This window comes from Lycium barbarum, chromosome 3, assembly GCF_019175385.1.
Source record: "Lycium barbarum isolate Lr01 chromosome 3, ASM1917538v2, whole genome shotgun sequence".
Taxonomy (NCBI): Eukaryota; Viridiplantae; Streptophyta; class Magnoliopsida; order Solanales; family Solanaceae; genus Lycium; species Lycium barbarum.
The window spans coordinates 106,230,462-106,302,550 of NC_083339.1; the positions used below are offsets into that span (position 1 = coordinate 106,230,462).

Sequence of the window (72,089 nt, forward strand, 5' to 3'; positions counted from 1 at the left end):
ACCATTCCCGAGGCCATCTGCTCACCAACCACATACACAGACCCACACAAAAATACACTATGAAAGCACTCGTGGCCTCGGAATTCCTAACGGAGGTCTCGTTGACCAAGTCAACCCCCGATACCTTAATTCCAATTTCCCAACCTAAGTCCCAAAATGCATCCGACTGCATTGGGAAACGGACCAAATACACGCACAAGTTCTAAATGACCATCTGGACCTTTCGGAATCGACGGATTTTCAAAAAAAAAGTCTGTTTACCCAAAAGTTAACTTCGGGTCAACTATTTTTCACTTTAAGCCTATATTTCACAAAAATTGCCCGAAAAGGCCATAACTACCAAACGGGTCGTTACATCAAATACCAATTGAACTATCACTCATCCTCGAGCGAAGAAAAGAAAAGAAGCGAAAATACCTGAATCAGTAAACAACTGGGGATATCGGCTACGCATGTCGGACTCGGTCTCCAAAGTAGCCTCCTCAACAGGACGGTGTTTCCATTGCACCTTCATAGAAGCAATCTATTTCGACCTTAATTTCCGAACCTCCCTATCCAAGATCGCGATAGGATCCTCCTCATAAGTCAATTTCTCATCAAGAAATATAGAATCCTGACGAACAATGTAAGTACCGTCGGCATGGTACTTCTTCAGCCATCGAAACATGAAAAAACAGATGAACTCCCGCTAAGCCTGGCGGCAATGCCAACTCATAAGCTACATCACCGATACGGTCAACAATCGCAAATGGGCCAATATACCTGGGGCTCAACTTTCCCCTCATAACACTCTTCATGGGTGAAACCTTCAATAGAACCTGGTCACTAATGGCAAACTTCAAATCTAGTACCTTCTGGTCCGCATCCATCTTTTGTCGACTCTAAGCTGCCAAAAGCTTGGCCTGAATAACCCACACTCTATCAAGGGACTCTCTCAACAAATCCGTACTCCAAGGCAGAGCCTCAAATCCATCAAACTAACCAACCGGAGATCTACATCTCTTACCATTTGCCAATACTCGAATGATAACTGTTATTGTACGCAAAATCTACCAATTGTAAGTGTTGATCCCAATGACCACTAAAATAAATAACACATGCTCTCAACATGTCCTCGAACACCTAAATAGTCCTCTCGGACTGGCCATTGGTCTAGGGATGAAAAGTTGTACTAAGATCCAATCAGGTACCCAACTCCTCATGAAACGCTCTCCAGAAACGAGAAGTGAAGATAGTGCCCCGATCAGATACAACAGAAATAGGAACCCCGTGCAACCTCACAATATCCCGAATGTACATGTTGGTTGACTTCTCCGCGATATAAAAACCCTGAATCGGAACAAAGTGAGCGGACTTAGTTAACCGATCAACTATCACCCAAATGGAGTCAAACTTGCCAAGGGTCTTCGGAAGACCCATGACAAAATCCATGGTAATACTCTCCCACTTCCATTCGGGAATGGGCATCCTCTGAATCACCCCACCAGGTCGCTGGTGCTTATATTTAACCTGCTGACAATTACCACACTTAGCCTTAAAATCAACTCTATCCCTCTTCATCTGATGCCACCTGTAGTGCTGTCTCAAGTCACGGTACATCTTAATCGTCCCCGGATGAATGGAATAGCGAGAGCTATAAGTCTCAGACAAGATCAACTGAATCAAATCACCAACACGAGAAAAGAACACGCGTTCTCTAATCCTCAAAATGCCCTCAGAATCAATCACGGCTTCCTTGGCCTCACCCCTCAAAAATCTATCTCGAATCTTGTTCAACTGAGCATCCGCAAACTGATGAGTCCTGATCCGATCCAATAAATACGACCTCACCTCTATACAAGCCAAAATCCTGCCCGGGGCTGAAATATAAAGGCGAATGAAACTGTTGGCTAGAATCTGAACCTCCATAACCAACGGACGCTCCGCAACAATCAATAGAGCTTAACTCCCCATACTCACTGCCTTGCGACTTAAGGCATCAGCGACCACATTGGCTTTCCCAGGATGATACAGAATAGAGATGTCATAGTCCTTTAGGAGCTCCATCCATCGGCGCTGCTTGGAATTAAGATCTCCCTGGGTAAACACATGCTAAAGACAACGGTAATCGATGAAAACCTCACAATATACACCGTACAAATAATGCCTCCAAATCTTCAAAGCGAAGACCACGGCCAACAACTCCAAATCATGGGTAGGGTAATTCTTCTCATGAACCTTCAACTGACGGGAAGCATAAGCTATCTCTCTACCCTCCTGCATCAACACAATGTCCCACTCAGGTATGGATATAAGACGTATGTATGTTTTGTGGTGCTCGGTAGGTTAGCTCCGGGTGCCTATCATGGCCCTCCGATTGGGTCGTGACACTTAAAACTGCATGAGCTAGCGCATTGACAATGGGATCAGATTTCTTGAGGTTGAGACTGGCGCTTTGTTGTCGGTTAGATGGCTAACTGAGCATGTCAATGTCCTATGGAAACTTAAAGATGGGTTGAAACAGAGCAACATCAAGGTGGACAGTTTTGAGGATATCAGAGTGAAGCATTGCTTCAGAGAAGGTAATAAACCTGCTGACCTCTTGTCCAATGTTAGTGTTCAATCTAGAAATGTTATATGGTACACTCAGAATTTCAACAGCTCCCTAGAGAAGTTAAGGGGAAATCAATATGGACAACCTTCAATTCCCCTCCTTCCGGATGGTGCACAACAAGAAGACTTTTGCTATTGATCAATAGTTGCTCAAAATTTATCAATTTGATGTTCCTTAATCTTTTGTATAGGGTGATCCATGTGTAGAATCTAACTTCCCTAGCCATTTTTTCTTTTGGGAGCTTAACTGATTACCTACATATATACTCGTAAAAGTTGAAGTAGGTACCAACATTTTTTGCTTGCAGTTTCCTCTTTGGAGTCTGTTACTTGTAACCTTCTGATTATGAAATAAAATAGCATCTAGTCTCAATGAGATGGATGTTTATAACCAACTTCAAAAATTAATGGGTTCAACGCCAGAGATATTAAAAATTTGAACTCATAAAACCTAAATCCTAAATCAGTCTCTATTTAAGGTGCACTCACCTGTGCATAATAAGAGATGGGAAATAACTTACTCACACATTTAATGCTTTTAATTAATCAATTAAAGACATAGTCAAGCCTAAAGACCTTTGGAGATATTAATATTCATAGAATTTGTAACGATTATATAGCTTGAAAATTTACCCAACATTTCATTAGTCTTAGCCTCTTAATACTACTCATCACATGTGCACTGAACATAATTGGAAGTCATGGTCAAGCTGAGATCTCAATAGTAATTCATCTATGAATCCACTTGCACATCTTCTGACTTTATATAATCATCAAACTTCTAGCTAGACTCAAGCGAGAAAAACTTTCACACGCATATTATCTGACTTAAAAATGCTAGACAATAATGATGTTGATATAATCTATTTTAATATGACTACTAAACTAATTACACTTCACATGACCAGCAGGAGTATTTACCTAAAATAGATTCGAGCAACAACCACATCCCGTGATTTTAGAGAAATTGATACCTACTTATTTAATTCCTAGCGGTTGCTATTCCATGCTAACAGAAAAGAATTTAGTGGAGACTACAATCCAATCGAACCTAATGTTGTTTTCTCCTTTTTCGTACTCGACTATTGAATGGACTTGTTATGAGAACAAGTGATATTTGATGACAATAGCTGACGCTTTATATTAATAAACTTAAGTTATATACACTGACAACGTAAAAATCATTATGAAGAAGTTTCAAGTAATTATTGATGTCCATGAGTATCCTTCTAAAAGAGATGAGCTTGTCTTTGTTCTATTTTACATGTCCTTCCATTTGAAATGCAGAGATGCACAACTCGAGGATAATAAAGTAGTACTTCAATTCAGATTAAGCAGTCATTACAATATGTAGAATAAGTTTTATCTTCACATACAGTTAGGATCAAGGGGTTCTTTTTTTTTCAGTCAAAAAAATCACCAATCTTTGTGGGTTAGGCTATAACACCTACCTGTATATTAGCAAATGAAGAAAATACCTGAAGGATGCGAATACGAACTCTCAGCTCATCAAATCCTAATATAGAAATTGATAGATCATCTCTTTACAATTTTTGGCCATGGCCCATGTATATAAGAGTAACAATTAGCTAGGAATTGATCGTTTTTCGGAAAACATTAAAACTTGTATTTTTAATTCAAAAAATTGGTGACCAATCAAATTTGGAGTTCTCACATGTATAAACGCGTGGGAAAATTATTTAACACCAGATACATAATACATATTTTTATAGTAGTACACTCATGTAGTGGGAATTGAGAATTATATATGTATTATACTTGCTGAAAGCGTGGGAACTTTCGAAAGAAAAAACATACATTATGTACCTTTGATCACGGGAATTTCTAATACTAGTGGAGGCTAATGACAATTCAATATTTAGCAACAGCCATATAGAGCAGGCAGAGCTGTAACTTGGTCCACTTTTCTTTTTTTAAAAGTTAAACTATATAAATTAACATTTTGAGATATATTTTCTGCCCATATTAATATGAAAAAACTTGTAACTTGTAGTGCTTTCTGTGAAGTTTTTGAATAGCTAAATTATAATTTCAAAATATTGAATTGGTCTAATCCAATTTAGCTCCTAAGATTATTCAACTTTAACTCTGGAAAAGCAAAACAGGACAATTAATCTGAGATAGAGGAAGTAGTATTAAGCTGATAGTTATACTAATTAGTACTAGTAATCATTCCTTAACATTTTGAACACCACACAATTCATGCATTACCAATTAATCAACAGCAGACAATAATTGAATTTAGTTATATGTGCTAATAATTAGTATTTAAACTTGTAGGAAATCAATCTGTGATCTGTATTGATGTATGAAAGACATTATATACAAAGTAGGTATCTAACTATCAGCATAATACTAGGATAAATTATAGGACCTAATTACTATACATAAGGAGGAGATCATGCCTAATATACATTTGCTAATTATGAAAAGATTATTCTAATATTTACGTAGACTATTTCATAGTCTATCACACCCCCGCAGTCGAAGCGGGAGGTTGTCGTACGCTTAGACTGTCCCTAAAATCATCAAAGAGCACGCGCGGAAGACCTTTAGTGAAAATGTCTGTGATCTGGTAACGGGACGGGACGTGAAGAACACAAACTTCTCCACGGGCAACTTTCTCACGTACGAAATGTATGTCCATCTCAATATGTTTAGTGCGTTGGTGCTGAACTGGGTTACCTGATAGGTATATGCCACTAACATTATCACAATAAACCAATGTAGTTGTCCGAATGGGACAACGGAGCTCCAAAAGAAGGTTGCGAAGCCAACAGGACTCAGAGACGACATTAGCGACGTCACGGTATTCGGCCTCGGCACTCGACTTAGACATAGTAGGTTGTCGTTTGGATGACCATGAGAGTAGATTATCGCCAAGGAAAACACAGTAACCGCATGTGGATAGGCGAGTGTCTGGACACCCACCGCAATCTGCATCTGTATAAGAAACCAGAGAGGCAATGGAGGATTTGTACAGATGGAGACCAAACTCAATAGTACCTTGAATGTATAGTACTATACGTTTAAGAGCATTCATATGTGCAACCTTTGGATCATGCATGTGAAGGCATACTTGTTGAACCACATAGGAGATGTCTGGTCTTGTGAACGTAAGGTACTGCAACGCGCCGGCCAACTTACGATATTGTGTGGGATCATCGCAAGAAGGCCCGGCCGTGGCACCAATTTTGGCTTTGGTGTCGACCGGTGTCTAACTCGGCTTACAGGCAATCATGCCCGCACGCTCTATAATATCTGCTGCATAATTTTTCTGGGAGAGAAACATGCCGTGTGAAGTCCGGGTAACAGCAATACCCAGAAAATAGCTTAAAGGGCCCAAATCCTTCATAGCAAATTCGGCACTAAGCAGAGACATGATGGATTTTCTGAGAGCATCTGAGGAAACTGTGAGAATAATATCATCAACATATAGCAGAATGTAAGCAATGTCAGAACCTGGAAAATAAATAAAGAGAGAGTGATCAGATCGGCTATGTGAGAAACCAATAGTGGAGACATAGTCTGCAAAGCGTTGGAACCATGCACGGGGAGCTTGCTTAAGCCCATATAACAATTTCTTCAAGAGACAGACATGATGGGGATGCTTTGGATCCTTAAACCCAATAGGCTGATGTATATAAACAGTCTCATTAAGATTACCGTGTAGAAAAGCATTCTTGACGTCCAACTGATGGATGGGCCAAGAGTGTGCAAATGCAATGGTCAAGACAGCGCGAATAGTAGCCGGTTTGACAACCGGAATGAAAGTCTCGTTGCAGTCAACTCCAACCTGTTGAGACCTGCCATCACAGACAAGACGAGTTTTGTGCCTCTCAAAAGAACCATCAGATTTCTTTTTATGACGAAAGATCCACATAGAACGAATAAGATTCACATCAATGGGACGTGGAACCAACTCCCACGTCTTATTTTTAATTAGAGCATTATATTCATCAACCATGGAAGCTTTCCAATTGTGGTCATTTAAAGCACTTATAGGATTTCGCGGGATAGGCGAGATGGAGGTAGTGGTGGAAGTGTTTAAGTTAAACGGTTGTTTGGGCTTATAAATCCCATGTTGGCTTCTAGTGATCATGCGGGTAGGCTGCTGAGCAGTGGTCACGGGTGGAGCAGTGGGGGGGAGGGGCTGCTGGGCAGTGACGGGCTGCTGGGCAGTGGTCACGGGCTGCTGGGCAGTAGGGAGAGGGGCTGCTGGGCAGTGGTCACGGGTGCCGCCATGGGGGGGAGGGGCTGCTGGGCAGTGCTCACGGGTGCAGCAGTGGGGGGATCGGGCTGGACCGAGGGAACGACGGGTGGAGTGGGCTGCGACAGAAAATGCAAGGTGTATGGAGAAATCCCATGGTCCAAAAAATCATAAGAAGTTGGGGTTAGTGAGTGCATTTTTTAGAAGGGAAATTGAGTTTCCTCAAAGATGACATGCCTTGATATAATGATTTTGTTGGTGGATAAATCATAACATTTATATCCTCTATGATTCAACGGATAGCCCAAAAATACACACGGGGTGGATCTTGCTTGCAACTTATTAATAGTTGTAGATGGGAAAAGTGGATAGCATAGGCACCCAAAAACCCGGAGATGAGAATAGGTGGGGGTTTGTTGGTAGAAAACTTGCGTTGGTGATTTATACCCAAGGACCTTGGTGGGAAGCACATTAAGGAGGTATGTGGCCATTTGAAGAGCGTGATGCTAAAAAGAGGGGGGCATAGAGGAGTAGACAAGAAGAGTGCGCACTATGTTATTAATGGATTTAATTTTTCTTTCCGCTTTGCCGATTTTAGGAGAGGTATGGGGGCAAGAAAATCTGAAATTTAAACCATTAGAGGCGCAAAAAGATTGAAAATGCCCATTGGCGAACTCCCGCCCATTATCACATTGAATGTTTTTTATGTCTCTTTCGAATTGGGTTCGTATTAATGCCTTAAAAGATTGAAAAGTAGAATAAACTTGGGACTTGTTAGAGATTGGAAAAGTCCAAATAAAATTACTATAATCATCAAGAAAGAAAACATAATAGCGGTGCCCATTAGAACTCAAAACAGGAGATGTCCATAAATCACTATGAATGATATCAAATGGCATAGTAGTAAATGACAATGAATCATAAAATGGAAATTTAACGTGTTTCCCCAAAGGACAAGAGGTACAAAAATAAGTTCGGGCCCTATTACATTTAATTAAGGCATTACTACGAAGAGAACTAAGGATAGCATTTCCCGGATGCCCGAGTCGGGAATGCCACAAGCTAGGTGATGCGGCAATGAAGGTGGATGGTAGAGTGGTCCGTTTTGTGGCAATGATAGGATACAATTCCCCGGTGCTCTCACATCTCATTAGGCGGCTCCCCGTCGGTAAATCCTTCACAGAAAACCCAAGAGGATCAAACTCGACAGAAACATTATTGTCCTTAGTGAATTTACGTACGGAAATAAGGTTTTTGATAAGTTTTGGAGCATGCAAGACATTTTGGAGACGTAATTGGGGATTAGGTGGGGGTAGGGATGTATGACCATAGCCTCGAATTGGAATAGTGCTACCATTACCAACAACGATTCCAGAATTATTGCTCAAATTAAAATAAGACGTAAGAGTACCTGTGTTGGCAGTCATGTGGGAAGTCGCTCCGGTGTCCATGTGCCAATTATCATCTGGTTGATGCATGGACAGAGTGTGCATGGCGGCCTCCACGTCTATTGGAGGGTACCCAGAGTAGGATGGACCATGCATGGAATAGGCCTGCTGAGGTGAACGTGGACCTGCACCGAGAACGCCACTGCCGGGCCTTGGCGTCGTGGGACGCTGCTGTCACGGCCTGGTTGGATACGGGCAGGGGGGCAATGCCCATTGCTGGGGCGGCCAGGCAGGCCAGTAGTAGCCCCCTGCTGGTGGCTGGGCCGTCAGCCACTGGCCGTGGCTGGTCTGTTCGCCGCCGCCGCGGCCGGATTTCCCGCGGTTGTTGTTGTTGTTATTCCCCTTTCCCTTGTTCCTGTTGGAATTCCTGCCACGATTATTATCACGACGGTTGGTTGAATTATTGGTGCCGCCAGGTGGCTGGGAGGGAGCATCATTATCAACGAGAAGAGCCGCGGGACTAGAATCGCGGGCACGTTTCGTGGCAGCGGCGTCTTCGAGCTTAAGTCTGGAGCACACTTCAGAGAAAGAGGGCAGCACATCCTTCTGCTGGATGGTAGTGACAAAGTGTGCATATGTCTCCGGTAAGCCCGCAAGGAGGCGTAAGACCATACGTTGGTCGGACACCGGCGACCCCACGTTGGCAAGCTGGTCCGCGAGTGACTTTAGCCTATTATAATAGGCCATAACCGAGCCAAAGTCGGCCATTTTTGTGGTGGTGAATTTAGTTTCAAGGTACGCTGCCCTTGAGTGCTAGTTATCTTGGAAACGTTGAGCAACTCGGTTCCAAGCCTTTTCCACAACATCATCCATCACGTGAATAGAGGTAAGAATATCATGGGATACGGTGGCGTCTATCCATTGGAGGACCACTGCATCGAGCCGTTTCCAGAGCGGAAGATTAGCCGCCTTCGTTACGTTGTAGGCGGTGAGTTCGGTGGTGTCAGTTGGTGGTATGATGTGCTCAAGTACGGAGTGGACTGTTATACCCCATTTTAACCGGGTTAAATTAGAAGTACAACATATTGGTGATTCCTATTTTTGTTTATGTTAAGGAGTCGCCACCTAATTATTTATGGTGAATTAGGACACCTAAAGTTAATTAAAGTTTTTTTTTTCTATAGTTAACTCCATTTTTAAAATCTGCGAAACTTGAGATTCTAGGTAAGGGTTCAATTAGTCTAATGCGAAGGTATTAGGCATCCTTTAAGACCCATTAACAATGGTTAACCGACCGGACTTGCAATTAATTAGGCTAAGTGTAAATATAGTATTATAGAAAAGAAAGTAGCTTTATGAATGTGGCTAAAGTTATAAATAGACCTGTAAGAATGCTATTTAAAATAGGACTTGTGTTAATTTAAGGGCTATATCAAAACGAGTTTGTTAATATCCAACTAGTTTAAAATAGCGATCAAACGCTGTTAAGAAATGGATAGAATGACACTCGACATTGGAACGTAAAAAATAGTGGGTCTGGCCAAATCCAATTTATATCAAAACTTAAAGAAAGACACGTTTTAGACAAAAGTATTAGAATGCATTTAGACTTGAGGGAAGTTTCATACTTTCAAGCTTACGGCCCTTTTTGTCGTACGAAAACAGTGTTCATTTGATAAACCTGGGCAAACAGAAGTGATGCTTTTAACATAGATCATTTTAGAATTAACCATTCCTATCCAAATTAGATATAGCTTTAAAAATCCCTTATCTGATATTGTGTTCCACGCGATAGAATAAGTAAATAACTTGTAGACTATGAGTGATGATCCTATGTGACAACAACTTAATTAATAACTAGATATTTTCTAGTTGTCCAGGTCAAAGATCTTAACTCCAAAAGGTTTCAAACTTCAAACCAGCGACAAAAAAAAAAAAAAAAATAACAACAAATCAGTATTCTATGTTAGCAACCGAAGGTTAGCAAGTGTAATGTTATGAATAGATAGCTAAAAGAAAAGCGCAGCCAAATATTTATCGTTCCCTGCTCAGATTGTCAGTCTCGTTCGAACGAGTTTCGAGGAAGAGCGAGACATATAAAGGAGGATGTGGATACGCATTTCAAGCCTCCGCGAGGTGACGTCGAGTCTTAAAGTAAGACTCTTCGACTCCGGTGTGTCATGCAAGAGAAATGAAAATAGGATTAGTACATTGAGGATTTATGAGACTTACGCTACAAACAAAAATAAGAAGGCAGCAGCCAAACTTAGATAAAAGAAACAAAAGGAAAAGGGAGACATCACGTAAATAATGGCCTTTTAGCAGGGAGCAAACTGGAATCCAAGCTACACAACACAGAAGGACAAGAAGTTCTAGCTAGAAAATAAGCTCGTACAATCTAAGCACGCCAAACAGTACACATCATTCAAATGTATAAACTTCTTATAAAACAGTACACATCTTTTATGCTTTCCCTTTTGATTACGATTCCTTGGAAATCTTTCAACTGCCTTTTATCTTAAATGCATTTATTTGAAACAGAGGTTAGGGGATCTATGAGAAACATTTTTATTAAAACAAACATACACATCAAGAAGGGGAAGTCAAGAAAGCTGATAAATGATGAAGTAAAGATCTGGAAACCTATGAGGGATAGATGAGAAAAGGAATATATTCTAAAATATCTCGACACTACCACGATCAGCCGGTTAATAGCACAGGCCGTACAGCTTAAACAGAGTTATTTAAATCCAGATTGGCCATTTTTAAGGTTTGAAATGACCAGAGCACGTCAGACCACAAACAAACAATTCGACCTTAAAGTATTTAACATTGACATACCCTAAGCTAATATCACAACAGAATTGTAAAGGGAACTACCATATTTGTCTTATTCCCATCTTAGTTGCGGCAGACCCCAATGACATACCCTCACTGATTCGAAAGATGCATCAAAACAGGACACACAACACATATGAGTGATGAAAGAGATCATACTATCATTAGACTCAATTGTCTAGACTTATGCAGAGTAATTCCAAATCAACAAAACTGGATTAACGCACGACAATCTTAATTGGACCAGTTAACTCAACATTGATTCACACAAACTGTGACATTTGACAGGGATATTCACATCTGCAAAGGCACATATTCAACAAAGATAGAGTTGGGACAGCAGATTCAAATACAGAGGGCTATCTCCTTGTATCATATTTCATGGTTCATACATATATTCCACATTCTCAAGTTAATGAACTTCAAGTCTAAACTTGAAAACCAGTTTATCATATTAACACATAATCGAACCTAGGCATCTTTTCCCAAACACTCACAATACACCCCCTAAAAGACATCAGACCCGATCTGGAGGATTCAGATAGGTTTGAACTAATATGCAGGATCATGTTTCAGCTTAGTATATCGCGTGACACTACCAGTTGACGTATCATCCGCGCATGAACACATAAACACTAATAGGCTAACATTGAGCCAATCCTGATTAAGACATAAATGTGTAGAACTGTTAACTACTAAACTGGGAACTAAACCAATATACGAATAAGCAAGTACCATTAACTATTAAACCGCAATTAACTAATCATAAACATACGCGAATAATAACAAGCAACAAACTAAGATTAGGCCAACTCACAGCAGAACGCACATAAAACAAACTAAGCTGACTGAAACGACAGACATGCGCGAATGCATAAACACTTGTTAAACTACCAAAAAACTGAAATTAAACCGATTAAAGAAGGATTGTTTACCTTCTTCGAGTGCAGCGAACTGGTTCTAGGGTCTCGGATCAACACTCGATCTTAAAGTAACAAGCCGAAAGAGTAAAACGACTTAATTTTCAAATGGGTGTTTCCAAGTATATTGATTGAAAAATGTAAAATAATCAGGAATGGTTAAAGTGGCTGCCAAAGAACTGAAACCGAATAGAATTCGAACAAATTCCAGACTTAGAGTAGTAAAAAGATAGGAAAAATGTTTAGAGTCGTCAAAAATTCCCCCTTTTAACTGAGTAATTCTTCTTTATTTATAGAGTGAAGAGAGAGAGGAGCGTCTGAGAGAGAGAGGAGCGGGAGACAGAGGAGACAGGGGCGTGGGGGACAAGGGGAAGTGGAGAGGAGCGTGAGGAGAGAGGAGAAGTGGAGAGGAGCGTGAGGAGAGAGGAGGAGGGAGAAGGGGCAGCGGATGAAAGAGAGAGGTGAGAGAGGCGGCTGAAGGAGAAAGAGGAAGGAAAGAGAAAGGATTAGGGTTTTTTTGTTTTGGCTGATGAAATGAAGTGGTTGGGCCGGGTAATTATTTGGTTGGGCTGGACCGGGTAGGGAATAATGTGGGATGATTATTTGGACTTCATACAGATTGGGCTCAGTCGTTTGGGCCATTTATTTGGCTAAAATTCCTCCTCTATATTAATTATCCTTGGGCTTCTAATTTAATAACTAGTACAACATATACTATGTAAAGACAATTAATAATTAATATGTAGAAAAATAAAGATTTTACAAAGTGTTGTCTTCTAATTAATTTAACGATTCCAAACCCGAAAATGAAACGATGACGAACATTTAAAATTTGTGATAAAGTAATGCTCGTAATGTTGAAAATAAAAGTAGCGAAAATAATAGTAGTGAAAATAAATTATTTAGCTCCTCAGTAAATTTAGACGCCCGAGTGAATAAAATTAAATAAAGGAGGGACAAAATTGGGTGTCAACATGGACGCGGGCTAGAACTTTGAAGAGGGTCGCCCATTCGTGATAATGGCCGGTTTCCATGTCAAGGGTGATTGGTATTAAAGATTTCACATTCGTGACAATTAAAGCAGAATGGAAATTTTTGTCAGCCATTGAAGAGAGAAGATGGAGGAGGAAGAGGACGGCTAGGGTTAGGAGGGAAGGTGACGGCTAGGTTTTTGGGAGTGAGGAAGGAAACCTAATCTGATACCATGTAGGAAATCAATTCGTGATCTGTATTGATGTATGAAACTCATTATATACAAAGTAGGTATCTAACTATCATCATAATATTAGGCTAAATTATAGGACCTAATTACTATACATATGGAGGAGATCATGCCTAATATACATTTGCTAATTATGAAAAGATTATACTAATATTTACGTAGACTCATAGTCTATCAAAACTAATATCGTAGGTTTATAATTGTTTAAGTGCAACAGTTCGCCTCGTTACAAGTATAAATACCCATCGTTACTACCACACTTCAACCATCATCTTGAGAATTAAACTCCTTTTCTCATTCCAACTCACTGCATTTCAACTTACTAGCTGTTATTGTTGACATGGCTTCCAAAAACCAAGCCTCAATTACCCTGTTCTTATCACTGAATCTCCTCTTCTTTGCACTTGTATCTAGTAACAACAACTGTGGCACTTGTGGAAATGGTGGCAGCTCTGGCAACGGCGGTGGCTCGGGCAACGGTGGTGGTGGTTCGGGCAATGGTGGTGGAGGACAAGGAAGGTGTCCAAGAGATGCTTTGAAACTTGGGGTATGTGCTAATTTACTTAATTTGGTGAATGTTGTGGTGGGTGTTAGGTGTGGAATTGGCCAAACAAGTCAATTCTTTTGTTCACATAGTCGTGATGTAAGCGCTTACCTCATAATAGTCGTGATGTAAGCGCTTACCTCATCATAGGAAATTCATTCCTATAAATAGGTAGCTTATGGTTCATTTGTAAGATATCATTAAGATCATTTGTTATACACATCCCAAGAGAGAAAAAATCTAAGAGAAATACTCTTAGTGAAAGGCCTAAGTAAGAGAAGGTCTTTGAGAGAATTTTCTGTGGTAAAATTCTTGAGTGTAATTGGGATTGGGGTTGTGAGGTTGAGTGTTGTAAACACTTGTAATATTTCTTCTTTAATAAGATCTGCAGCAGCAACGTGGACGTAGCTCTCACATTGAGGGTGAACCACTATAAATCTGTGTGTGCTACTTATTCTTCGCTTACATCACGGCGTAAGTACGTTCTGTCTAAGGAGGTTGGTATTTAAGTGGTCCAGCTGTGACCCTCCAATCTTTCCTGGGAACCTGCTTACAAAGGTCGGATTTGGGATTTAAATCCTAACAACTGGTATCAGAGCAACAGGTTGTGTTGTGATTTAGAAACGATGGGAGGCGAAGATGGTACGACGCACGGCATCGGTAAGTTCGATGGTACAGATTTTGCATTCTGGAGAATGCAAATTGAAGATTATTTATATGGCAGAAAGCTTCATGAACCTCTGAGTCCGAAACCAGAGGAGATGAAGCAAGCATATTGGAATCTCCTCGACAGACAAGTTCTGGGAGTCATTCGGCTGACGCTGTCGAAGAACGTTGCTCACAACGTGGCAAAGGAGAAGACCACCGCAGATATGATGAAGGTATTGTCTGACATGTATGAGAAACTTTCGGCAAATAATAAGGTATTTCTCATGAAGAAACTATTTCATCTAACGATGATGGAAAATGCTCATGTTGCTGCACACGTAAATGAATTCAATACCATTGTAAATCAATTGTCATCGGTAAAAATTGACTTCGATGATGAAGTGCAAGCTCTAATTTTGTTGGCATCCCTACCAAATAGCTGGGAGCCAATGAGAGCAGCGGTTAGTAATTCTGTCGGCAGTGACAAACTAAAGTTCAACGATGTTAGGGATCGTATCCTTGCTGAGGAGGTGCGCGGGACAGATTCTGGAGAGGCATCGACGAGTTCTGCTTTTAATGTTGAAAACAGAAGCAGAAATTATGACAGAAACTACAACCGAAATAGGGGCAGATCGAAGTCAAGGAATGGCAGGGGTCAATCCAGAACAGGACGAACATTTGATTGTTGGAACTGTGGAAAACCAGGTCACTTCAAGAAGAACTGCAGGGCGCCAAAGAAGGAGGACAACAAGGGGGCTGGAATTAACGCTGCTACGGAAGACATTGGCGATGCGTTGTTGCTAACGGTTGACAGCCCGATAGACTCTTGGGTGCTTGACTCAGGAGCGTCCTGTCATACCACCCCACATCATGATATAATGACAAACTATGTGGCTGGGAATCTCGGCAAAGTTTATTTAGCCGATGGAGAGCCGCTAGACGTTGTTGGCACGGGAGACATTAATTTGAAGATGTCAAATGGATCCTCGTGGAAGATTACAAAAGTTAGACATGTTCCAAAGCTAATGCGAAACCTGATCTCAGTAGGTCAGCTTGATGATGAGGGATATGATCTCAACTTTGGTAATGGGTCTTGGAAGGTGGCGAAAGGTGCTATGGTAGTTGGCCGAGGAAAGAAGATTGGCACTCTCTACATGACGGCTAGCTGTCGTGATACTGTTGTTGTGGTTGACAACACAAAGAAGACATATTTGTGGCATTGTCGGCTGGGGCAGATCAGCCAGAAGGGGATGAAGCTGTTGGTGACAAATGGTTTAATTCCGGAGCTGAAGACGGTGGACCTTCATACGTGTGAGAGCTGCATTCTCGGAAAACAAAAGCGAGTAAGCTTCTCAAATGCAGGCAGGGAGTTGAAGGTCGAGAAGCTGGAATTGGTGCACACAGACGTGTGGGGACCTACCACTGTCCCCTCTCTTGGAGGATCACACTACTATGTGACCTTCATTGATGATTCAACCAAGAAGGTATGGGTTTACTTTATGAAAAATAAATCCGATGTGTTTAGTGTATTCAAAAGATGGAAAGCCATGGTTGAGAATGAAACAAACCTCAAGTTGAAGTGTTTGAGGTCCGACAACGGTGGAGAATACACTGATGGTGATTTCAAACGGTACTGTGCCGATAATGGGATCAAGATGATGAAGACTATTCCTGGAACGCCGCAACAAAATGGAATAGCCGAAAGAATGAACCGAACGTTGAACGAGCGTGCTCGGAGTATGAGAATACACTCTGGACTGCCCAAGACATTCTGGGCAGATGCAGTCAATACCGCGGCCTTCTTAATTAACCGAGGACCGTCAGTTCCCTTGGATTTCAGAATTCCAGAAGAAGTCTGGAGTGGCAAGAAGGTAAATCTTTCATTTCTGAAAGTGTTCGGCTGCTTATCATATGTTCATAATGATGATACAGCTAGAAGCAAGCTTGATCCAAAATCAAAGAAGTGTTACTTTATTGGCTATGGTGACACCGAGCTTGGTTACCGATTTTGGGATGAACAAAATCGGAAGATCATCCGAAGCAGGAATGTTGTCTTCAACGAAGAGGTGTTGTACAAAGATAAGTTGCAAAAAAAATCAGAATGTCAGGACAAGGAATCGAAAATAGTCGATTTGAGGGACTTTCCGACACCTGAGCCGCAACCAGGTACAGCCGAGGCAGAGGAACAAACAATCCGAGAAGGTGCTGATGAAAGTGCTGATTCTGAAACAAATCAACAGACGCCAATCACAGAACTGCGTAGATCATCCAGAATCAGGAAGCCGATTCACAGGTACTCTCCATCCCTCAACTACATTCTACTCACTGATAGAGGGGAGCCGGAATGTTATGAAGAAGCAATGCAAGTCGATGAATCGACTAAGTGGGAGCTGGCAATGAAAGATGAGATGGATTCACTATCGGCAAATCATACATGGGAGTTAGCCGAGTTGCCAAAGGATAAGAAGGCATTGCAAAACAAATGGGTTTATCGGATAAAGGAAGAACCCAATGGAAGCAAGCGTTATAAAGCAAGGCTGGTTGCAAAGGGATTTCAACAGAAAGAAGGCATCGACTATACAGAGATCTTCTCTCCCGTAGTCAAGATGGTGACTATCAAAACTGTTCTTGGACTGGTAGCAAAGGAAAATCTACATCTGCAACAGATGGACGTGAAAACTGCATTTCTTCACGGTGATCTAGACGAGGAAATCTACATGCGACAGCCGGAGGGATTCAAAGTCAAAGGAAAGGAGAATCTGGTGTGCAAACTTCAAAAGAGTCTGTACGGACTAAAACAGGCTCCAAGACAGTGGTATTTAAAGTTTGACAGCTTTATGAAGAAAGCTGATTTTTCAAGGTGCGAGGCAGATCACTGTTGTTACTTCAATAAATTTGAAGACTCGTACATGATACTGCTACTCTATGTCGACGACATGCTAATCGTAGGAGCAAACCTACAGGAGATTGATCGGTTGAAAAAAGGGTTATCTGAAGAGTTTGCAATGAAGGATTTGGGAGCTGCAAAGCAAATCCTTGGGATGAGAATCAACCGAAGCAAGGAGGGCATCAAACTCTCACAAGAATAATATGTGAGGAAAGTTATCAAAAGGTTTAACATGCATGATGCCAAGCCAGTCATCACTCCCTTGGCTGGACACTTTCGGTTGTCAAATGATCAGTCGCCGACAACCGAGAATGAGAAGAAGCAGATGGACAAGATACCTTATGCATCTGCAATCGGTAGTCTTATGTATGCAATGATATGTACAAGGCCAGACATTGCACATGCAGTGAGAGTTGTCAGCCGATTTATGAGCAATCCGGGAAAGCAACACTGGGAGGCTGTGAAGTGGATATTCAGATATCTGAAAGGCAGCTCGAGTTCAGCTCTGTATTTTCGAAAATCAAAAACAGGATTGCAAGGGTATGTTGATGCTGACAACGGTGGTGATATTGATAGCAGAAAGAGCACATCCGGGTATGTTTACACCTTTGGAGGTACTGCAATCTCTTGGGTTTCCAAGTTGCAAAAGATAGTAGCTCTCTCTAGTTGTGAGGCTGAGTACGTTGCTGTGACGGAGGCCATAAAGGAAATGATGTGGCTACAATCTTTTCTGCGGGAATTGGATCAGGACCACGAGGGAAGTGTGCTATATTGTGATAGCCAAAGCGCCATTCATTTGGCAAAGAACCCGGTTTACCATGCTCGAACGAAGCACATACAACTCCGGTACCATTTCATTAGATCAGCTTTGGAAGATGGAGCGCTGGTGCTTGAGAAGATCGCAGGGAGTCAGAATCCAGCAGACATGCTGACAAAGGCAGTGACGATAGACAAACTGAAGCTATGCTCAACTTCAGTTGGCCTGCACGAAGTATGAAAGTAGGAAAGAGCTGCTGCATCGATCAAAGTGTGAAGACAAATTAAAATTAGTCTTCAAGTGGGAGATTTGTTAGGTGTGGAATTGGCCAAACAAGTCAATTCTTTTGTTCACATAGTCGTGATGTAAGCGCTTACCTCATAATAGTCGTGATGTAAGCGCTTACCTCATCATAGAAAATTCATTCCTATAAATAGGTAGCTTATGGTTCATTTGTAAGATATCATTAAGATCATTTGCTATACACATCCCAAGAGAGAAAAAATCTAAGAGAAATACTCTTAGTGAAAGGCCTAAGTAAGAGAATGTCTTTGAGAGAATTTTCTGTGGTAAAATTCTTGAGTGTAATTGGGATTGGGGTTGTGAGGTTGAGTGTTGTAAACACTTGTAATATTTCTTCTTTAATAAGATCTGCAGCAGCAACGTGGACGTAGCTCTCACATTGAGGGTGAACCACTATAAATCTGTGTGTGCTATTTATTCTTCGCTTACATCACGGCGTAAGTAGGTTCTGTCTAAGGAGGATGGTATTTAAGTGGTCCAGCTGTGACCCTCCAATCTTTCCTGGGAACCTGCTTACAAAGGTCAGATTTGGGATTTAAATCCTAACAGTGGGGTCCCCTCCAACTTTGCCATGCTGCAGCTTAATTGCAGGGCTAGCAGACTTAGAGGCTACAGTTTGCTTGTGCACTGCCATAAGAGCAAATGTGCTGGGAATAAATTTGAATGTGCCACTTTCTCTAATCCTCGTACTCAACAACTGTGGAAGGAACCCTCCTACTGGCTTTACTTGTTGAGCAGCAACTTCTTAATTTCCATCTAGTTTGTGTGATCAATGCTTGCCAATGGCTAGATCAGGCGTTAATTAATTTTTCGTCGTGCTTAATTTTGAAATTGTGCGCAACAATGTTTTTGTGTTTAAAATAAGTGAATTTGCATATATATGCTGGTTCATCAGTTAGTTTACGTGGTTTTGCTGTGTGGTCAAAGGACTAAGTCTTTCGTGTATGGACCTGTTTCTGAGCTTCTTATGTTACAGAATTATCAAATCAATGAATTAAATGTTTATGTCTTCTCTCTGTGGTGAGTCTGCGACTTTTGTTGGTTTAAAAAAAAAAAGTTGAACCAAAATAGTACAAAAAAGAAAATACATAACTAAGTTTCACACACGAAATTCGTGCGTGAAAGAGGCCAACAAAAGCTGCCCCTGCCTTTGTTCTTTGGCCCATTTTTTAAAAAATTAACGTTTTTTCCGTACTTTGATTGAAGATTAGTCATGTTTCAAAACATTGGAATATCAATATTTTATATAGAACTTAATATCTTTTTTTTGCGTGCAATAATGTCGGTTCATTACATCAAATACACCTAAACGTTTGGATCGTCCTTTTTGGGGGTTCTAAAGTGCCCCGAAGTAAGTTTTATTTGTTTGGAAACTTGTTATCTTTAGGTTTAAGTGTCATATTTTATAGGGTTTTGATTAATTTAGGACGTCGCACGAGTTATTATTAATCGACAATAAAGACTAAGATAACTAATTATCATTAAGAAAATAATAACCAAAAATATATATAATATTAACATAAAATGTACACTTTATTTACAAATACACAATCTCAGTTCCCACCACCCACACCGTCATCTCCATCCCTCTTCTTCCTCTTAATAATAGGATGCTCTATGTCATGATCATTCTTCCTTCCCTTCCTTGCGTCCTTGAGCATAACATGCTTCTTGTGGGGCCGATGTGGGATTTGTATGGTCGGAATCTCATCAGCATCAGGAGATGGGTCAATCTCAGCTGGAGACGGGTCCATAAGCGCAGAAGAATGAACCTGAAATAATATATAAACAATTTAGTTTAGATTTATTCTAAACTAAACCTGAAATAACATATAAAAAAATAATTAATAAATTATTGGCCAAACCCATCGACAAACACCTGTGGTCGTCCACTTCTTTCACTTGAGCACCTAAAGTGACCTTTGTTCCATTTAGACACTTCAGGTGGGCCATTCTTATTCCACTTAGACACTTTTTGCACCGTTATCGGAGCAAAACCAACACCAGTCGTTTCCTACATGGATTAAGTGGTCAATTAAATTGTGCCAGCTCATTTAAATTGTGTCAACTCAATTAAATTGTGCCAACTCATTTTAATTGTAAATTCACTAATTTGTAAATTCGTGGAGTTTTGACCATCAAAAATTGAGGCTTTTGGGCTGGTTGGATGTGCAATGAGGTGGCGCCCCCTTTGGTGTTGGTTTTGCTCCGATAACGGTGCAAAAAGGGTCTAAGTGGAATAGGAATGACCCACCTGAAGTGTTTAAACGGAACAAAGGTCACTTTAGGTGCTCAAGTGAAAGAAGTAAACGACCACAAGTGTCTGTCGATGGGTTTGGCCTAAATTATTTTATTCTAAAAATCAAACCTGTGTGTCGACGGCCTCTTGAGATGCCTGGTGAGAGGGCTCCTAAGCGGCCCCCGGAGCAGGAGATGCAGATGGTGCCGTATCAAACACGAAGTCCTCGAACATGGCATCGAAGTCTAGATGTAGGCCACCCTGTAGCTCACGAACCGGCCTCTCACCCTGTGGATCACGAACTAGTGGATGTGAAAATGAAGGCCAGGGCACATAATCTGAAAAAGGGTCCGGCGTATACAGAGGTGTCTGTGAAGTCGACGGCTGGGAAGAAAAAGTCGATGGGATATCTGTAGTCGACGGCCAGTAAGAACTCGGCGGGATCTCTGAAGCCGACGGAGCCTCATCACCTCTGCCAGCCCTACCACCTCTACGACGGCCACCAGCTCCTCAGTGACCACGTCCACCTACTGCCTGAGGTGGGGCACCTGGAACACGCTCACCGAGACGCTCAAAATCATGTGTCTGTCGCATACCAGTCTCGGCAAGCTCAATCATCTGTGTTGCATACTCCGCTGTCTCGGGGGCCTCCGTACGGGCAGTGCTCTTATAGCGCATCGTCTAAACGGTCCCTACCTGCATATGTTTGCAAATATTAACAATTGAATAAATTTGTAAAGTAGTACATAAGGCGATGGATTAAGTGTAAGACTAATAAAACTTACCAACACCTCATACGCTCCTGCAAGAGCTACATATCCTAGGCCATCTGGGCGGCGCCTAGTGGGGTTGCCAATAATGATGCGAGTGATCCGCATGTACCACTGCATGTACACATGGATCGGAGTGTCATGTCCGACCACCGGTGGGCTCGTCATCGTCGCATCCCAACTCTGGACCTGCTGCTGCATATGGAGCCGCTATGCATCATCGACGCCTGCACGCTCGTCCCTCATATAGTGGTAGTGCTCCCAATCCGTAGTCGCGGGTATATTCTGCACATACCCAAACTGCTGTAACACGCGGTCAGGCGCGTGATACTCAACGATATCTATATGTATCAATGGACACCGCAACATCCACATGTGCTGACCAGCCCTACAAAATGCCGGCAGCTCATCCAAAATATGATCATACGACGTCCATATAAAATCCTGTAAAAAGAATTGAACTAATTAACAATAAAAGACTAAAATAGTAGCTACGTGGTCTAGCGTGTGGATACAAAATATGAACATACCATCTGCGCTGTCATGCGGTCTAGCTGATCCTTAAACGGGAAAAGGCTGTGGTGCGTCTCCGCACGTCGGCGTACGCCTCGCGACCATCTCCGCGCGTATGTCATCGGCACAACAAGATAGTCAGCGGGAGGGTGAGAAGGTGTGGGCTGAAAAGGTCTCAACCTAGTCCACACCCATATCTAATATAGTCATTAAAAAAATGTTTTATCAGTCATCGTTTCAAAAAAAAATTGTGTTTAATTACACACACTTAAATGTATTACCTGAAGGAGCGAGCAAAATGCAGGGACCTCTACCCTCGTGCCCATAGAACATCGACAAAATCCTCGATACATGTAGCCCAGCACAGCAGCGCCCCAACTATAACATCCTAACTCAGCGAGATCGTCGATATACCGAAGATACCTCAAGCTCACATGCGAACCCGAAGTGTTCGGGAACAGGATGGCCCCGAATATGATGAGTAGGTATAGATGAGCACGTTGGTCAACATCAGCCTGAGGCGGGTCCTCTCCAATCGGATGCTGCATGTCTATGAGGCGCAAGTGAGCATAAAGGGCCGACAACAAAAGCCGACTCTGGCCCAAAAAATCATCATCCGGAGCCGCGAAACCGGTGAGCCTAGTCAACTCATCCCGGTAAGGCGGCAGCACCTGAGGCTCCTCAATATACAATGGGCGTCCATCAACCTATAGCCCATAAACGACCTCCACATCCTGGAGGGTAATTGTAGCCTCACCAGTGCAGAGATGAAATGTGTGCATCTCCAGTCGCCACCTCTCAATCTAGGCCGTCACTAGCGACCTATCGTGCTATACCCGACCAACTTCGACTCACTGGTAGATACCTCCTCGATGTAGTATATCTAGGACGCGAGGATGTGAGGGGCAAACAGCTAAGATCTCCCATGCTGAGTCCCCTAACCGGGTATGGACCTGAGCCTTAGGCCGTAGGTCGGATATCCATATATGCTGCGACCTATGCTCCGGCTGAAGATATAGTACCTCTCGGTTGAAGGGCCCCGGATCAAGAGGGTGGTGAGCCGATCCATCTGTTTTACGCATTTTAAATCAATCATTAACAAGTAATATTAGTTATGTAATCTTTTATCGAAAATTATATTAAGGATTGTGGTGATTCATCTGTTTTACGCATTTTAAATCAATCATTAACAAGTAGTATTAGTTGTGTAATCTTTTATCGAAAATTATATTAAGGATTGTGATGATACATCTGTTTTACGCATTTTAAAATCAATCATTAACAAGTAGTATTAGTTATGTAATCTTTTATCGAAAATTATATTAAGGGTTTTCAATCCTAAACTGTCGGTTTTCAATCCTAGACTACGGGTTATCCATCCTAAACTAAGGGTTTTCAATTCTAAAATAAGGGTTTTCAATCATTAACAAGTAATATTAGTTATGTGATCTTTTATCGAAAATTATATTAACGATTGTGGTGATCCATCTATTTTACGCATTTTAAATCAATCATTAACAAGTAATATTAGTTATGTAATCTTTTATCGAAAATTATATTAAGGTTTTTCAATCCTAAACTACGGGTTATCAATCCTAAACTAAGGGTTTTTAATCCTAAAATATAAAGATTAATAATTAATAAGTCAAATAATTAACAATTAGCTAGCAAACAATTAGCATAAACAATTAATAAATAAACAATTAACTAACTAATCAAACAATTAACAAATTATTATCATATATTTAATAAATAAACAATTAACTAACTAATCAAACAATTAACAAATTATTAACAAATAAACAATTGGTTTAACAAAAACTAAATAAATAATTAGCTAGTCTAACAATTGAAATAGCTAATCTAACAATTAACAAATACTAATCTAACAATTAACAAATGCTAAATATATAATTAACTAATTAACAACAAATAAACAAATTAAAGGGGGGGGGGGGGGGGGGGGGGGGCAAAGGCGGATTTAGGATTTAAACTCTATGGGTTCAAACTTAAGATTTTTAGCATTGAACTCATTATATTTTTAAAGTTAGGGGTTCATATCTACTATTTATTACAATTTCAGTAATTTTTTACACACAAATTTATGCTCCGCGTCAAAAGTTTGGGGTTCAATTGAACCCCAATATACAATGCTACATACGCCTCTGGGGGGGGGGGGGGGGGGCAGTCTCAAACAGCCCCAAAAACGCCAAAAAAAAAAAGGCAAAACTTTTTTTTTTTTTTGAAATCTGCAAAAATTACACAATGATCATTCTTAGGGTAATAATATATTTAACAATGTAATAGAAAATTCGTAGTGAAATACCTAGATTGAAGCTTTTTTTGAGTTTTTCAAATGAGTTCTACGCCGCTCTATTCCGAAAACCTTAGAAACTTGTTCCTACACTTTAATATACCAAGAATATTGACTTTCGGGTTGAAAAACAACACGAAAATGACATTTTGGGGGGTTGGGGACCACTGAAATCGCCCTTTAATGGCGGGTCTTTTTTTTTTTTTTTTTTGGAAACTGGGATCGTGGTGGGGAAGGAGGTCTGGGCCAGTTTTGTTGGCCTCTTTCACGCACGAATTTTGTGCGTGAAAGGAACAAACTTTTATTTTTACAGTTTGGTCCTTTCACGCTCGAAATTTGTGCGTGAAACTTAGTTATGTGTTTTTTTTTTTTAATGCTATTTTGGCTCAACTTTTTTTTTTAACCTACAAAAGTCGCGGACTCCTATGTGGTCCGTAGAAATTCATACTCCCTATTTTGTACACACTCTTTCTTTCTTTCTCTCTCTTTGCTATTTTCATATCAAATTCAATTTCAAATATTTAACTTTTTCTATTTGCTTTGTTCTAAAAAGATTGAAGAAGTATTGGCCCATCTTACTGCATGCCCAACTAAATCCGTAGCATGGGCGGGGAGATCTAATGAAATTGATGATCTAAAGTTACATCTTTATAAAGACCTTAAATATACTCCATCAATCTCATTTTATGTATTTTAATTTGCTCAACACGAAATTTAAGAATTTAAAAAATTGGATATCGTAGTATTAAATTAAATGTGTATAACATACCAAAATTAACTTTTATGTGGGTTTAAACGTGACATGTTATTACTTATAAGAGAAGCAAACAAACCAGCAAATATATTGGTAGCCCTCTCAGTCATGGTAGAGATGACTCCATGTCTTCAACTTCCTAGACAAGTGAAGAACTTGTAAACATGGAGATATGGAATTTACCAACTTTTGGAACCAAGTAAACAAGGCAAATAAATATTATATAGGAAAATTTACATGGCATAGCTAAACTCTAAGAGGTATTTATGATTAGTAACTATTATTTAATTTAATTATTTTTCATAGCTACAGTGAATTTTCAATTTACGACTATACTAAACATATAGAGTTATTCCGCTGTATCAAGCCACCATCTTTTTGTTTTTACTTTCCTCATCTTTTTAATTGTTTTACATCACTTCACAAGACAAGAAAGAGACCCAACCTCTTCATCTTCTTCGTACCAAAATTATAGCAGACCCATGCCTTTCTCAATGACATTTTTCTTTTCAAATTTCAGATCTGATATTGGACATCTCTCTCTTCTCCCTCACCTTTCCCTCTCTCTCTCTCTTCTCCCTCATCTCTCTCTCTTCTTTCCTTTATCTCCAGTGCCATCTAGTGGAGGAAGTCCATCACTAGCCAGCGTTGTCTCCTTCGGTGCCCTCTATCAACTCCTCCTGTCCTCCGTCAACCACTCCATCTCCTCCTTCTGGTTCTTTACCGTCACAATCGGCCCTTCGTCAACTCCTTCGCCGCCATCGACCACTCCGTCTCCTCCTTTTGGTTCTTCACGACATCGACCAGATCTAAAAGAATCTTTTTTATGCATTTTTTGCAAATCTGTAATACAATGTATTCCCTCTGTCACAAAAAGATTGGTATTTTTCACTTTTCTAGAATCAGTCTCTTTAATTTTGACCGTGTGATTTAACATAGAATCTTTTATATTTTTGAAATAAAATTTACATATTTGAAAACTACGTAAAAAGTACTATAACTCACCATAATTAATACTTTAAAAATATTTAAAAGATGTATGAAAAAATTATGGTCAAAGAACAACTAGTTTGACTCTCGAAAAGCGAAAAGTGTCAATCTTTTTGGGATGGAGGGAGTATCTTTTGAGTGTATTCTTCATTTTCTTAATGTAAATATAGTGTGAATACATTATTCAACAAGGTCGCATTTGTATGATCTCCGGTGGAGTTGTTGCTAATCTGTATGAATACAGTGTATCTTAATTTTTTTGAGTAAATGCAGTGTCTTTTTTAAAAGGATTTAAATGTATTCTTCATTTTTTTGAGTGTAAATACAGTGGTATTTTGTATTTCGCCGGAGATCCGATCAGTTTTGATTGTATTCTTTCTTTTTTAAATACAGTGTATTTTGTATTTTCGCAGGAGATTTGATCGGATTTGACTGTATTCTTCATTTTTGTCATCTTCTAAGTATAAATACATTCAAATACAGTCGAATACATTCAACCTTGAGACGTCCAATGGTGATCTTGTTTATCAGAGCTCGAAGACATTCAAATACAGCCAAAACAAAATGATACATCAATATATAAATATACTAAAACACACAGTTCCGTTGTGTATTTAAATGCACTAGAATACAATCAGTTTGAATACACATGTATTCAGATAAATTAAGGTTGCATGTATTCAAATACAGTCAAATACACGCGACATCAGATAAGGTTGGATACAACTGAATAGTGTATTCAAATACACCCGAATTGGCCTTATCTAGCTACGAATTGTAAATTAAAAAAAAAAAAAAAAAGATAGCTATGAATGGTTAGAAGCTCCTAAACTATAGCTATTTGTGTAAGTTGACCTATTATATATGAGCCATCTTGAACAAACTCTATAGACCAGGCTAATTTAGGCTAACTTTGGTAGAACAAGATCTACTAGTATCACCTCAATGATCAAGTTTTTGGGATATTAAACTCAAATTGTAATTTTTTGTGTATCAATGATCAAGGGAGGCTCGTTTAATTGAAAAAATATGCTCACTCTATTCCGTTTTAAGTGATTTTCTAGTTTTTTTTTTTTAATTGGTGTATAATAAGTGATGTTTTAGAAACTAAAAATATCTTAATTTCTTACTTTCAAAATTACCCACATGTATAAAAAGTCTTTTAAATTTTATATTTTCCTATTCATATATTAAAGGGTCTTTTAATAAAATAACACAATTGATTCATGAAATTAAATAACTTTTTCAATAGGTGTGTCAAACCCTTAAAAATCATTTTAAAAGAAATGGGAGAGAGTATTTAATAAGTAACTAAGATGTCATAATTTGAATTGTGCCGTCAAAAAGTATAAGTCCAATTTTCAAATACTCAATTAGATCTTCCTTAATTCCCACATAAATGAAATCATTTTTTTTTTCTTTGAGGAATCACGCGGGAATTAAATGTGGTGGTCGCAATCTTAAGTTGTTGGGGTTTTTGTTAATTAATGTTAGCGATGTGGAGCTCTTTTCTTTATTTTTAAAGGATAAAGAGTAGTCCTAAATAACCGTCAGGTTAACCGTCGTGTCCATGATGAATATTTAGAACTATTAAAAAAAAAACTGACAAAAATCTCTCAACGCCACACGAGAAGTTGCATGGTGTGCAAAAAAATGACGAAGAGATACGGAATACTGCGTAAGAAACTCCAAAAACTCGAAACCGATCTCAACTTACTCTTCACATTCCCACCAGACACAGCAACCCACGAAATCCTCTCACACGGCATTGAACAACAACTTGAGTTCTTGAATCATCTGTTGGCTATGGAGATCGCTTCGTGCCCTTCAAAGCCACGTCATTTGAAGCACATTGCCCGTAGACTCAACGAACTCGACACCGCCTTTCGACACTGGGATGACTACCATTCTCAACAACAATCAGCAGGAAATATGAATGAGGATGCTGCTTCGGTGTGTTCGTGCAGCGAGTCGTGTCTTAATGATGATGGTGAGGCGGCTGTAGAGCGTGATTTCAGTAGTTCTCCTCCTTCTCCCGTTAATTATGATGTTCCTGAGGATTCTCCTGTTGTTGAAATGGAAGATGTTAAGGGTATGGAGGAGGAAGTTGATGGAGAAGAAAAAGGAATTTTGGGGGTTAATGGGAGGTGTTTTGGAGTATTGGGTTGTGGGATGATGATTGGAGCAGTTTGCATGGGTTTCGTTATGGTTAGGTTTTCTGATTGTTTTCTTGACATTCAGCCTTTGGGTTTTCTTACTCCTACTTAATTAGCAGTATGAACATCGTTAGTGTATTAGTTGGATCTCATTTCACTTCTCTTTCTTCTGGGTTATAAATTTCATTTGAATCTGAATGAATTATTTATTGAATGTGTATGTCATTGATTTGTTTCTACCTCATTCACTTAACTATCCTCTCTAATTCACTTTTTTTTACACCATTTCTTTTATTATAGTAGTTCGTTTAAAAAAGAATGACATGCACATTCTTATACTTAACAAGAAGTTTTATAGCCACACAAATATTATTGCATATTTAAGATCATAAGTTTTAAAAAATTTAAAAATTTTGCAAAGTCAAGCTATGAGAAATAAATTAAAAGTGAATCAGAGGGAGGACTTGTTTAAGAGTGAAATGTTGAAAGTATAATGGAGATAGTGAACCAATTATCTCAATTATAATCTCTTTTCAGCAAAGAATATAGTATCCATCATGTAACGTGTATATACTAGTAGGTATATCTTTTAAAGCTCGTTTAACCCTAATTCGAAAATCAAGTGAATTTGGATTTCTATTTTCTCATGAAAGAATCAGATAAAATATAGTACTAACACTTCATTGTTTTAACCAAATTGTAGGTTCTATGATTGTTATTTTCTTAAGTAATATAGATGACCTATAGATGCACAGTAGAGTTGGGAATAAGTTTCAGGGATATAGCAGGATAACGTACGTACATAAACTCCCCACTATCCCACAATTGCCTATTTAGATGGCACTTCTTTTCTTTCTTGTTCTTGAATCAAATGTTCTAAGTTTAAGACCCTAGTGCCTATGATAATGGCTGTTGTAAACGTTTTGGTATTTCTTCAAACTGTGAAGGACTTCTGTTCATAGAGGCAATACATTGACCTCTATATTTACGGTACAATCATGGCTCAGAGTATTGGAAATGGCATGGTTTTCAGAAACACAAGAAGTTTAAATTCCTTTTTCGCTTAAAATCTAGTGGTCCGATTTATGAATTTTGATGCCATCTTTCTTCATTACCAATCAATTTCATCTTTGCGTGAATTCAACTATCATCCGAATCACATCGCGTAGTATTCCATAAAAATGGCAATTTTCTCAAATTGTTTATTTGCTTATTCTGCAATTCAATTAGTCAAAGGAGGTTACTTAAGCTATAATACAGGGTGTAATTACAATTAAAGCATTGTACCTTACTATAATATTTTAGTGTGACATTTCATCAATTTGAAGCGTATGCAGAATTTTTCATAAGCAGTGTCAAATCATATTATAAAAACACAATTAAAGCATTGTACCTTCTATAATATTTTAGTGTGACATCTCATCAATTTGAGATAAGCTGTGTCAAATCATATTATAAAAACACAATTAAAGCATTGTACCTTCTATAATATTTTAGTGTGACATCTCATCAATTTGAGATGGTGGCGTACGCAGAATTTTTCATAAGTAGTGTCAAATCATATTATAAAAACACAACTCAAATCATATTAATAGTGGTGTCCGCAGAATTTGTAAGAAAATACAAGTGAAGCTGATTGGGTTTGAACCCGCGACCTCCCAACACGAAACTGTAGTGCCTAACCACCAGGCCAGCGCGCAACTTTGTTGCAAGTAGTGTCCTTTCAACATTTTTAGCATTGAATTTTCGTTTTATTTACTTTTTAGATATGTATATCTAGTAAAAAAAATTGACGAAGCAGTGTTACGTGACATTCCTCTAGCTAATGTAAATCTGTCCCTAATTTGAGAACATATTCACAACCTTTATGCAATATTACAACATGTCATATATTGAGCAAGACATACTCATTTTCACTATGTCATCTTTCTAGGGACATTCAATTATAGGTGACTAAAAAATTTCAAAATTGAGTGGTAACTCAAGCTTTTTTAATTGAGTAGCGATGATAATATTTGGATTAGCAATTAAGGACTTTTGATCATATTCCAACTTGCCCAACAATTTTGTTTTTAACACTTTAACCCTAAACTTTATTTTTACCACTTTGCCCCCACGTTTTATTTATTACACTTTGGCCAACTTAATAAAATCTTAATTACCTAAATTGGTGGGGGAAAATCCCAAAAAACACACCACCCCCCTCCCACCCCTCACCCCGCCCAACCCCCCCCTACCCTTCCAAAAAAATATCTTCTTTTGTTTTTACATCAGCCCTCCCCCCTACTCCTCCCACCCCTCCCCCTCCCCACCCCACCCCCCACCCAAAAAAAAGAAATTTTAAAAAAGTTTTGAATTTTTTTTTGTTTTTCACCAGCGCCCCCCCCCCCCCTCCTCCTCCCACCCCTCACTCCCCTCCCCCCACCCTCCGTGACCCAACACCACACCACCTCCACCCTCCAAAAAAAAAATTAATTTTGGTTTAAAAAAAAAGTTTTGAAAAGTTTTTGTTTTTGATTTTTTACACCCCTCCAACTTTTTTCTAATTTTGTTTTTTTTTTTAAAAGAAGTTTTGAACTTTTTTTTTTTTTAGTTTCTTACTCCACCCACCCACCCCCCAAAAAAGATTATTTTGTTTTAAAAAAAAGTTTTTATTTTTGCTATTTTGCACCACGCACCCCACCCCTAAAAAATCTTGAAAAGAAGTTTTGAACTTTTTTTTGTTTCTTACTCGACCCACCCACCCTGCCACCCCCTCCCCTTCCTTCTCCTCCTCTTTTGTTGTTGCTGCTTTCTTCTTTTATTTAGAAAAAAGTTGCTCAAGAAAAGAAAAAAAAAACTCACCCAATTTACGTAATTGTCGGACCGGATTTCATTCGTGTAGCACTGGGCATTACTTCATAGATTATTTACATTCATTTGATAATTAAAACAATGTTGTTTTATTTCAATTATTCACCTAAGTATAGCTGCTGATTTTCCAACAATTTACAGTAGCAGTTACGGTTGTTGCAACAAGTGCTAAAGATGTTGTATAAGAGCTTCTAAATTTATTGCAACAGTTGTTGTAGTTTTTGCAACACTTGCAACAATTTATGCAGTTATTGCAACTTCTGTACTAATCTGTTGCAACAACTGCTAAAATGTGTATAAATAATTTAGCCTACTTGATGCAACAACTGTGAAAGTTGTTGGACAGCGTCTACTCTTTTCAACAACTCACTGACTTGTAGTAACAAGTAGACTTCTTGTTACAACAACTACATTAGTTTTTGGACATATTTAACAGCTATTGGATGAAACATAAACAACCAAAGTTATCACCAACAACTGAGTAATCAGTTGCAACAACTCACCTAAGTGATATGTTGTTCTTGTTCAAATCACAAATGTATGTTCTGTTGTTAGTAAATTGCTGAAAAATTTTCAACAAGTAATAAATATGTTGCAACAGCTCTGTAACATGTTGAGGCTTTTCCAACAAGTAACAGGACTTGTTGCAACAGCTAGTTAGTTGTTGAACGTATCACTACAAATAGGAGGACTTGTTGAAATAACCATTTATCTGTTGGACTTCCAATAAGTGACAGGACTGGTTGCAATTAATAAATCTGTTGTAGCAACTAAGTTACTTGTTGGGGTTTGTCCAACAAGTGACACGACTTGTTAGAGCAACTAGGTTGGTTGTTTGAATTTTTCCAACAAGTGAAATGAGTTGTTGCAGAAACTAGGTAACTTGTCATGTTTTATCCAACCAGTGATATGTCTTGTTCAACAGCTATGTTACTTGCTGCAACAGATACTGCAATTATTGTAACATATACTGCAATTGTTGCAACAATTATGATATGATTCACCCATATTTAGTGATCAACAAAGAGAATCAATGACATCTAGTGATAAATAAAGGAAATTAATTATATTTAGTGATAAATAATATGTATTGTTCAACAGCTATGTTACTTGCTGCAACAGATACTGCAATTGTTGTAACATATACTGCAATTGTTGCAACAATTATGATATGATTCACCCATATTTAGTGATCAACAAAGAGAATCAATGACATCTAGTGATAAATAAAGGAAATTAATTATATTTAGTGATCAATATATATATATATATATATATATATATATATATATATATATACTTAATCAATTTGATGGTATTTTGAGTCATGACAGATGATCAACTAAGCCATTATGCACTAAATCGAGTGCTCAATATAGTGATTTGATGTGAACTACTTATTCACCCGTATTCAGTAATGAACAAAGGAAATCAATGATATTTAGTGATCAATACATATATTTAATCAATTTGATGTTATTTTGAGTCCGAACAGATGATCCACTAAGTCATTATCCACTAAATTGAGTGATCATTAGAGCGATTAGATGTGAACTATTTGATTCATCCATAGTTAGTCATAAACAAAGGAAATCATTGCTATTTAGTGATCAATATATATACTTAATCAATTTGATGGTGTTTGAGTCAAAAACAAATGATCAACTAAGTCACTATGCACTAAATTGAGTGACCATTAGAGTGATTTGATGTGAACTACTTGATTCACCCATTTTAAGTGATAAACAAATAAAATTAATAATATTTAATGATCAATATATACACATAATCAATTTGATGGTATTTAGAGTCAAGACAAATGATCAACTAAGTCATTATGCACTAAATCGGGAGATCATTAGAGTGATTTGATGTGAACTACTTGATTCACCCATATTTAGTGATAAACAAAGAAAATCAATGATATTTAGTGATCAATATACATACTTAATCAATTTGATGGTATTTAGAGTCAGCACAGATGATCAACTAAGTCATTATGCACTAAATCGGAAGATCATTAGAGTGATTTGATGTGAACTACGAGATTCACCCATATTTAGTGATAAACAAAGGAAATCAATAATATTTACTGATCAATATATATACACTTAATCAATTTGATGGTATTTTGAGTTACAAATGATCAACTAAGTCACTATGCACTAAACCAAGTGATCATTAAAGTACAAATTAGCAGTTATGATATGTTCAACAACCAACTAGTTGTTGCAACAAGTCCTATTACTTGTCAGAAAAACCCCAACGTGTTACAGAGCTGTTGCAACGTATTTATTACTTATTGGAAAATTTTTAGCAATTTATTAACAACAGAAAATACATTTGTGATTTGAACAAGATCAACATATCACTTAGGTGAGTTGTTGCAACTGATCACTTAGTTGTTGGTGACAGTTTTAGTGTCTCTGTTTCATCCGACAGCTGTATGTCAAAAAACTAATGTAGTTGTTGCAACAAGAAGTCTACTTGTTACGACAAGTCAATGAGTTGTTGGAAGAGTAGAAGCTGTCCAACAGCTTTCACAGTTGTTGCAACAAGTAGGCTAAATTATTTATACACATATTAGCAGTTGTTGCAACAGATTAGTACAGAAGATGCAACAACTGCATAAATTGTTGCAAGTGTTGCAAAAACTACAACAGCTGTTGCAATAATATCAGAAGATCTTATACAACATCTTTACACTTGTTGCAACAACTGTAACTACTACTGTAAATTGATGGAAAATTAGTAGCTATACCCCGATGAATAATTGAAATACAACAACATTGTTTTACCAAATGAGAGGAACTAATCCATGAAGTAATGCCCATTGTTACACGAATGAAATCCGGTCCAAAAATTACGTAAATTGGGTGAGTTTTTTTTCCTTGAGCAACTTTTTTCTAAATAAAAGAAGAAAGCAGCAGCAGCAAAAGAGGAGGAGGGGAGGGCGAAGGGATGGGTGGATGGAGTAAGTAACAAAAAAAAAAATCAAAACTCCTTTTCAAGAATTTATTTTTGGGCTGGGGGTGATGCAAAAAATCAAAAACAAAAACTTTTTTTTTAAAACAAATTTTTTTTTTGGGTGGGTGGGTGGAGTAAGAAACATAAAAAAAAAAATCTTTTCAATTTTTTTTTGGGGGGGTGGGTGGTGTAAAAAACCAAAAAACTTAAACTTTTCAAAACGTTTTTTTTAGGGCGGAGGTGGTGGGGTGTTGGGTCACGGGGGATGGGAGAAAGAGGGGGGTGGGGGTGTGTGCTGGCCAAAAAACAAAAAAAAAAATTGGGGTGGGGGGGGGGGGGTGGTGAAACAAAAAATATCAAAACTTTTTTTATTTTTTATTTTTTTGTGGGGAGGAGGGGGTGCCGGTGAAAAAAAAATTCAAAACTTTTTTTTAATTTTTTTCTTTTTGTAGGGGGAGCTGGTGAAAAAACAAAAAATAAATATCAAAACTTTAAAAAAAAATTGGGCCTTGTGGGGGGGGTGGGGGGGTGGGGGGGGGGGGGGGGGGGGCGGGAGGAGAGGAGGAGGGGGGCTGGTGGGTTTTTTGGGATTAAGTTGGGGTTATTTTGTATTTTGCAAAAGTTTAACAAGTTTTAAAAATTACATTTCAGATCCTCATTAACTTAATCAGATTTTTAATAGGGCTTTGACTTGGGCTGGTCAAATGTGTCACCTATAAGAGCCATTTGGACATGGTTTGAAACCATGAGATAAAACCATGATTTTGAAATCGTGTTTGGACATGCAATTTGTATTTCTTAAGTTGAATTTTTTCTTATAGACATAAAAACCCACTAGTTTTGAAAACTATCATGGTTTGGGATTTCAAACCATGGTTTGAAACCATGAGATGAAATGTATGTCCAAACGCTAATTTTATCTCATGGTTTCAAATCGCATATCCAAACGCCTGCATAGTAATTACAAGACTGGTTAGTCACCTATTGTTAAATTTTCGATCTTTCTCGATCTAGAATATTCTCCTTATAGTGTCTCACATAGATTGAGGTAATGGATATTTTCTTTAAAATTTTACATAATTATATTTCATGAGCTAATTTTTAAAGTTGACTTAATGTTTGTATATATATTTCTATTATATATAAGAGCGGTGGAGGGACGAACACGGCTGTCCCTCCTTGTACCAACCGGTTCAAAAATTGTACACTTAATGAATTCTTATACTAAAAGCTATATAACTTGTACTCTTTAACCAACTACTTTTTTATCCCACATAGACATATGTCATAGTACTTAATATTTATTTTATTTTTATGTATACACGGATGCACTTATTTATTTCCTCGTGCACATTTACTTGTTCACTTTTGACTTTTCACAGCCAACCGCTTCAAAAATTGTTCGCTTAATGAATTCTTATACTAAAATTTATATAACTTGTACTCTTTAACTAACTACTTTTTTATCCCACATAGACATATGTCATAATACTTAATATTTATTTTCTTTTTATGTATACACGTATGCACTTATTTATTTCCTCGTGCACATTTACTTGTTCACTTTTGACTTTTCACGTTCTTTAGGAATTAATAAATCCCACGTAGACATATGTTATAGTACTGAATAGTTATTCTCTTCTCATGGATAGACGTATCCACTTCAATTTTAATTCTTCGACACACATTTATTTCCTCCGTGCACTTTTATTTGTTCACTTTTGACTTTTCACGTTCTTCTTGAATATTTATTTTCTTCTCATGTATACATGTATGCACTTCAATTTTAATTTTTCGACACATATTTATTTTCTCCATGCACTTTTACTTGTTTAATTTAGACTTTTCATGGCCTTTAAGAATTAATAAATGTAGTACTCTCTTAGCCCCATATTACTTGGCCACATTATTATACTTGACTTTTCACATTCTTTAAGAATTAATAAATGAAGTACTCCTTTCGTCCCATATTACTTGGCTACATTGCTAAAAATATATGTCTATTTTTCTATTCTATATTTTTCTTTTTTTCTATCTATTATATATAAGTGTGGTGAGTGGATGAAATAGCATAAAATGCTTGTACCACAAGCTTTACAAATTGTACACGCAATGAATGTTTATATCAAGAGCTATATAAATTGTGCACTTCAATCAACTACTTTTAATTCCATGTGGACAATAAATTGTACACTTAACATCAATTAAACAAATACGCATAATTCTTGAATGGACTATGCATTCGGATACGCAATTACTAAATTTTATGAAAAGTAATTTATATATATATAAACATAAAAAATAATATAATATAAATTATGATAATTGAGAATTTAAAAAAAAAAAAGATAGCGGTCAAAAAAATTCTTGCTTGACTCTCAAAATTCAAATTGTATCATATAAATCGAATAAAGAAAGTATTAATTAATATAGTACATATTTTCAGCGTATTAAATTATTTAATTAATATATTGAGTTAATTTAGTGTAAATATGCAGATAAATGTTTACTCATGTGACCCCTTAGAGGATGTACTTTTCCAGAAAATACAATTGTCCCCTAATTAGGATTAGTTGGGATGATAAGGGCAATAGGTAAACACATATCACACGCTGAGTGTTTAATCTAAATCAATGTACTGCCTCTCTTCTCCCTCTTATTACGTTATTTAAGAATTAATAAATGAAGTAAAATCAGTAATTAATGTGAAGGGTAAAATAAGAAGAAGAAAAATTTCTTTGCCTTAATATGTTAACATGGACAATTAATTTTATCCCCGTTTTCCTTCTTTGTCAATACTTTACTTATTTTACTCTTCTTTGTATTCTCTGATTATTTTTCTTTACATTTATAAAAATGTATTATTTCATATTTTCATTTCGGAATTAAAATTTGGTGATTTACGATATATATCTTTCTAATTTTGATTTCTCTGTAACAATTCATTTTATCTATAATTGTTAATATAAAAAATTATAATGTCACTATTTTTTTTGACTAATTTAATAAAAATATTTTATTAGTTTTTCTTTTACAAAATTCAATATATACAACACAATGGTTCTCATGTTTGGATCTGAACAGTTAATTAATTGAGGTAGATATTAACTTGTCGGTATACATATAACATATTAAAAATTTTAAAAGAAAAAATCTAGAATCAAAATATTAATTTTCCCTCACCTTCGTACTAATTTTATTTTTCACATCGACGAACAACTTTCATTGTCATGACAATGAGAAATTTTTAAAAATTATTTATAAAATACAAACCTTAAAGACTGGTTAATTAAAATGAATAAATATGTTCGGCCCGTGCATCGCACGGTCATATATGGCTAGTATATATAAACATGACGTTATAACGATGTGTTACAATTTGATAAATTAAAGCGTCTGAAGAGGATGATGTGTTACAATTTGATATTAGAACCAATACTAATAACTTAGAAATTAGGAGCAGAGCATTATAAATCCATCAGAGCATGCATTCGACTTTGGACGGGCTAAGATATATCTCAGATTGGGCCGACCATCATACAACGACTACGTCAGATGATGCGAAAATCAATTTCGCTATCTCCATTTCCCTTTCTTTAATGATCATAAATTGAACAGGACAAAACTCCAAACCTTTTCCCAGGTGCGACCTTATTATTTATTGAAAATAGCTCATAATTAACAAAAGTTCTGTTTGGCAATGAAATTTATTATTATTATTTTCTTTTCTTTTTTGCATTATTCACGTTTTCTCCGTGGTAATTTTTCACTTTATTTGTAAATTATTTTGGCCATGAAAATTTTAAATTCAACCTTATGTTGTATTTCAAATTTTGAAAACAACTTATAACTTATTTTTCATTTTTTTTTTTAATTTTTGTAGTTGTATTTCAAATTTGAAAAGTGCATTTAAGCATGAACATTATTTCACATATTAGTATAACAAAAAACAACTCGATCTTCAACTTCAATTTCATAAATTCCAAATAAAATACTCCCTTCATTTCAATTTATTTGACACCCTTTTATTTTTAATTTGTCCCAAAAAGAATGTCACATTTTATAATTAGAAACAATTTGACTTTAAAATATTTTTTTACCTTTAATGAAATTAATCACAGCCACAAAAATGTTTAAAGTTTACCACAAATTTTAAAAGTCTTTTTTATTTTCATAAGTTTTATGTTAAGTCAAATAATGACACATAAATTGAAACGAAGAGGGTAACGCTGTTTGGATTCTATGGCCAAACGCGTACAAAGAAAGCCATTTCAAAATTACGAGGATTCACATGGTTAATGCAATCAAAAGTTCCCAAAAAAAAACTAAAGCATATTCCTCTTAGTTTGTCCGATAAATTTCATTGTTTATTAATCAATCGGGTTGTCTTTAAATTGAATTCAACAGCTAGTGGCCCACAAAAGTCAGAACCCCACATGCCTTTAACCCCATCTTCATCTTTTAGTCCCAATCCAAAGATTCTCTTGTCTATGATTTGTGCGGCGCAAATTCCTAACTATCCAGGGACATATTCGTAAATAGCAACCTGTGCGCGGCGATACTCCCATCTTCCTTAGCCAATCAGCTAATCGTCTCCACTAAGTTCTCAAACTTGTTTCCCACTAACACTTTGTTTGGAATTTGGATGATCCTTAAGTATTGCTTCATAATATATCTTACTCCCTCAGTCTCAAATTAAGTAGTATTTTATTTTCATTTTTTATCTGTCTCATGAAGAGTATCTTTTTTTATATTTATTAAATTTTTCAACTTCAAGACAAATTTAAGATCAAAAGATTTAAAAGACTACAAGTATCTTTTACTCAAGGGAGCAGGATTCATAAAGTCTCCCTTTATTTTTAAACTCAATGTCTAATCAAACTAAGATAATTAAATTGTGACGAAGGGAGTATTATATTATATTGTGTTGAATTATACTTCATTGTTTTGTTAAATATAATGTTTAGATAGATTGTATTATTTCGCGTCGTTATATAATATCACATAAAAAAAATAGGGCACGTGTTCTCTTGTCCTCTTACAATTTGAATAAAAGAAAATATTTTTTTCAGATCTCTTATGTGTAAATAAAAAATGAAGATGTTTTGTAAATGAGTCATAAAACTTAAAAAAAAATGCAATAGGCTAAAAAATCATTTCTCCCAAGGTTAAAGCTACTATAAAAAGATAGGATAAAAAATAAATAAGATTATTAAATAATAAGGAAAAACAAGGTAACAATTGCGATAACACCAAATCGGTCCTCACATAAAATGAGATTTTTTATCATTAAATCACGATAAATTTAACGATATGATATAACAAAATTAAATAATAATTAAAATAAATATTATATTTAAACAAATAACACAGTAGAATACAACAAGGTAACAACAAACCAAACAGAGTGTAATCTCCATTAAATTCCAATTTTACGCCCCCACTGTCACTCTCCTATAGTCCTATTATCCTTTTCTTTTTAATCTCTTCTTCTCTATAGCCACCTTTTTTTTCCCCGTACCCCTCCATTAATAAACCACTACATCTTTATCACTCATTTCTTTTTCAAACCTCACCAACTTTCTTGCCTTTTGCGAAAATGAGCCGTTTCAGGAGATTTGACCTTATTGAGTGCACCCCATCTCCTTCTGTTTTCCTCAAAGAATGCTCACTTTTCACTCCCAAAACCCTACTTCTTCAAGATGACTTTGAAACCACTCTTGATCTCCTTTGCCCTAAGCCCACTAGTGCCCTTCTTGATTTTGATGACTTTGATACCATCACTGATCTGATCCAAATTGAAAGAACCCCATTTTACACCTCTTCTCGCCGGGTTCAACTCCGGGTCGGGTTAGGTACCGAGTTACAGAGTCTGTCTGACCGGGTCAGCGCGCTAGAGAAGCAGTTGAAGAAGAAGAAGAAGGAGGAGGAGAAAGTTGGTGAGAGGAAGTACACGTGGACGGCTGAGATCAAGAGTCCTGAGAAAGATGGGGTTGATAGGAAGTACAAGTGGATTGCTGAAGTGAAAGATGGTAAGAAGAAAGGTGGTTTGGATAAAAGCTACAAATTTACTGCTGAGATCAAAGGGAAAGGTGAGGATTCACGTACGTACAGCTTTAAAGCATCAAATGCTAGTGAGGGAGAAGAGAGTGAGAAAAAAGAGAAGAAAATTAAGGAGAAGAAATGTGGAAGTAGTAAATCTGTGGGTAATAATGCACGTGTGGTTGAGATTGAAGAGCCGGCTGATGATCATGGTGCAATCGTCTTAAGACAGGTTTTGTTTCGATTATTACTAACTTTTTTATTAATTAATGTTGGTTCTTTAAAGTAACATTGTTAAGATCTTCTTTAGGAATGTGAAATTTTGTACAATGAGATTGGTGTTTCTTTGTTTTGTTGAAGAATTAACTTAAATAGCCGCCCACCCAACTTACTTAAACTAAAATCATTGTATAATACTCCCTCCGTCCCAATTTAAGTGTCTTAGTTTGACTGTGCACAGAGTTTAAGGGATAAAAAGAGACTTTTGACTTGTGTGGTGCTAAACTTAAAATGCGTGTACAACAACAACAACAACAAGCCCAGTATAATCCCACCATGTGGGGTCTGGGAGGGTAGAGTGTACGCAGACCTAACCCCCACCATGAAAGGTAGGGCGGCTGTTTCCGAAAGACCCTCGGCTCAAGAGAGGAGAACAACCGTGGCCCCCGATCCCAACCGAGAACATGACCCTAGTCTACCATCCCTCACCAAAGCCAGTAAAGCAAATATACGCTAGTGAAAGGTTAATCTAAGACAAATGAAGGATCAATACTAAAGCACAAGTTAGCAATAGTCTATAGGCAGTGAAATAGGCGGAGCAGGCAAAATTTATAAGGCTAAAAGACAGGAAATGGGCTATTGGAGGTACCAACTCCAAGTTAATAAAACCTGTTCACCATCGAGAAATCTCTGTTCGCCGCCGGAAATGCTGTTCACCGACCGGAATCATTGTCGGAAAACTCGAGTACCTGTGCAAAAACTGCCCGGAAACCTACTGGTGGAGGATTTCCGATCGCAGGGTAGAAGAGAGGAAAAGAGGAAAAAAAACAAAAAAAGGAAGAAGGAGAGAAAAGAGAGAACAGAGGAGGGAGAGAGAGATCTGGCCGGCTACCAGTGGTGGTGGTCGTCGTCACCGGTCGTCGGTGGCCGTTTGGGGGTGGGTGTGGTGGGGGTTGGGGGGGGGGGGAGAAGCAACTTACCGTTGGTGAAGAGAGAGGAGAGAGAAGTATTACCACAAAATTTCTTCAAAACTCCAAATTCAATCACCTGAACGGAAAAATTTATTGCGATTTGCTAATTTTACCGGAAAATTGATGCTACTGAACGACGACTTTTTTCCGGCGAACAAATCGATAGAAAATAAAAGAGAAAAATAAACTTAAAATGCGTGTAATGTACTAAAATTTTCTTTAAATCTTGTAGTTTTAAATTTGCTATGTAGGATGTTTGAATTGTCAACTTACTAAATAATGAAAGAGACACTCTTTTTGGGACAGATAAAAAAGGAAAGTATGACACTTAAATTGGGACGGAGGGAATATGTGTATAACTGTGTGTAATCAATGTATACCGGCTAGAAAAAGTAAACAGTAAATTTGATTGGCTATTTGTGTAAAGATCCCTTTGTTGTTTGTGATGTATAGGTATTTGCTAAGAGGGTGGAGAAGAGGAGAGGAAAGAGGAAGGAGCTGTCACCACAAGATGCAGCTTTAGCGATTCAAATGAGCTTCAGGGCTTACTTGATTAGGAGGTCGCAGGCACTGCGTGGTCTGAGGGAACTGGCCATTGCAAAGACTAAGTTGAAGGAGCTAAGGGGTCTCTTCAACAACTTCACTTACCGACGACGGGTTGCCCGTGATGCTGAGGAGCGTCAGAGATTCTCTGAGAAGATTATTGTGCTTTTGCTCACTGTTGATGCCATTGAGGTAAACATAACAGTACTCATTCGTGCTTTTTTATAATATGGCGGTGTTGCTAGCCGTTTGTATCAATTAGCTTATCAATTTTAGTTGTCTAATCAGGAGTATTACTTTTTCTTTTCCAAATTATATGATGGTGTTTGACTGGATGTGGAGTTTAAGATGTTAATTTCACTTAGTGTATTATCTAAATAGTAGTTGAAGTAGATACTAAAGTGGAAAAATTAGAAAAAATCACACCAAAATTTATGACTGATTAGTTAAATGGATTTGCATATTTGCATATTTGAAAGTTGTGAATGTTGTATAAAATAGTATTGTCAAAGATTTTGGAACGTGGCGTATAATTGGAATGGATAGAGCACTAGAAATTTGCTACTTGGAAATGTTCACTTTCGTAGGTAAAAGTATCATTTACCAGTTCATGGATCTGTAGCTCTCTGGTGTTTGTAGTTGTTGCATGATCTGATTCGCAGAATTGGCCTTTCAACCCCCTCATTTTAGTGTTTCTTCTCTCTTTTTGTTCTTATTTCTTTTCGTTCTCTGTTGGGTTTGGGGGTATTTGATAGTCTACAATTGAAGTAGTTCATTAATAGGAAGTCTGGTTCGGAAATGTGAAAAAAATTATACACACAACCTTTGGGACAAATATATTTTGAGACCTTTGTGCTTCAATTATCAAGTGTAGATTACTCCTGGCAGCCTTAGAATGTACATTCTTCGCGTTATCTTACTAGACAGATATCATAAAACTTGTTGTGTCTGCAGTTTGATAGGTTTGCATGAAACAGTGCTTACCTTCGACTTATAATCTCATTTTCTATATAGAATCCATATACGGAGTGTTTGATAACATCAAATGTCTGCATATAATGGGATCACAATTTTCTCTACTTGCAATGTATTGTGCAGATCTTTGCAGTCTCAGTCATTTTTTGCGTTTTCCTTTTGTTTTGAGAATGCATTTATTCTTTTCTTTTCTTTCTGTATTAGGGTGCTGATATGATGGTGCGATCTGCAAAGAAGTCTATGGTGGACGAGTTAGAAGCAATGCTTGATGTTATCGACCCCCAACCTGGTGGGAGGCCTTTATCTGCTGCTAGGAGGAGAACATTTGATATGCCAGACGGTGCCATTCAGAAAGAACTTGCAGCTGGTGTCGCTCAAGTTGTTCGAATGCTTGACGAGTCCAATGCTGCTGAAACCTTTGAACAATGCTTATGAGTGAGTCTATTATGACATGTGAGATTCCACTGGTTTTTGGGGTTGCTGGTGTTGTATGTTCTTAGTAAAGACTGACTTTGGTGTGAAGCTACTACTACGACTACCGTTTTTAGCTTTTCTTTAATTCCGGATAATGGAGATCAGAGCTAGTATGTCTTCTTTCTTCCCATTTTGTGGTATGAAGTTTTCACTTGGCTTAACTCCACCAACTTGTAGGGATATTGTTGATGCTAGGTAATCGTGTCAAGTGTAATGCTTGATGTTTCCTTGTAAATCGCATGCATTTCACTATCGTTGTGTCCGATAATGTGCACTAGCATCTCTGTGTTATTAATAATGTGGAGAACATGAATCGTGATTTCAGTTTGACGTTGACATTGAAATTTCAGTTGGGACTGTTAACGCCTAATGTCGTTTAGTTACATTCAGCTTAGCTAAGTCGTAAGCAAAAGTTGGTTCGCTATGGGTAAAAGCTTTTAGGCAGGCAATGACCAACCTCAACCTTATTAGCCATGCATGTACGACTAGACTATTGGTTAGAAGTGAACATACATTCGTGAGTTGGTGTTGCATGTGCAGAAAACGTAAGGATATGAATCTCCTTTTATTGCATTGCAATTCTGTATCAGGATTTTGGTTCCTTTTTCTTCTGGTAAATGGGACATGGGAATGGGGAAATGTTCTGAATCAGATGTAGAAACTCTACAGATACCATCTTTTGAATTTGCTTATAGTCGTGTTGTGCATACTTCTACTGTTTGTTCCCCTTCTGAATATGCGAGGGAAATTATTTGCGTCTTTGATAGGAAATGCTTTCCTGAGAAAATATTTCTGGCAGCCAAATGACGATAAACAATTTATTTTTGAAAAAACATTGAACTTCACAAGCTGACTCGGGATTTGTTAACTAGTGTGCTATAATGCTGTTTACATTTCCCGGTAGCTTTGCTAAGGACCAGCTAGTGGCAAGGCAGCTGTCAGGGTTACTCGCACAAAAGGCCCTATTTCGCGGTGGTCTTTAATTTTTTCCCCTCAAATATGTGGTCTTTAATTTTCCCTTAATCACTTTTGGCGCGGGATAAGTTTAGATTTCACTCAACATATGTATCATAACATTCCATAAGTTATACAAGACACGGCAAAACTTTCAACACTCGGCGTAATTTGAAAAATACTACACAACTTATGCCACATAATTTAATTCCTATAAAATTTATTCTGAGCGAGGCAAAAGTTCAGTTTCGAAGATAAAAATGTTATATGAGGGAAATTAACATTTGGGCCCCTAAGTCCAAGTGCTGGCCTGAGCAGATCAAGTTCTAATGAGGGGTTTGCAGATCCAGTGATCAATACCTAATGACTTTTTTCCCTTTTATTCATTTTCTTTGCAAGAATGAATTTTGTTATAAAATAAAGACTATAAAGTAAATATACCAGAGACAAGTATATAGAAAGAGATTGATATATTATTCAAAATCTGATATATAAATTAACTGAATTGACATTCTATTCATAAAGGAAAAGAAGCAGCTGCCAAGCTTTTTAGGAAGCTGCTGACAAGGTGTTTGCTTGATTCTAAGCCTGAGGAAGCTGCTACAAGGCTTTTCAAGAAGTTGCTGGCAAGTTGCCTGCTTAAGCTACTTGCAAGCTATCTGCTTGAGCTATTTGCAAGCTGTTGCTAAATTGCAAGCTTATCCAGTTGACTGTATATTTGAATGGACATCCACAATACGGTGTATTTATAACACTCCCCCTTAGATATTCATTAATATATTTGTACCTCGTTAAAACCTTACTAGGAAAAACCCAGTGGAAAAAATCCAAGTGAAGGAAAAAGAGTACACATCTAGTAATGCGCATTACAAGCTGCCTCGTTAGGAAAAAAAAAAACCTTACCAGGAAAACCCAATGGGACAAAATGTTGGTTAAGGGGAAAAGAGTACAGCGCATAATTTTCTCCCCTTGATGAAGAACACAATTCAAATGTCTAAGTCTTCGGATTCCAATTTTGTTTACCATCTTCTCAAAAGTTGAAGTCGACAAAGATTTAGTGAATAAATCTGCAGGATTATCACTTGAACGAATTTGTTGCAAATCAATAGCATCATTCTTTTGGAGATCGTGTGTGAAAAATAACTTTGGTGAAATGTGTTTCGTTCTGTCTCCCTTTATGAATCCTCCCTTTATTTGGGCTATGCATGCAACATTGTCTTCATATAAGACTGTGGGTATTTTGGCATCACGCTTCAGGCCAGATCTTCCTCTGATGAGATGTATCTGATCTCAACCACACACATTCTCTATGAATAACTATTATCTCAGCATGATTTGAAGAAGTAGCAACAATGGACTGCTTTGTAGATCACCATGATATAGCAGTACCTCTGTATGTAAACAAATAGTCTGTTTGATATCGAGCTTTATGTGGATCAGATACATAACCTGCATCTGCATAACCAACAAGATCTGTACTACCTTTGTTAGCATAAAACATACCTATATCTATAGTACCTTTTAGATATCGCAGTATATTCTTAATTCTGTTCTAATGTCTCCCTATAGGAAAATAGTTATATCTTGCTAGCAAATTAACAGAAAACGCTATATCAGGTCTTGTAGCGTTAGAAAGATACATAAGTGCACCAATGGCTTTAAGATATGGTACTTCAGGACCAAGTAGCTCTTCATTCTCTTCTTGAGGTCAGAATTAATCTTTACTCACTTTGAGCGAACGAACAACCATAAGAGTACTTAATGGATGCGCATTGTCCATGCAAAATCGTTTTAAAATTTCTCAGTATAATCAGATTGATGGATAAAGACTCCGTCTGCTAAATGTTCAATTTGCAGACCAAGACAAAGTTTTGTCTTTCCAAGATCTTTCATCTCAAATTTTTTCTTTAAATATTCAATTGCCTTTTGGAGCTCTTCTGAAGTTTCAATGAGATTTATGTTAGCAACATAAACAGCAACTATAACAAACTCTGATTTTGTTTTCATAATAAGAACACATGGACAAATGGCATTATTTATATAACCTTCATTTATCAAGTACTCACTAAGGCGATTGTACCACATGCGCCCTCATTGTTTTAAACCATAAAATGATCTTTGTAATCTGATTGAATACATCTCCTGAGACTTTGAACTAAATTCTTCAAGCATTTTAAATTCTTCTGGAATTTTCATATAAATTTCATTATCAAGTGAACCATAAAGATAAGTTGTAACCACATCCATTATATGTATTTCAAGATTTTCATGTACAACTAAATTGATGAGGTATCGAAATGTTACGCCATCTATAACGGGTGACTATGTTTCTTCATAATCGACATCGGATCTTTGAGAGAATCCTTATGCAAAAAGGCGCGCTTGTATCTCACAATTTCATTTATCTCATTTCTTTTTCACACAAAGACCAATTTGTGGCCAACTGGTTTTACACCACCAGGCGTTTGGACTACCCGTCCAAAAACCTTACATTTAGTAAGTGAGCTCAATTCTGATTGAACTGCCTCTTGCCATTCTGGCCAGTCACATCTTCGTCGATATTCTTCGATAGATTGAAGTTCCTGATCCTCAGTGTCTTTCATAATGTTCAATGCAACATTATATTTATCCACCATAATTTTCGATCGATTCAAATCTATCTCATCACTAGTAGAACTTAATGATAGTTCTTTATTCACTTGAGTCTCTGGTTCAATGATATCTTCAGGAATATCAAGATTAATCAGATCTTGAATCTCACCGTGAGATCCTTTTCTAGTGTCATTTTTGATCATTTTTCATACTTCTTTTCTAGGATTTTTATCCTTGGAACCCAATGGTCTTCCATGCTTCAGACGTGTATGGGATTCAGAACCTATGGTACTAGAAGACTGTCCTTTTGAGACATCAATTCGGATAGGTGCATTCTCTGCAGGAATATGCGATTTAGTTATCCTTTTCAAATCAGTAAATGCATCCGGGATCTGATTTGATATTTGCTGCAAATGGATGATCTTCTGGACTTCCATTTCACAAACAGGGGAGTGTGGATCAAAATGCGAGCGCGATGAAATTTTCCATGCAATTTCTTTTTTGATTTCTTTTTTCTCTCCCCCTAATTGTGGGAGATTCGTTTCATCAAACTGACAATCTGCAAATCGAGCAGTGAATAAATCTCCCATCAAAGGTTCAAGATAGCAAATAACAGAGGGTGATTCAAACCTAATATATATTCCTAACCTTGTTTGGGGTCACATCTTAGTGCACTGTGGTGGTGCAACCAGCACATATACATCATAACCAAAGATTCTGAGATGAGCAATATTTGGTTCATGGCCAAATACTAATTGTGACAGAGAGTATTTATTATAATGAGTCGGTCTGAGATAAATTAGCGATGTTGCATGTAAGATAGCATGACCCCAGACGGTAGTGGCCAACCGTGTTTTCATACATAGTGGTCTTGCTATTAATTGCCGGAAATAATAATAAATGACTGAGCAAGTCATTTTGAGTATGAACATGAGCCACAGGATGTTCAACTTTTATCCTAACGGATAAACAATAATCATCAAAGACTTAAGATGTAATTTCTCCAGCATTATCGAGACGTATAGCCTTAATGAGATAATCTAGGAACTGTGCCCTTAAATGTATTATTTATGCCAATAATTTATTTCGCAAACGCCAGGTGGCCAGATGATAAGAGGCACACATGCGACCATAAAGATGCGTCTATTAGGACCACAAAATATATGAATGACCCACAAGGTGGGTAAATAGGTCCACATATATCTCATGTATATGTTCTAGAAAGGCACGTGATTCAATACCAACTTTCATTTCATTTAATGTCTCAACATGATACCTATTCCGACGGATATCTTTGAAACTCAACAAGTTTCTTAGGGATTTAGAAGAGAACAGTGCATCTTCTATAATAAGTTTCGTCCCCTCAGGCAAAAATATAGTAACTCTTCCAGAGCCTTTAATCAGTTTTGAATTACCAGAAATTGTAGTAAGATTTGCCCTTTTTCTAAGCAAGTAAGCAAAAACATTCTCATCTTTGAATATGACATGTGTTGTTCTACTATCAATCACACAAATATCTTCAATCATTGATCCAAACAATATTTGAGGAACGTCCATATTTTCTTCAAAATGAAAAAATATACACAAAGTGAACATTGTAGTAAATATTATTACCAAAACATGATTTACAAGACTCATAACCGTACAAACAAGATTGCTAAAACAAAACATGACTTATCTCATACCGTACAAACCAGATTACTAAAACAAAACATGACTTACCTTTAAGTATTAATATGATTATACTAGATAATACAAACAACTTGAATTAAAACATCTAAGTTTCTATAGATTCATCTCTGATTACAGGATCTATTTGTGGGAGTGCAAAGTAATCAGCTACATCCAAATGCATGAAGTCATCATTATCTTCAGAAATAAAATTTGCTTTAGCATTCTTTTCTGCCCTTTTTAGGGAGGCTTGATAAAGCTCAACCAAGTGTCTTGGCGTACGACAAACACATACCAAATGCCCTTTACCACCATATCTGTGGCATTTATCTTCTGGATTTCTCCTTTGCATCGCTTCATGCTTTTCATCCTTCTTTTGAAGGGATTTATTTGGTGCAAGGCGATCATCATGATTATAACTTTTCCCTCGACCACGGTCATGACCATTGCTAGGTCCACGACGAGGATTGGGGCCACGGCCTTTTCCACGCTTATCTTGGTGAAAGTGAGTTTCATTCACTTCAGGGAATGGATTAGAACCAGTAGGTCGGCTTTCATGATTTTTCATTAATAACCCATTATTTTGTTCGGCTACAAGATGATGTGAAATTAGTTCAGAATACCTTTTTAACCCCATCTCTCGATATTGCTGTTGCAGGAGCACATTTGAGGCATAGAAAGTAGTGAAAGTTTTCTCCAACAGATCATTATCAGTGATATTTGCACCACATAATTTCAGCTGAGATATAATTCTAAACATTAAAGAATTATACTCACATATAGATTTAAAATCTTGTAGCCTCAAATGGACCTAATCAAAACGTGCTTGTGGAAGAATGACCATCTTCAAGTGGTCATGTCTATCTTTTAAATTATTCAACAGCATAAAAGGATCTTTAATAGTGAGATATTCCAATTTCAAGTCCTCATCAAGGTGACGGCGGAGGAATATCATTGCCTTGGCACGGTCTTGATTTGTTGCTTGATTTTTATTTTGGATGGTGTCTGCCGGACCCATTGTATCAAGATGAATTTCAGCATCAAGTACCTAAGACAGATAGCTTTTGCCCGATATATCCAGGGCAAGAAATTCACGTTTAGAAAGATTTGCCATTAATTAAGAAAGAGAAAGGCTATACCTTCAAAGCTTTTAAAGTATTTGCTCGAGATGATAGAGTCTCCTTGTTATACCTTGTATTTTATACGCTGAGTTTCGCCGTAAGATAGCTGACGTGAAGTTAGTAAGTGAGGTTGTTGTAAAGGTTATAAGAGATTCTACATGATTATTCCATGTGTGTGGGAGTTTAAGTTGTGTACAGCAAGTATCGGAAGATTGGAGGCGAAATAAACCTGAAAATCTGAATGTTGCAGCAGAGAAACTCGACGGTCAGGTCGACGGATCGTCGACTAGTCGACGGGTCGTCAACTTGCCCATCAAAAAACTCTAAGAGATTCAGGGGATTCCGAAGGTCGACAGTGGCGAGTCGACAAACCGTCAACAGGTCGAAGGACCGTCGACCCTGCTGCTGAACCGCAGGCGGTGGAAAATTTTCTCTCAGAAGGGCCACGACTTGGATCATCTAATTCACCAAAAATTAGAATCCTCTAGACCCTTCAAGTTCTTTCTACACTCTTTACTCATCCATACACTTCCTAATAAAAAATTCAAATGGAAATCAAGCATTGGAACCCTAAATTAGTAATGAGTGATGATGGTCTTTGCTCCTAGTTAAATTTTAGGGTGGTTTTGGGTTGAAACAAGGTTGGGAAGCTAGGGTTTTTCAAGATTGAGGTATGCTCTCTCTCTCTTTATTTCTTGTATTGAGTTGATTTGGAAAATAGTAAGTCATAAAAGAGAAGGAAATTGTGGTAGGAAAGGTTGTGAGACATTGTGTTGTAATTATAGGGTTTGAATGAAATTTGGAAGGAAGCTTTGAATTGTTTTAGGTGTAAATTGTATATAATTTCCTAAATATAGAATTATTGATGTTGTTATCGTTGTTGGGAGTTGATTTGGAATTTGATGGAAGTAGATGGAATAGGGGAAGTGCCGCCCAAATTCCGCTAGCCCACTAATTACTCTAGTTTGAACTTAGGAGTGATTTCAAGACTTAAAATTAGTGTGAATCCTCTTAAATGTAGATTTGCGAGCTTGGGAGGAGAACGTTAAGTAATTAAGGAGGCGAAAAGGTATGTTAAGGCTAACCCTTTCCTTCTTAAGGCATGAATCCATTGTCACGAGCTTATACATGATTTTCAGAATGTCTTCCATGATGACTCCATTCCTAGAAGTACTAAAGCTTATAGTTCTTGATGCTCTTATGATATTATTGATCTTGTTCCACGTTGTTGATCTCATCTTATGATAGTGGGCCCTAATGAGAAGATATAGTGATAATGATGATTCCATAATGATAATCGGAGGTTCACCGACTCTGTGTCACTCCGATGGAGTTGCAATGTTTCCTTTGGATTCTCATTCATGCTTTATATATATAGTCGGCTAGGTACGGCACCTAATGTGCACATCACCGCAGTTGGGTATGGATAGCACCGAGCCTTGTTATGGCCGGGTACAGATAACACCGAGCCTTGTTATGGTCGGGTACGGGTGACACCGAGGTTATATGGCCGGGTACGGTATCTTTATACATATAAGTATGTATGAAAGCGTTTCTTTAGAAAAAGCACAAGTATGCATGACAGCCCCCTTAGGAGGCATTCTGAGGTATAAATTGATCTCTTTATCTTATGTTATCTTCATGCTTTCATCCTATTATTATTCATGCCTTACATACTCAGTACATTATTCGCACTGACGTCCTTTTGTTTGTGGACGCTACGTTCATGCCCGCAGATAGACAGGGAGACGGACCAGACCCCTAGGCTGCTTTATCTGCGATTGCGTAGAAGTGCTCCATTTGATCTGGAGCTGCAGTTTAGTTGGTACTATTCTTTTGTGTACATATGGGCATAGCGGGGTCCTGTCCAGTCTTTATGATGTTATGCACTCCTTGTTTAGGCTCGTAGACCAATGTATATAGTTCGATGTTCCGTAACCTCATAGGTTCATATTTTGTATATCATTTTGGCAGCCTTGTCGGCTTGTACATATGAGCATAGTTGATGATGTTTATATAGACGTGCATATGTTCGATGAAACTTGTGTCTCTTCAGTTTGTGGCAATTATGAGTTAGCCATGTGGCTCACCTAGATGTGATAATGAGAAGTATGATAAGAGGTTCTCGGTGGGTTAGCTCCGGGAGCCCGTCATGGCCCTCTGGTTGGGTCGTGACACTCGTGCTGATAACATGTTATAAAATAAAGACTATAAAGTAAATACACCAGAGACAAGTATATAGAGAGAGACTAATATATTATTCAACTTTGAACTGATATATAAATGAACTGAATTGACATCCTATTTATAAAGGAGAAGAAGCACCTGCGAGGCTTTAAAAGAAGCTGCTGCGAGGCTTTTCAGAAGTTGCTGGCAAGCTACCTGCTTGAGATACTTGCAAGCGGCCTGCTTGATTGCAAGTCTGAGGAAGCTACTGCAAGGCTTTTCAGGAAGCTGCTGGCAAGCTGCCTGCTTAAGCTACTTGCAAGCTATCTGCTTGAGCTACTTGCAAGTTGTCTGCTTAATTGTAAGCTTATCCAGTTGACTATATATTTGAGTGGACATCCACAATTCGGTGTATTTATAACAAATTTAAGTTTTTAAGTATCATTCTTCAAACTTTTATTCATTTTATTCCTCAAACTTATTTCATGTTCAATTTTGTTTCAAATTTGAAACTGATAACTATGTTTAATGATGTAAAATAATAAACATTATGATAGAAACCTGAGTAGTAGTAATAAATATTGAATATGTCATAATATATAGATCGTCTTTACAATATAAACAACAAAGTAACTGCAATATTGCCTTAATGCAAATTAGGAGAGAAATATGGAATTAACGAGTAATATGAGTCTGTTCCATACAATTTATTAGAAAAGAGTTTAAAAGCCAATAAACACTTAAAATAAGCCAATTCAAACATCCTCTTAGTGGTTTGGCCGGCAAGTTCGAAAAACGTCTCTTGCTTTTACGATTGGAAAATTGACATAAATAGACATTTATCAAAAAAAAAAAAAAAAAAAGTCAAGAGGTAACAATATGAAGCCCAGCTATATCCAGCCCAATGCTAGTCAATTTGTCTGCTTCATGCACTAATGCATATGGGGCAATTTGCAGGATGGCCCTTCGCTAGAGGTGGTATTTAATTTTTGTCCCCCAAATCAGTGGTCTTTGATTTATGTCCGACAAATCAGTGGTTTTTAATTTTTGCCCTTCGCTAAAAGGTTTTTGATTTCGGGTTCGAACTCCTGCTCAGTCAAAAATTAAAAAGAAATCGCAAGGCATAAGTTGGGATTCGCAGGGCATAAGCTGGGTTTCAAACTCTACCTTGAGGCAAATATATATATATATATATATATATATATATATATATATATATATATATATATATATATATATATATTTTGCTGGAATTTTGCAAACCTCTACCGTAAGTCCAACTTATGCCTTGTGAATATATTTTTTTTTTTTTACTGAGCCTGAATTTAAATCCAAAACCTCTGGGTGTTAAGCGAAAGACAAATATTAAAGACCACCCCAAAAGAAGGACAGCCCGCGCAAAACAATGATGTATATGACTGTTAGTTTATTAGGGTAAAAGTTTAATCCGGCACCTTATTTTATCTTTCGTCGTTTAACTTGTACTCATTTAAAAAACAAGTTTAATCGGTACCTAAAATATAGATAACTTCAGAGAAAACTGATTTGTGATCTCCTCCTTCTCCCACCCCCTCGTCCTCCTCTTCTTAGTTTGTCGTACAATGATATTTTTAACCTTATAGCAATTGATGTGTAATGTTTTAAAGAAGTGGATCTTAAATTTCAAATACGATGTTGGAAAAGCAACTATGGTAAGGTAAATGAGTTTGTTATATTTGTTTTTGTTTTGGGAAATTAATTATGTGGTTTGTTCTTTTTGGTATATGAAACTTATGTTTGAAATTTGTTCTCATTTGAGATAGATTTGGTTGTTAGATCATGTCTTAGACTATTGAAATTCGCGAAACAAGTTGTTTCTGAGAAAAAAAATTATTCACCATAATTTATGCTAAAATGTAGCCAAACATATGCCTGATCATATGCAAAGGTCTGAAGTGCAAGTGCAGTATTATATGTCTCAAGTTTAGTCTTGCAAAGCCACAACTTCAATTAAAAAAAATGTTTGCAGTTGGCTTTGCCAAGTCGTTACATGTCTGAAGTGCAACCTTTGAATTTTGGCTTTGTCAAGGCCACAACTTCAATAAAAAACATCCAAAATTTGACCTTGCCAAGAGCACAACTTTTGAAATGGCAGAAGCTAGCTTTGACAAGACCACATTTCAGGCAAAAAGTGTTCGAAGTTTACCAAATTTCATACGACAATTTTATAACTTCAGTTCCGTATGTCTTAAATGATTCCAAAGCAACATTGACAGTTACTAAAATCGGATAGTTGTGCACTTCGCCCTCTATTCGGTTCTACATGTTTCTTTCATTGGGAAGATTAAAAAGAAGAGACGGCACAAGCCTGGTGGCAAATGGATTGGGCTTCGAGTTTAACCCAAACTTAGGATATGTTCGGCTTAACTTCAAAAAAACTGCTTCTTAAAAATAAAAAAATTATCAAAAGTGTTCTTCCAGAAAATATTTTGAAGTAGTAGCATTTGTGTATAATCAAATAAACTTGAGAAGAGTTTTTATTATTATCAAAAAGGTAATTTGTGTTAGCCACATAAGTAAGTCATAACCAAATAATTGCAGACATTTTCAAAACGCTACATCCTTATACTCCCTGGCATGTGCCTTTTTTGGTTGCGTAATATTATTTGTTCTATGAATCTGACTTCCCCGGAATGCAGAATTAATAGAGTACACATATTAATTAAGCAAAAAAGATAATTCAGGAGTTAGGCGCCGACCATAACGTGATGTATAAGTCTACTATTACTACTTATACACAAATGAGTTCATAAAAATAATAAAGCTAGCTGAATATGGGCCAACACCTTTCTTCCCCCGTAGTATTTTAGTTCCAAGAGATTTCCTCAATCTTTCCAATTTGACTTGTAACAAACCCAACCTCTTGTTTTTCTTCTTTTATATTCCAAAGCTAATTAAATAACATTTTTCGAACTTGTCGCAAAAAAACATGGAATATTATACTAGTTTGAGTGTCCCAGTTTGACGAAACGAGATATAGGAAAACACGACTTTGGAGAATGCAGTGTATTTAACTTAAGAAAATTGGCGAATGATTCTAAAATACAGAAGTGTAAATATGAGAAAAAGAAATAGTTTAATTAAACCAATAACACGTTGCTTAGCACCAACTAATTCTGCATGTCAAGATATGTTAGCTTGAACTCAAGGTCAGGTCCTCAACTGCCGCCAGCCTATCAAATTAACAATCCCTAGCAGCAGACACGTTTGGAAAGTGAAGTTTTACTTTTTCACAATTTGGGGTTTTTATATTTAGAAAAAAAACTAAACTTAAGAAATTCAAATTGCATGTCCAAACATGATTTCATCTCATGATCATATCCAAACGGCTCCTAAAATCACTTTAATGTTGTCGAGATTTTTTTTTTAGAAATACTTATATATAAAATTTTGCTAACCTGCTATTAAGGCTGTCAACCGGTTCCAACCGGAACCGGACCGGGAACCGGTTAGGAAACCGGCCGGTTCCGGTTCCAAAACCGGAACCGCCTAACCGGTTCCGGTTTAACCGGTTCCGGTTAACCGGTTTTAAGATCCAAACCGGAACCGGTCCGGTTTGGATTCGTTAAAATATTTTTTTTTTTGTTTTTTGTATTATATATATATATATTATAGTATTTATTTGTATATTGTAGGTATATTTACATATGTTATACAATTTTATAATTAAAGTTTAAATATTTACTGACTAACAACAAGTCAGCAATACAGAATAGTGCTTTTCGTACACATATATATGTATAACTTACATATACTTATATTTATGTACTATATACTCTATATACTTATATATGTGTATAACTTAATATATATATATATATATACTATATGTACTTATATATATGTACTATATACTCTATATACTTATATATACATATCTACTATATATACAATATATACTTAATATATATACTATATATATTTATATAATATATATACTTATATACTATATATACTTATATATGTGTATAACTTAATATATATAGTATATATACTATATATACTTACTTATATACTATATATACTTACTTATATACTATATATACTATATATACTTACTTATATACTATATATAAGTAAGTATATATAGTAAGTATATATAGTATACTTACTTACTTATATATGTGTATAACTTAATATATATAGTATATATACTATATATACTTGTATATATGTACTATATACTTACTTATATACTATATACTATATATACTTACTTATATATGTTTAAGTATACTATATAACTTAAATATATTCTTAGTATATTTTAGGTATATTCCTAACTTAATAAAAGTAAAAATATAAACACAAGTAAATAGAAGAAAGCTCAATGAGCCATATATTTTATTCATTCTTGGATAACATTTATTTGCAAGTTGTATTTTTTTTTAACTTGCAAATAATACATGAGTTATACAAAAATAATAGAATAATAAAATCACCAATTTTGAACCATTTCGTTAATTTCCCCCACATCATATTCGGTCATGGAAATATCTTCAAAGTGTTCCATTTGGTCCGGTCCACTAGCTATCAAATCTTCAATTTCTTCCTCTTCGCCTTGCTCCGCTTCTGAGTTTTGGTTGCGTCGCTCCGATCTAATCCAATCTCGAATGCACACTAGTACTTGCAAGCTAAAGCCGGATAATGAATGTCTATGGTCTCCAATTTGCTGTCTTCCTTGGCTAAATGCGCTCTCCGAAGCCACGGTTGATACTTGAACCGTAAGGATATCTCGAGCCATTCTTGAAAGTATCGGATAACTTGCCTTGTACTTCTTCCACCATGCTAAGACGTCCACCTCATCCAGTTGGCTGATATCCACATTTGGCTGCATCAAATAAAAGTTAAATTCATCAAAGTTTGCAGTAGAAGAAGATGTAGGCTGTGAATGTAAAACTTTTAAACCCGACAAGCCCTTTTTGCTACTATGAGAAGTAGTAGGGCGTGGAGCAACTGGTGTAGCACGTTCTTCCAAACTAGAATAATGAGTAAAAACTCTTCTAAACTCATCATCAATAGCGAGATCGGCTTCAGCTAAAGATGGTTGAACTCCCTCTTCAATTTCTAAAAATGTATAAATTTGACTAACCAAATTTTTAGTATAAGACACTTTTAAACAAGGATTTAAAAGGGAACCCAATATAAATAAAGTTGGAATGGGAAAAAAATACTTCTTAAATTTGATTATCATTTCAAAAATAGCCACTTGATAATCGGGTTTATATTTATACTCTTGTAAAACTCTAGCTATTTCCGCTAAGTAGGCTAAAATTCCGGTTACCGTGGGATAGAATTGTCTAGAAAAAGCAAGAGTTGCATTATAAAAAATTTCTAAGAGTTCAATACATTCTTTAACATCTTCCTAATGCCTATAAGTTAACCAATCCTCACTATCAATATTATATTTGTTGTGAACTTGTTGTATGGGAATCCTATACTCATATGCTTGTTGTAGCATAATGTAAGTGTAGTTCCACCTAGTCTCAATTTCTACTTGAATTTTCCTAGGTCTAAGGTTATTTTCCACACAAGCATTCTTAAAATCTCTAATTCTTCCCCTATTAGCATTACAAAAAAGAAACGCAACAGCATTTCTAACTTTTTGAACAGAATCATCAAAATGCATAAGACCATCTTTAACAATTAAATTTAAAATGTGACAACTACATCTTACATGAAAAATATTTCTTAGAGGAGGGTTTATTTCTCTTTTTAAAAGACCAATTGCCTTTGTATTATTAGAAGCATTATCTAAAGCAATACAAAGTGTTTTTCTATAAATGTTAAAAAATCTCATTATAGTAGACATTGAATCGGCTAAAAATTTTCCATCGTGACGACCTTTTCCTTCGTCGTATAAAAAAGCTATAATTCTTTTTTGCATAACCCAGTTGTCATCAACCCAATGACATGTAATAGCAAAGAAATCTAAATGGTTAATACTAAGACCCAAATCAGCGGTAAGACAAACATTACAATTTAAAGAATTAAATACATGACGCAAATAAAATCTATATTTTTTAAACAAATCTATAACATCGGCTCTACAAGTACTTCTAGGAATACCCTCAAATAACGGGTTATAACAACGTTGAATGTAAGTAACAAACCCTAAACCCGAGGGAAAGGAAAATGGTAAACAATCATAAGCTACCATTTTAGCTATTTCTACGCGTTCTTTTTTCTTGTCATACTTAAAATTTCTACCGGTTCGTGGGTCTATCGTCATTTGAATCCCCCCCACATTTGAACCCGTTTGCTCTCCCCAAACATCCATATGTTTGGTTCTCATATGAGCATTTAGTGTACCCGTTCCACCATCCTTACCAGTTCCTTGCTTAAAACTAAATACTTGTCCACATAGGGTACATGTAACTGATTGATTTTCCCTATCCTTAGTCATAAATTTCCAAACTTTAGCTGTTGGCCTACGAGTTCTAGGCGGTTTGTCTTGTGTATGTGATTGTGCAGGACCTGTATCTCCTATGGGATTTTCGGGGGGTTGTGTTTCATCATCATCATCATCATCTAAGTCTTCATTAAAAGTGTCGGTAAAATGTTGTTGCATTGCCTCATGACCTAAAAGTGGATTATTTCCACCAATATCAATACCTAAATTAGGTGTTTCTTCCACAAATGTTTCCTCATTAAGCGCACCCCTAACAGTACGACTACTACTACCGGCACCACGTCTTAATCTCTTTGACATTATTAAATAGAAATAATTTAAATCACAATCAAATAAATCACAAGAAAATAAATTACAACAAATTAAATTGATAGAATTAAATTGCGTAAATTAAATTTCAAAAAATAAATTGCTAGAATTAAATTGCGTAAATTAAATTTCGAAAAATAAATTGCTAGAACTAAATTGCAAAAATTAAAGACAGAGTTGGAACGAAGGTACCAAATTGCCGGATTAATTTCCAACAAAGCGAAGACGGCTAGAATTGCAAATCCACCAAAGCTACTTCGGATTGTTGCAAAATCACCAACTCCACCAACAATATTATAATTGCAAAATTAATAATTGAAAGTTGAAACTATAATAAGACTTTGTGGCTAATTATTGCAAAGTAACTATAATTGAGAGATTGAGATTTGAGAGAAAGATGAAGAAGAGTGAATTGAAATGAAAATGAAGAAGGGTTTATATAGGGGTGGGGGAGGGTTAAAGTGTTAAAAAAAAATAATTTGGGGGCCAAAAATTAAGAAAATGACCGTTTGGCAACGACCATTTTTGCAAATGGACCGTTGCCAACGGTCCGCGAGGCCCAACGGCTCTTTACTATTTTTTTTTTTTTTTATTTAAACCGGTTTAACCGGTCCGGTTCCGGTTAAAAAAAATTTGGAACCGGACCGGTTAACTAATATCCGGTTAACCGGTTATACCGGTTCCGGTTCCGGTTCCGGTTTAACCGGTCCGGTTACCGGTTAAAACCGATTACACGGAACCGGTTGACACGTTTACCTGCTATAGTCAAACATCTCTCTAACAATATCATTTGACTGCTACAGCAATACTATATAGAGAACATATAATATAGCATTAAAAGTTGGTAATCAGCGAAATTGGCTTTATAGTCTTCTCACCCATAGATCTATATCAAATTTCCTTCACTTCTTGTCTTCTCTCTCTCATCAATGGTAACCAGTTAATTTATCATTAGTAGTTACTCGTTGTCATTCTTTAGACAATAATAATTTGATACATAGTGTAATCTTCATTTCACATAAGGATATAAATTAAAACTCTTAAAAATATACTCCCTCCGTTTCAATTTATATGAACTCATTTGACTAGGCACGATATTTAAGAAAGAGGGAAGGCTTTTGAAACTTGTGGTTCAAAATAAGCCTTGAAAATTTGTGTGGCTATAAATCATTCATAAAGTGAATTTGTTTCCAAATTAGGAAAGAGATCATTCATTTTAACACGGACTAAAAAGGAAATAGGTTCAAACAAATTGAAACAGAGGGAGTACTATCTATTGTACAATATTTTTTTTTTGGGATTTGAACTTGGAACCTCAAGGTGAATTTTGAACAACCTAAAGGCTTAAACTACTAAACCAACCTCTTCTCTTGTTTTTTAGGGTGTTCAAAATCCATATATGTACATAAAAAGTAAAAAAATACCTTATATATACAGTATAATTTTTTGCCGAGGGTGTTCACCCTTTTAGGGTGTTCAAAATCCATATATGTACATAAAAAGTAAAAAAATACCTTATATATACAGTATAATTTTTTGCCGAGGGTGTTCGGATGAACACCCCGGCGGGCCCTAGATCCGCCCATGGGTTAGCACAGGGTCTCCAATAGAATATCTAAATTGCATATACGTTGCCTTTCTTTTTCAAGTGAAATTGTATATACCAAATGATACGCGTATGCCAACGCAATACTGGCTGATGTTTTTAATTATAAATGATCGAAGGTTATAGCAGCTCAATTTAATAATGCAAGGTTTGGTAGCTTAAATTTTCCACATAGTTTTGCTCTGTCAGAAATTTCGTGTCTCCTTCCTTTTTTTTTAATGTTCTATCTAATTTCTGTCCACTAGTTTGCATATGACGGTGTGTATTGCACGTAATAGTATTACTTTTGCTTCTTCTTTTTTTTAAAAGAAAGAATTAATGAATGCAAACATAATACAAACAATATTCTAGTCAATATCATTATAATATTTCTAAAATTTTCACACGGTGATATCACAAGTTTGTTATATTTTCATTGTAATTAGTGTGTTATTGTAGAATACTAATGGCTATATTAACTTTTCCTTTCATAGAAAAATGATTATGTCTAATTATGTCTCATATGACAATATTTAAAAGTGGATTAAAGCATTTTTTTTATATTAAGTATTCTAGTGTAGTAATTTTATTCATTCGGTACTTCTTCGATATCTTTTTTCCAATGGGTCTCGGCTATATAGGTTACTGCTTTTTGTTTGAACATTTTGCATTTCGTAGTACACTCTACTCTTGGTTTGGCTCAAATTGGAATTAGAAAACTTAAAATCTATTTCGATATCCGGAGAAATTAAATATCATCTATTATATATTCATTTATTTCTTCTATAATATATCTTACTGTTGCACCTGAGCCAGTGTTAAAAGATGTTTTTAAGACTTGCTCCGAAGTGAGGCATTTGCAAAACGCTTCAATTTTGGTGAGGCTCTTGCTTCATATGAGACTTACGCCTGATGGTGTGTCCCATGTATATATCTAATACTCAATGTTTAAAACTCGAAAAAAAAAATGTTTAAAACTCGCCTAATAGCTCTGCACAAATTATTTGCTAAATTCCTTTTTTAACATTGCTGATCCCTCAAATTATTTGACTACCTTTTGACTTTTGCAAAGTACTTATATGTATCTCAATACATGAAGCTTGAGAACATTGTCATTCAAATTGGAAGCGGTAGAATGACATATTACATGATAGAGAGTGGTCATGACACATTGTGATGTTTCACTTGTTGGTCTTTGGATCATATAGTTTCCTGCTTCTCAAGAATTTATTTTATTTGTTATTTTCTATGAAAACAATTTTATCCTTTTTGCGATTAATGAGCAATAACATTCAAAATTATCGAAGGCCTATTTTTAACTTTTAAAAAATTAATTGCATCCCAGATTAGGCCTTAGGGAATGCAATGTTTAAAGAAGAAATGTTTTAAATTAGAAGGTTTCTTGATTCTCTATATGTTAGGAGGTATATATGTAGTTTCATAACATTGTTTTAATGAATTATGATGCTTTTCTCTTTTTATCATCTGGAAGGTTAATACATTGTAATATGACTTGTCTCTCTTTAAAAAATTTATAGCATTGTATTTTTTAAACTTATCCGTTATATATTTTGATAAATTTCTGTATCTTAATTAATTAAATTGAATTTCAAAGATTTTGATGTATTTTTCACATTTGTACATTAATTTATGTAATAATTTATAAAATATTAAAATCTAAAGATCCACAAGATTTACGCCCTTGTGTTTTAGGACTTACATCCCACCTCATACTAAGTAAAACGTCTCGTCTTACGCTCTTGTCTTTTAAGATACGGACAACACCAATTAAGATTATTTTTTCTTTAGGATTGATTGTCTTCACTTGAAATTAAAGATAAGCAAATGGTATATGTTTTCTTCCTCAAGTTGATATCGATTAACTTATAAACAAATAACTGGTCCAGGAAAAGCAAATCATGCATCATTTCTCAATACCTTGATTCAATCATTTTTATGTATCCACCATCTCCCAACTTGGTAAACGATGTATAGATCTACATATTGTCATGGTCCCAACGCAGTGACAGAATTGGACAACTCATAAAAATAAATTCCAAAAATAATCAAGCCCTACCACTTCAGAGAGTGACTAATGGTAACCTGTATTTGATGTGGTTGGATCCCTCTCACGTTTCTTTCCTTCTCTTAATAAATCATACTCTACTTTGTGCACACTGCTCTTTCTTGATACCTAAGTGTTTGTCCTCTAAATTAAGGATGTTTGGTCCACCCTCCCCAATCACGATCCTTGATTTTGACTTCTAGATCTATTACTTCGATTTTTTTTTTTTGTTTTGTTACAGCGTTGTCTAAGTTAATTTACGCACAATTTGATTATTTTATTGAATACTTATAATCTTGCACTATCACATGTGTTAAGAACAATGACAATATATCTTAAGCTAGAACAATACAATAAGAGGCCTAAGTCCTAACTAATATTGGAAGACTAAGAATTGAGATGGATCTTATGCTAATAACATGTTAGAAAGATGAAATAGTGCTCACTAGACACTTTTTGTTACTGTCTTTGAAAAGTAGTCGACATTATTATGGTTTTTCAAATTTTTAGGTGAAATTTCAAGATAATGATTATTTCATAATTACAGAGATTGAAAAGTGATCATTTGTCGATTTTACCTCATTAACCTAACTCAATCCAAAAGCTGACTTATGAAGTAATAATTTTTTTTAAAATTATCTAATATCATATAAGGTTATAAACGACCTCATGTCCCATTGATGTGGAACTCTAACAACATGTAGAGGATAAATCTGTCCAATAAAGTTTAGGTAAGAAATCATAGACCAATCAAGTTGCTTTGATTTCTATAAAACATGCATTTGTTCAAACACAAGAAAGACCTTTTTACGCTGGTGATGGCTCAGACTAGACTCAGCTTTGTACGCATCCAAGTAGGCAACACGCATGCATTGCCTAGATTTCGAGACTTTTTCTCCAACATATACCTACAATTTGTTTCCTTTTTGGATTCATGAACTTCATAAGCTTTAAGATCCATTGCAAAATTTTCAAAGCTTTCTTCTAGAATGTTACATTTAATAAAGTTTCTCTTCCTACCGATTGACAAATGAATAACATTGCATGTGATACATGAGAATATGTCATTTTAAACTTGATTTCTCTCAATCGGGGGGCCAATACTATGCAATTTAAACCAGGATGATACCCACTTTTATGTTATTTTCAGGTCATTTTTACTTATGAGATTCAATAACTAACTTAATTTCATAACTAAATCATAAGTAGGTAATCCGTATGAATAGAAAAGTGTCCTCTATATATATGAATAGTTGGACGTGGAGAAAGCTGAGAGTGACAAATAAAGTGCAAAACGTTTTTTGTGAGAAAGATATCTTCCTTTGAATTTGCTACAACTGCTACCGTTTTCTGAAATAAATTATTTTCATTTTTATAGAAACTGTTCTGATATTAAGTGAAATTTCCTCTTCTTTTGATTTTTGAGTGTTCTTATTCTGCTATTGGAATTATTTTACACGTTCAAAGCTATTAACTAATGTGTTTGATTACCATTAACGTGCTTGGATCCGTAAATAATTCTAGGTGTATTTGATTTGCTACATCATAAGCAAGCCCAACAACATCGATGTAAGAATAAAAGAAAATAACATTATCATGGTATTAAAGTATAATAGAGGGAGACAAATGATAAAATAGGATCTTTTTAATCAACGTTAAAAGAAGAGTCCAACTTTTAACAGTGGGAAGGGAAAATAATTTTTTACCCAATTATCTACCTTTTTTAGTAACTACAATTTGCATCATGATCCAATCGTGGTATCATAAGTAATTATTAATTAAAATTACCTTCCTCACCGCGTCCCCTTTTTATTGGTCGTAACGCAAGTTACATCATGTCACAATCGCTGTCACGCCCTTTAATTTATATGAATTAATTAAGTTATATACAATAATAATATCACAATTTTTTACATCTTCGATATAATTTAAATGTTATGATAAGTAATTTATTGTTTTGTTTTAGGTACCATGCAATATTACTAAATAATTTAAATATTGTTATTTTTTAAGTGAGATGCATAAATTTAAATTCTACCCATTTAATTAACGCTTTACTTAAGCTATAAGAATTAATTTGAAAAAGATAACAAGAAAATTTTATTTCTTTAGAACGTTGAATAATTTAGAATAATTTTAATCCGTTAGAACATTAATTTACTAAAATATTTAGTTCAAAACCAAATAACCTTTTAATTACATAGAGTTTTTTGCACCAATTTGTTTTTTTTTTAAAATAGAGTTTTGGAGAGAAAGTAACTGTATTGGAGTCAAAAGTGTCTTTCGGCGCAGAATGACCAAAAAAAGATGGTCGTCTGTTTCCAAAAGAACCAAACATCAAAGGATCTTTAGAGAGACCCCACCTGTACTTGTTTTGTGTACCAATATCTCACTTTCCATAATCTCTTAACCTTTTTGTTTGTTTTGCTCTTGTTTCCTTCTCTGTTCTCTTATTAATAACCCTTTGTTTGTTAAGTTTCGAGAAAAGGACCAAAATCATCCATAATCTTTGGGTTTGGATCAAAATCATACATATTCTTTTACATGGAGCACTAATAGTACATTATGTTTGCATAAGTGGTGCACTTTTAGTCAAACTCCCAAATAAATTTAATGGAAAAGAACAAAAATGCCCCTGAACTTTTAGAAAAGGTATAAAAATATCCTTTATTCATCTATTTTGCTAAAACTACCCCTCAATTCAATTTTTTGGCTCATTTATTCCCCTTGACTAACGGACAACACTATTTTTTAAAAAAAATAAAAATAAATTGCACATGACATTTTATTACTGAAAAATTAATTTATTCTTTTAAAAAGAAATCTGAAAAATCGTTATTTGTAGAATAAGGAAAAATAATTTTTCAACATCCATTTATTTAAAAAACAAAATTGGATTTTCATTAAAACATGTGGAATTTTTTTAAGTTTGAAAAACCTTTTTTAACGGGTGGAAACCCCATTTGTTTTTTAGAAAATTCAATTTTTAAATCTGAAAAACTGATAGTTTTTTTAAGTAAAATGTGCAAAACTAATACTCCATAATTTTCTTCTAGATTTAAAAAAAAATATAGTTTTCTGGGTTTTTTTTTAAACACAGTTTTTCCATAAAAAATTTAATTTTTTCAGATTTTTATAAAAATTCAATTTTTCACATTTTGAAAAGAAAAAAAATTAGTGTTGTCCGTTAGTCAAGGTTTTACTCGTTAAAAAAAGTTTTCCAAATTTAAAAAAAAATCAAATTTTAAAAAATTCCAAGGTTTCAGATTTCTTTTTAAAAGAATAAATCAATTTTTCAGTAATAAAATGTCATGTGCAATTTATTTATTTTTTTAAAAAAATTAGTGTTGTCCGTTAGTCAAGGGGAATAAATAAGCCCAAAAGTTGAATTGAGGGGTAGTTTTAGCAAAATAGATGAATAAAGGGTATTTTTATACCTTTTCTAAAAGTTCAGGGGCATTTTTGTTCTTTTCCTTTAAATTTATTTAGGAGTTTGACTAAAAGTGCACCACTTATGCAAACATAATGTACTATTAGTACTCCATGTGAAAGAATATGTATGATTTTGATCCAAACCCAAAAATTATGTATGATTCTGGTCCTTTCATCGTTAAGTTTCCCTCGTTTGACCATAGGTTTCTAATTATATATACGACTCATTGCCAGCTCGGATGGGACCCACAGATCACAGCTACCACCTGCAATCAATCTACGGCCAAGATTCATGTAATCACGATTCACGCACAATGTACAACCAAAAGTGTTTACCAATCCAAGTAATTAGTAGTGTACTATACATTAACTCACTCCAATTCAAAATAGGGCAAAAATCATTTTCACCCCCCAATTTTGTTAGGGGTGAATATGGTACGATATTTAAGATTTTGGTATGATAATTTCGATTTTCGATTTCTAAAAATACTATACCATTACCATACCAAATTAATTCGGTATGATTCGGCATTTTTAAGTTCAATTTCGGTATTTTACGGTACGGTAAATCGGTAACCAAACTTTGTTCGACTTTAACAAACATATAATCATATCATCGAGAATTACTTAGCGTATTCAAGAAACGTCTTAATTATATCGTACTAACACCTCACATATAAAAAATTCAAAAGAAATTACAAGCAATCCCCTTCGTAAATCAATTACACAATAAAAACATTTCAATCAAGAAAGAGTAGTCAAAGTTCAAACGTCTAAACAATTAGTTTTGTACTAATACTAATTTAAATATTTGTTTGTATTATAATATATACTAATCTTCTATATCTATATATATATATATATATATATATATATATATATATATAATAGGAGAGGTATAAGCAACGTGGTTAAGCCAAATGACAAGCTAATAACAAGTCACTTGGCAATTTTAGGATAATATCAATTGTTATGTAATAAAAGTAAATTTGAATTATAAAGATAAAGCTTTTGAGTATATAAATAAAGTTCTGAATTTGAACAAATAATTAAAAGATAAAGTTTTCAAATTTGAATTCAAAGCTAAATATTTTTTAACAAATAAAATTGAGACAACTGATTTTTTTAAACATGTATCAGCTAAAAGTATGGATAGCTCTAACGTAGGGAAGAGGTTAAAACCAAGGATAAGGAATAGTAATGAATTGATCTTCTATTTGGTCTTTCATTAGCATATTCAAATTTGAATTGATCTAATCAGTTGCAAATATTTCACTCAACTCAAATATATAGATAGCAAGATAAAAGTATCTTAAATTGTTATTTTTAAAATATACATTGTGTTTTAAAAGATATACCTTACAATTGATATGATAGAATTTAAATTTTAAGTAAAATAAAATTTGAGTTGGAGTGAAGTTCAAACTCTCTAACTTTTTCTATATAGACACCTCTAATTATACATATTGTTAGACTTTCTTCTCCTCCTTTTGCTAGTAGTATTAGCTTTATTAGTGAATTTGTATTTATTTCATTCTTCATATTCTTTATTTTTAATGTTCTTATTATTTATATGTAGATGGTGATGTCCATATTACGAGAAATGATGGTACAAAATTGTTTTCTTTTTCTACTATACTCAGGCATGATCTTGAGCAAGTAATATTCTTCAATGTAATTATTCTAACTCTTTTCATTTATTCGTTTGATTTTTGATAAAAATGGATACATTTGTCTTACGTTCAGACCTGAATATAGTAGAACATATATAAAAACTCACTTTCTTATTACCAATTAATTAGTCGAGTTGACGTTTAGTAATTGTTAACTTCTGTTACTGTTTTTAAGTTATTACATTATTGGAACTAATCATATTATTTTGATCTTTTCATTTATTTTACGTGGTTTTATTGTTGTTTAATGATGGTGATAGTTTATCTATTTAATACGATTTTGAAAGGAATTTTGTATGAATTATCCAGAGGAAGAAGATTGCGAAATTGGTAGCTCAATAACTTTTGATTAAATAAAAAATTATGTTTTCTTATTTATTTTCGTAGTTGCGTATATAATTATTTTTCCTTGCTATTTCATTGTTTAGCACGGAATGTTTCATGGGTCATTCTGCTCAACATTTTTCATATGTAAGTAGTTTTTCTTAAAGAGGTATATATTTTTTTTTCTAGCTATCTCTTATTTTTTTTATTAGTTTTCATTTATAACATGTTTTAAGTCGAGCTTGACATTTAGGCGTTAATGTATACTTTATTTTTTGAATATTTTATGAAATGAAGTACTTTTTAGGATCTGTATTTATGTTTGAGATATATTTAAAATTTGAATTCAATATTTTATTGGGATTCAATTTCGAAATATCTTAGGGCATAAAATAAATAAATAGGGAAGCTGTTCAAGGTAGGATCCTGGCATTGGATTTACATATACTGTAATCTAAGCAGATTTGAATTGAGATAAAAGCTTATGAATTTGAATTTGAATTTCGAATTGAGAGATAAAATTTATTTTTTAACAGGCAATATGTGAGTGTGTGTGTTTATATATATTAAAATATCAATCATAAAAGTAGGCTTAATGCATATGCGGCCCCCTAAACTTGTCCTTTTTTTCTATTTTGGCACCTCAACTAAGTGTTGTTCCTATTGAACCCCTGAACTTGGCCTTAAGTGTGTCTACCAAATACAATCTGACTTACATAACATATATGGTGAGTTTCAGTTTTTTAGCCTTGCGTGTGAATGTCAATTCGCATCCTACATGAAAAATTCAACCAATCAAAACACTCCACCCATTTTAATTATACACACCAGCGATTAGGTTTTGGTTTTGGTTTTGGTTTATTAGTTTTCAGTTTTGGTTTCTTATTTTTCATTGATTTTTCAGTTTTAGTTTCCAGTTTTGGCTTTTTATTTTTCAGATTTAGTTTTTAGTTTTTATTTTTAGTTTTAGTTTCCAATTTTGATTTTTTATTTTCTAGTTTTGTTATTTGATTGGTTTAAGTGGTGGTTCTTCACTTGTATAACACAGTAGCACACTTCTTTCTATCTATTGTGTATAATTAAAATGGGTAAAATGGGTGGAGTGTTTTAATTAGTTGAATTTTCCATGTAAGATGCGGTTTGACATTCACGCGCAAGGCTAAAAAAAAATGAAACTCACCATATATGATTTGTAAGTCAGATTGTATTTGATAGACATACTTGAGATCAAGTTCAGGGGTTCAATAGGAACAACACTTAGTTGAGATGTCAAAATGAAAAAAAGGGACAAGTTTAGGGGGGCGCATATGCATTAAGCCTAAAAAGTAACATTCGTTTTGTGATAAACTCATAAAAGGATTTTTCTACTTATAATATGAATTTAAATAAAAATCTATAAATACCCAGGTTAAAAAAAAATTATATAATATAAAAGTGTGTTGTATAGATGGAGGATTGAAAATGTCAAGGGTAAAATAGACAATGCATAGGATAAAGGGGGAAATATCTATTGTTCATAGTTAAGGGGGGAGTTTGATTTTTAAAGCAAAGTTGGGGGGTGAAAATCATTTTCACCCAATTATTCTTAATTAAATATTAGTACCAAATTAATATAGTTTGTTGACTACATAAAAATTCATTTATCTTAATAGGGGTAAATTTCGAAGAAATAATTAATTCCCTCTTATTTAAATAAGTGAACAATTATTTTGAACCAAAATAAAAATGCTAAGTGGACATTTATTATGAACCAGAGGAAATAACAAGAAGTTGGAAAAACCTTATTTTTTGCCTTAAATAATTTGATACGAAGTATTAGTCTGTGTGAGACTTCTTTTTATTTCACAAGTTAGTGAACCCAAATTTTACAATTTTGAATTCATAAATTCTAGATTCACTAATTTGTGAAATGAAAACAATTTTAATACAACTAGGGTCACTAACTTGTGAAATGACAAAGAAACTTCAAATTGTTGTTACTTGCCGCTATTACAACAACATACCCAGTTGAATCCCATAGTGTGGGGTCTGGGGAGGATTAAGTATACGCAGACCTTACCCCCACCTTGGAAGATAGGGAGGCCGTTTCCGAAAGACCCTCAACTCAAAAGAAAACAAGGGAAAAAAGTCAGATACAGACAAGCAAATCAAAGCAATGCGAAAATGAGAAATAACAAGAGCAAAGAAGTCATGATAAAACAGCATGGAAAGACAAGACCCAACACATAAAAACATGAGTCAAAGGGCAATAAACAGTAGAGCAAAACTACGCCTACTAGTGAGAAAGAAAAGCGAGACTACCTTCTAGCCTTCTATCCTAATCTGAGTCCTCCACAACCTCCTATCTAAGGTCTCGTCCTCGGTAATCTGAAACTGCGCCATGTCCTGTCTAATCACCTCTCTCTATTATTTCTTTGGCCTACCTCTACCTCTCCTAAAACGTACATAGCCAACCTCTTTTATCTCTGCACTGGGGCATCTATGTCTCTCCTCTTCACATGCCCAAACCATCTCAGCCTCGCTTCCCGCATTTTGTCCTCCACCGATGCCACTCCCACCTTGTCCCGGATGTCCTCATTCCTGATCCTATCTCTCCTAGTGTACCTACAAATCCACCGCAGCATTCTTATTTCCACGACTTTCATCTTCTGCAGGTGAGAGTTCTTGACTGGCCAATACTCTGCTCCATACAACAGAGTCGATCTAAGCACCACTTTGTAGAACTTTCCCTTAAGTTTTAATGGCACTTTCTTGTCACACAGCACTCCGGAAGTGAGCCTCCATTTCAACCATCTTGCACCAATACGATGTGTGACATCATCGTCAATATCCCCATTCTCTTGTAAAATAGACCCAAGATACTTGAAACTTCCTTTCTTTTGGATGACCTGGGTACCAAGCTTCACTTCCACGTTAGCCTCCTGAGGTACACCACAGAACCTGCACTCCAAGTACTCTGTCTTGGTCCTACTCAACTTGAATCCTTTAGACTCTAACGTCTGTCTCCAATCCTCTAGCTTAGAGTTAACTCTACTACGAGTCTCGTCAATCAAGACTATGTCATCTGCGAACAACATACACTATGGCACCTCACCTTGAATTTGTCGCGTCAATCCATCCATCACCAAGGCAAATAAAAATGGGCTAAGAGTTGATCCCTGATGTAAACCCATCACAAATGGAAAGTGCTCTGAGTCTCCTCCTATAGTCCTTACCCTGGTCTTGGCTCCATCATATATGTCCTTGATCGCTCTAATGTACGCTACAGGTAAATCTTTAACCTCCAAGCATCTCCACAGAATCTTTCTTGGCACTTTATCGGAAGTTTTCTCTAGGTCGATGAATACCATGTGCAAATCCCTCTTCCGCTCCCTATACTGCTCCACCAATCTCCTAACAATAAGAATGGCTTTAGTAGTAGAACTCCCCGACATGAATCCGAACTGGTTCTCTGAAATAGACACGCCTCTCCTCACCCTTATCTCTACCACCCGTTCCCACACTTTCATAGTGTGGCTTAGCAGCTTTATACCTCTATAGTTATTGCAGCTTTAAATGTCGCCCTTGTTCTTGTACAAAGGAATCATTGTACTCCACCTCCATTTTTCGGGCAACTTCGCCGTCTTGAAAATGACATAAACAACCCAATCAGCCACTCCAAGCCTGCCCTGCCTGCACTCTTCTAAAATTCCCCAGGAATCTCGTCAGGTCCGGTCGCTCTTCCCCTCCACATCATACGAACAACACCGTTAACCTCATCGACCCTTATACTCCTACAATATCCACAATCGCGATGCCTCTCAGAGTACTCCAAATCTCCCAACACAATGTCTCTGTCTTCTTCTTCATTCAAGAGTTTATGGAAGTATGACTGCTATCTCCATCTAATGAGAGCTTTCTCCACCAACACTTTGCCATCCTCGTCCTTGATGCACTTCACTTGATCCAGATCGCGTGCCTTCCTCTCTCTCGCCTTGGCAAGCCTGAACAACTTCTTATCCCCGCTTCTGTCCTCTAGTTCTGCATAAAGGCGTTCAAAAGCTGCCGTTTTCATTGCCGACACTGCCAACTTTGCCTCCTTTCTCGCCATCTTATACTTTTCCGTATTCGTCCCTTCTCTTCGTCATCCTTGTTGTCTACCAACTTCGCATAAGCCTGCTTCTTTGCTTCCACTTTACCTTGGACTTCCCCATTCCACCACCAATATCCTCGGTGCCCACCACGACGACCTCTTGAGACTCCCAGAACTTCTCTAGCTGCTTCTCTAATGCAACTGGCCGTCCTATCCCACATACCGCTCGCATCTCCCCTGCTCTCCCACGCCCCCAAAGCCATCAACTTCTCCCCTAATTCTTGGGCACTAGATAGAGTCAAACTTCCCCACCTAATCCTCGGCCGGTCATCAGCGACCCTCTTCTTCTTCTTCCTCTTAATCTCCAAATCCATCACCAATAGCTTATGTTGGGTCTGTTACTTGCCGCTATTATATCCCATTTTTCTTAATGTATATTTGCGCCGCAATTACTTTGCTATTTGAATGCCAAATGTTGTTCCTTTCCTAGAGTGCCAAATGTCTTTTCCTTTTGCAATGTTAATAGGGAATAAAAAAGTTTCGATAAGACATTAATAGTAATGT

At 36.1% G+C, this 72,089-nt stretch overlaps 2 protein-coding genes across 2 annotated transcripts; one reads left to right on the forward strand and one right to left on the reverse strand.

The window, feature by feature from the left end:
- Positions 1 to 39,346: 39,346 nt before the first annotated feature.
- LOC132631725 (BAG family molecular chaperone regulator 7) lies at positions 39,347 to 43,446 on the forward strand. Its single transcript, XM_060347416.1, has 3 exons — positions 39,347 to 40,160; positions 41,572 to 41,853; positions 42,841 to 43,446. Exons 1-3 carry the CDS (start codon positions 39,486 to 39,488, stop codon positions 43,069 to 43,071), a joined length of 1,188 nt encoding a protein of 395 aa, XP_060203399.1. The 5' UTR covers positions 39,347 to 39,485; the 3' UTR covers positions 43,072 to 43,446.
- A 4,987-nt stretch (positions 43,447 to 48,433) lies between these two features.
- Positions 48,434 to 49,345, reverse strand: LOC132631092 (uncharacterized). Its single transcript, XM_060346692.1, has 2 exons — positions 49,169 to 49,345; positions 48,434 to 49,066 (listed from the first exon to the last, which is right to left on the reverse strand). Exons 1-2 carry the CDS (start codon positions 49,343 to 49,345, stop codon positions 48,434 to 48,436), a joined length of 810 nt encoding a protein of 269 aa, XP_060202675.1.
- Between the last annotated feature and the right edge of the window lie 22,744 nt (positions 49,346 to 72,089).

What these genes read in the sequence shown, in the direction of transcription:
- LOC132631725 (XM_060347416.1), top strand. Translation starts at nt 39,486, where the DNA reads ATGAGCCGTTTCAGGAGATTTGACCTTATTGAGTGCACCCCATCTCCT. An exon ending in GTGCAATCGTCTTAAGACAG is followed by an intron (nt 40,161 to 41,571) that starts GTTTTGTTTCGA and finishes TGTGATGTATAG; the next exon opens with GTATTTGCTAAGAGGGTGGA. An exon ending in TCACTGTTGATGCCATTGAG is followed by an intron (nt 41,854 to 42,840) that starts GTAAACATAACA and finishes TTTCTGTATTAG; the next exon opens with GGTGCTGATATGATGGTGCG.
- LOC132631092 (XM_060346692.1), bottom strand. Translation starts at nt 49,345, where the DNA reads ATGGGTCCGGCAGACACCATCCAAAATAAAAATCAAGCAACAAATCAA. An exon ending in GACATGACCACTTGAAGATG is followed by an intron (nt 49,067 to 49,168) that starts GTCATTCTTCCA and finishes ATTATATCTCAG; the next exon opens with CTGAAATTATGTGGTGCAAA.